The sequence below is a fragment of the Rhea americana genome, unplaced genomic scaffold (assembly GCF_003343005.1).
Source record: "Rhea americana isolate MKP2758 unplaced genomic scaffold, rheAme1 scaffold_66, whole genome shotgun sequence".
Classification (NCBI taxonomy): Eukaryota; Metazoa; Chordata; class Aves; order Rheiformes; family Rheidae; genus Rhea; species Rhea americana.
This window is the reverse complement of record NW_028186823.1, coordinates 1,361,019-1,433,107: the sequence shown is the minus strand read 5'-3', so window position 1 is coordinate 1,433,107 and position 72,089 is coordinate 1,361,019. Positions and strand designations below refer to the sequence as shown.

At 41.2% G+C, this 72,089-nt stretch overlaps 2 protein-coding genes across 2 annotated transcripts in view; one reads left to right on the top strand and one right to left on the bottom strand.

Annotated features, from left to right (window-relative positions):
* The window catches only part of SH3RF3 (SH3 domain containing ring finger 3), a 97,759-nt gene extending 66,119 nt beyond the window's left edge, over window positions 1-31,640 (top strand). The window contains exons 11-12 of the mRNA XM_085320838.1: window positions 18,544-18,881; window positions 28,411-31,640. Of these exons, the coding sequence (XP_085176964.1) occupies window positions 18,544-18,881; window positions 28,411-28,579 (507 nt within the window). The 3' untranslated portion in view covers window positions 28,580-31,640. The remainder of the gene's footprint in view (window positions 1-18,543; window positions 18,882-28,410) is intronic.
* A 15,403-nt stretch (window positions 31,641-47,043) lies between these two features.
* SEPTIN10 (septin 10) lies at window positions 47,044-69,850 on the bottom strand. Its single transcript, XM_085320837.1, has 10 exons — window positions 69,845-69,850; window positions 67,773-67,890; window positions 66,943-67,138; window positions 65,257-65,443; window positions 59,812-59,973; window positions 58,466-58,562; window positions 57,744-57,912; window positions 51,945-52,077; window positions 49,108-49,298; window positions 47,044-47,916 (listed from the first exon to the last, which is right to left on the bottom strand). The coding sequence occupies exons 1-10, from the start codon at window positions 69,848-69,850 to the stop codon at window positions 47,907-47,909; spliced, it is 1,269 nt and encodes a 422-aa protein (XP_085176963.1). The 3' UTR covers window positions 47,044-47,906.
* Between the last annotated feature and the right edge of the window lie 2,239 nt (window positions 69,851-72,089).

Sequence of the window (72,089 nt, the reverse complement as noted above, 5' to 3'; positions counted from 1 at the left end):
AGGGACTACATTACAAAATAAAACAAGCCAATGCCTGTTCTCTGGCCCTGCAAGCAAATGTCACTGTGTAACTTGTATCCACACATCTATGCTTTCTTCTCCACCCAAAAGAGGGTGATGCATCCAGACTGCCTAGCAGGAACAGTCCTGATACACTGTGTGGCCCAAATTATCCTCAGAGAGCGCTAGCTGACATGGGCCAAAACCACAATGAATAATGAATGCAGACAAGTGTTTGTTCCTAAATCCTGCCTTTTTAAATTTATGTACCATGATAGAAATGACCAGGAGAAAACTTCCCTTCCAGCACTCCACTTTTCTGCCAGTGCCTTTCTCTGCCTTCCTCTGTTTTGCAGCCCATGCCAGGTCCCTCCAGGCCATGTCCCTCACCATAGACCTTGCCCGCTCAGCAGGCCAGCCTGGCTTTACATAGRGTTGGAGACTAGATCAAAATCCCTTTGAAAATTTAGCTGTGTGAATTATGAGATGCTCTTTGGCTTGATTTTAATTAAAACTATCTATTTAAGCTAGCAGTTGGTAGAAGTGAAACCTCCTAAAGGACCTTATTCTACAAGATAGTGCACCTTCARTTTTCATTTACTAAGTTTTAACCTTTCTATTGCAACTTTTTCTCATATTAACTTGTCCCTCAGTGAAAAGGGTTTGTTATCATTTCATATCTACTAAAGAAATTGAATTCTTTATCCAGAAAATGGAAGATCATTCTCAAAAGTGAAGTGCTGAGTACTTGTAAGGACTGGATAGATACGAAATGACATGACAAAAATACAGGTCACCATGGGAAAAAAAAAGGAAGCTAAGGACAGAGTTGATGGAAGTAGAAGATTTTTCAGATGCAAAGTCAATATGACTAACCTTGAAGTTTTGGGAAGAGGAATTCCATCTTCCTAGTAGATATGAAATGATTTAATATTTTTCATATTGCGATCAGTTCACCTAAGACAGGCTCCTAAGTTGCAAGGGTATGAAATGAAATAATAACAACTGACTGACTAAATGAAAGCAGAGCAAGAAATAAAAATAAACATACTGCACAAGAGCAGAAGAGCTTGGTTTGCATTCTTAGACTAACTGTATCAAAATGGAGATAGCCTTAAGAGGAAGTAACATTGAGATAATAATATAAAGATTTGCAAAAGGTAAAGAATAAATTCTGTGAAGGTAATTTGTTCAGATACTCTGTAGGATTTCTGAGTTGATCCTGCAGCCACCAACACCAACATTTCACAAATCATTATCAGAGCCAGATTTGACTTTTCTGTTTAATTTGTATTCCAGTTTGTTCTTCACTAAAAATTCTTTAATTTGGAATATTTCAGTCCTGTTCTCCAAAGAATTCTGCGCAGAATGCATACTGTTAATCCATTTCCTTTCAACAGAAGAGGGAGGGCTGTGTTCTGCACAAATGATCCACTGCTTCCCATGCTCCAGAAGGCAAATCTTGGCTCTGTGACCAGCAAGTGATTCACCAGAAACTTGGCCAGAGAGTAGAAACCTCTTTTTCTGGTCATGTGAGTTCAGGCCACAAAGTTCTGTTTTAGGGCAGAGAATTTGTGCTTCAAATCTCTCCAGCACCTTCTCCTTCATTGTTAGAGTTCAATTTGAAAGGACAAAAACCTGGCAACTCACTGATGAATATTTTAAGGCTGGCAAATAACCTAGCCAAAAGCATGAGCCCCAGCTGTCAAAACATAGAAAACTTCAGCTTTACAATAAAACAGATTTCTGTTAGTTCTGACTGGCTAGGATTCTTTTGCTTAGATCAAGGGCAATAAGCCATTGATCAAAATTTCTTTTTCTTCTTCGCATTTTTGATGTTAGGAAATGCTTTCAAACTCCCCACAGATATTTCAAGCATTGACTTTGCTGCCAAGCAGTCTCTGAAAGCTCTTCCTCTTCACTCTCCTCTCCTCCCTCCTCTGCSTATCTGCCTCATAATGCTATCAGARGGTTTCTGAAGAGTCCACAATGGATTTCTCTAACACCGTTTCGAGTGGTTCTGTGCTATTTTCTGTGGCCATAATGGGAGGCAGATCCAGGGGAAGCGTGGATGGAGAGTGCTTTAGCTTCAAGATGAAACTCAGTTTATCTCCTGACTGGAAACGAAGCTGTTTGGATGCCAAGACACAGCGTTCTGCTGACACCTGTAGAGACCTAATTTTTTAATGCATAAGACCCATGGGTATTTATTAAGTTCTTAGCTCTGGGGGGGAAAAGTACAACTGACAAAAAAAGAGCACGCACGGGAGCGCTGGAAGCAGAAGGCTATCAGCATATGTGTGTGCGTGCCTGTGGTTGTATATGGGGCGTGTGAGCACTATAGTGCAGGCATTGCTATGGCATTCGGTGAAAAATCCGAGTGCGGAGGATGCTCCGGAGCCTGCCGTTCCCTTGGAGCAGGACCACRGAGGGGCCTGCCACTGCCCCATACCCCTGGAGAGGACGATGTGTTGCATGATTTCTTTCCAGCAGAAAAATATAGTAAAAAGCTGGAGGCCTTGAAAACAACACAGCCCTGAAAACCACATGTAATGTGTCAGAGTTGGTGGTGTTTTGCCCCCCCCCGCACTCGTGTTCTTTGTGCCTAAGACTCATTTGCTTTACTTAATGGATTTCCAACTGTAAACTCACAAGCCAGCAAGTCTTAAACAGCCATGAGGCAACACAGATTATTCACTGAGATACAAGTATCTCAAGTGCCAATACAGTTGCTTTATAGAGACAAAGTTTGAAGTTTTCTCTGAAAATTGGCTATAATCAACTTTTCAGTGGCCGTGCTTTTCTTTTCAGACGTACAGATACTAATGTTTTTCCTTGCTTTGCTCCACGGTTACCCAAAATAGCTGGATTAAAATATCTAGGGTCACTGCAGAAATACTTCCATAAGCTCTGTTAGAAGAATTACATAAACTAAATGAAAAGGCAGTTTCTGTCCAAAGGTAAACAAGAGCACMGTAGGAACAGCACTTCATAATGGACAAGAGCTGTCTGCCATGCGTTTCTGCTCTTACCGTGTAACCTGAGGGCGTAACCAGGTTATAGCAGAGTGATACTTATTTGGTATATTTCTGTTTGTTTTTCATTTTGCATTGGTATCAGGAAGATTCACAAGCCCTCAGCTTTCATTTTGCCAAATGGCAAAGTCGCTTTAGAGGCAAACGGTCCTTTTTTGTTGTTGTTGTTGTTGTTGTTGTCTGAATGTCTCGAGCATCTAGTAATTCCTTTCAGACCAATTCAAAGCAAGGAGTCACTGCTTGTCACTGAAGAAGGACTAAAGATTAATGCTCTTAAAATGCCCTCTGGAGGAAACATCTTTCTCAGGAATTCAGAAAGTACGTCATACAAAAATTGTTTTCCAGGCACTAGGACTGCAGGCTGTCTGTAACTAATTAAAAAAGGGTGTCAACCAGTCAACCTTTTTAAAAAAACAATTAATTATAAAAACAGAACTCACCTGTTGCTTTGAATTTCTTTGCATATATTTTGTTTGGTTCATATTCACTGATCTGTTTCTTTAAAGGAAGACTAAAGAACCTCAAATATTCATCTTCACTCAGAGCTCAACGTATTGAGCCTGCTAGCAGCAGCCTGGCGTTGGGCCTCATCACCAGGTGCCCCAGGGAGAAAAGAACTAATTTAATGCAAGTCCATGGCCAATTTATTTTGCATTAAAGTAAATTTACTATAGTTTTTAGTCCCAATTCATGGTATACAGAGTATACTGTATGAATAGTTCAGAACAGTTCAGAACTGGTATATTTAAAATGGAACTAGCTGGCTTTTTTGATGATTTCAAAAATCCCTATTCCCTCCTGCACACCATCATGTTATTTTTCATATCTTAAGTTTTGAGAGGGAAGAGGAGGGAGGACAGGGAGGCAGAGTCTTATCGGCACGATGGTGCCTGCTGTGGCAAGGGAAATGCATAACCTAGGCTTTGATCAGGACATAAAAGAGAGAACTGATTTTGCAACTTTTTAAATTTTTCTGGACAAGTTTTATGTCTAAGCCAGACACTCTCAGTTGGCAGGCTTAGAAGCAACCTGGCTAAAAGAGATGCTGCTGGCTGGTGGGATAAGTCGCACAGAGAAGGGCTGAAGGATCATAGCCTGTAGGCCCATGAGAGATTTCCATTCACCAGCTGTGAAAAAGTCAAATGTGTGCCAACTACCCACCATAGAGGTTCGTCTAACATTTCCTAAAATTGTTCAGTGAACGTAGTTCCACAGCTTTCCCAGGCAGTCTATTCCAGTCTTCTCATACCCCTGGGGCTAGAAAATTCCCTCTTACCCCTCCTGAATGTTCTGTGGTTACAAATGAAGCTTGCCTCTTTGTGTCCTGCTTCAGATGAACAGTGAGCAGCTGATCAGTTTTCTCCTAATAACCTTCCATATATTAGAAAGCTAATAAAGGTCACTGCCTTCAAGAATTCACTTCTTCCAGTCTAAGCAACCCTGGTTCCTAGGCTTTATTCACACGATCTAATGATTTTAGGACTCTGTGTATACTTTCAGCTCTCCTCTGGATAGTCTTCASTCTTCTGGGGTCTTAAAGAGTCATTACTCCCAAAAGAGGAGTTCACTTGAGGCCTTGTTAGTAGTACTTGCTGTGGCTTACATATGAGATGCTTGTTAATATATTTCAATATATTGGCAATATATTGAATTTCAATATATTCAATATATTGAATTTTGCCTGTTCTGTAACCACATCTTCACTCATGCCTAGTTTGTGATCTACAAAAACTCCCATGTCCCTTTCTGCAGAAATGCTGGCTGGCCAGTCACTCCCCATTTGCATCTATGCATTTGATTTCTCCTTCCTAGCRCTAGTATGTCATGCTTGTCTTTGCAGATTTCGCCATGCTGATTTGGGAGCATTTCTCCAATTTAGGAAAATCATGCCAAATTCTTATCCTGCTCTCTCAAATGCTTGCAGATTAATTCCGCTCAGTGTCAGCTGCAGGTTTTAGTAAGTGTACCCTTTAACTCATCCACCAACTAATTATGAAAAGATTGAATAGCATGGGGCCTAATACAAGCCCTGCTGGAACCCACTTGAAAGGTCCTCCAAACTTGTAAAAGATAGTCATCATATTACCCAATCTACTATGGGAAGATTGTCAGATGCAAAAATAGTAATCGTAGCACAGGAGCTTGAGCAAAAGTCATGATTGCTTAACTAATTCTCTATTTAGTCCACTAATTCTCTTTTATCTTTATAGGCAGACACATTCCAATCAAACACAATCAAACTGAAGATGAAGTGGTTCTGTGTCAATGTTTAGCTATACTATTTTCCTAAAATAAAAATAAGAAAGGCTATCAGTCTTTCTGCACAGAACAGCAGTCAATCAACCACTGTGGTCTAGAGGAAATCTTGTGCTATTATTGGACTGTGTAAAGGGTTTTTTTATCTTTATCTATGGTAGGCAGGCTTGGAGACAGACTATGACTAAGCTTTCACTTTTGCACCAGTGCAGGAGTGATTGAATCTTTATATAGTTTCCATCATTTTCAGGTATGAGGTGTATGTGACCAACATCTTCACAGAGGTATTTGAGACTTACAGTTCTTGCATGTTAAAACAGACCATTTTTTGTTATTATTGCTAATAGCATTTTTTGTTATTATTTTGCTAAAATAGAGAATATTTGGCTATTATTATTTATCAAGATTCACCTTTGACTTCAGGTCACACTGTCCTCTTCTGTATCATCACCTAGCTGGGGGAACAATAGGGAATACACTGAATTCTTGTTCCTAATTATTTGTGCAGTGGTAGCACCTCCTTGCATAGCGTGCTCCAGACAAGCAACAAACGAGCCATTAGTATCCAGAGGGCTCCTGAGGCTCCAGGTGTGAGTTTGTGTGTAACCCATGCAAGATGCCGCTCACTGACTACACCACTGAAATCAACCTAGACTGATTTTGACATAAAGCATGTTCTTGGACATCTYGGGTTACCCAAATGAGCTTAAACCTGACATTGAGCCTGCGTGTTTCACCTCACAGTTGGAGCAGACTGAGAAAATGGAAAACGTCAGTTTAGGTGGCACATGKGACAGGTGGTAATTTGTTAAATCAGTGCAACTCAATTGCATTTGATCATATGGTCATACCTGCAGCTCRTTTGTCAGGGAAGAAAAAGTGGATAGAACAGACAAAGAAGGAGAAGGTAGAATGGAGGGATAAGATTGCACTGTAAAATGAATGGGGTTTAGTGGAAAAGGGAAAAAAGCCACGGTGGTATTGACTCCCCTCTCCTACTTAAGCCTTCGTTATTCACTTTGGTTTAGAAACCTTCTGGTATTTTTCATTGATGTTCTTCTTGATCATCTCTTTTAGAAAGGAAAACCTTATTCTCCTGAAGAGATTTGAGCTTGACATAAGAGTATTGCTTTTTAGCAATGGTCTTTGCTGTCTCCATTTTTGTTTTTAAATAACAAAAAGACAGAATAAGGAAGAAAAGGTGAAATTCAATTATTGCTGTAGAGATTATGCTCTTGTTACAAATTCTGCCAAGACTTAAAGCAGCTTCTGGCAAGTCTTCTGCTATTGTAAAGCTGAGTCCTTATTAGTAATTACAACCTAACTGTTGTGRTATTTGGAAAGCCATCATTTTATCAAAGAAATTGTCATACACATGCCTTGGCATTCCTCAGACATTGACAACCAGTTATTTTGCAATCTTTAAAATGATTCTGGGCTTCTTTCTTCTTTTTTTATTTTCTTAAGAGTATGTGTGATAAATTGGTCACTAGGAAAGAAAAGCACCTAAGCCACCTCAGTGTATCCCAGAAGTAATTCATAGGGCATTGCTTGGAAGCACATGAGAATTGAAGATGCCTGTAGCACTGCTGACAGGAGAGGTTGCAGGAGGAGAGCACAAAGCTTATAAAATCATAGAATCAATAAGGTTGGAAGGGACCTCTGGAGATCATCTAGTTCAACTTCCCTGCTCAAGCAGGGTCGCCTAGAGCTTGTTAAATGGGGTTGCATCCAGGCGGGCCTTGAAGATCTCCAGAGAAGGAGACTCCACAATCTCTCTGGGAAATCTGTTCCAGTGCTCCGTCACTCTCACAGTGAAGAAATTCCTCCTCACGTTCAGGTGGAACTTCCTGAGGTTCAATTTCTGCTCATTACCTCTTGTCCTGTCACACGGGACAACTGAAAAGAGTTTGTCCCCATCCCCTTGACACCCTCCCTTCAGGTACTTATACACTGATTGATAAGATCCCCCCTCAGTCTTCCCTTCCCCAGGCTGAAGAGGCCCAGCTCTCGCAGCTGTTCCTCACAGGACAGGTGCTCCAGCCCTCTGATCATCTTTGTAGCTCTATGCTGGACTCTCTCCAGTAGCTCCATGTCTCTCTTATACTGGGGAGCCCAGACCTGGATGCAGTACTTGACATGAGGCCTCTCCAGGGCTGAGTAGAGGGGCAGGATCACCTCCCTCGACCTGCTGGCAACAATCTTCCCAGTGCATCCCAGGATACCAGTGGCCTTCCTGGCCACGAGGCTGCATTGCTGGCTCCTGGTCAACTTGTCATCCACCAGCACTCCCACATCCTTCTCTGCAGAGCTGCTCTCCAACAGGTCAGCCCCCAGCTTGTACTGGTGCATAGGGTTATTTTTCTCTAGGTGCAGGACTCTGCACTTGCCCTTGTTGAACCTCAGGAGGTTCCTCTCCATCCAAGTCTCCAGCCTATCCAGGTCTCTCTGAATGGCAGCACAGCCCTCAGGTGTGTCAGCCACTCCTCCCAGCTTGGGATCATCAGCAAACTTGCTGAGGAGGCACTCCGTCCCCTCATCCAGGCCATTGATGAAGAAGTTGAACAGGATGAGACCCCATACTGCACCCTGGGGGACACCACTAGACACAGGCCTCCAACTGGACTCCACACTACTGRTGACRACCCTCTGAGCTCTGCCTTTCRGCCAGTTCTCAATCCACCTCRCTCTCCGCTCGTCTAACCCAYACTTCCTGAGCTTCTCTAGGAGGGTGTTARGGGAGACAGTGTCAAAAGCCTTGMTGWAGTCAAGGTACACAACGTCCACTGCTCTCCCCTCATCTACCCAGCCAGTCGTTCCATCATAGAAGGCTCTCAGATTGGTTAAGCAGGATTCCCTCTCGGTGAATCCATGCTGGCTACTCCTGATCACCTTATTTTCCTCCATATGTCTGGAGATGACATCCAGAATGAGCTGTTCCATCACCTTTCCAGGGATGGAGGTGAGGCTGACCGGCCTATAGTTGCCTGGGTCCTCCTTCTTGCCCTTCTTGAAAACTGGAGTGACATTGGCTTTCTTCCAGTCCTCAGGCACCTCTCCAGTTCTCCAGGACCTTTCAAAGACGATGGAGAGCAGCTTGGCAACAACATCCGCCAGCTCCCTCAGTACCCGTGGGTGCATCCCATCCGGGCCCATGGATTTCTGGATGTCTAGCCTGCCCAGAAGGTCTCTAATCCTATCCTCCTCAACCAAAGGAAAGTCTTCCCTTCTCCAGACTTTTTCCCTCACATCCAGGCTGCAGGATTCCTGAGGGCTGCCCTTAGCAGGGAAGACTGAAGCAAAGAAGGCATTCAGTAATTCTGCCTTCTCTGTATCCCTTTTCACCAGGGCCCCCTGCCCCATTCAGTAGCAGGCCCACATTTTCCCTAGTCCTCCTCTTGCTGCTGGTGTATTTGAAGAAGCCCTTCCTGATGTCCCTAACATCCCTTGCCAGACTCAATTCCAGCTGGGCCTTAGCCTTCCTCGCAGCATCTCTACATACTCTGACTGCATTCCTACAGTTCTCCCAAGTAGCCTGTCCCCTCTTCCACACTCTGTGTATTTTCTTCTTCTATCTGAGTTTGGCCAGGAGCTCCTTGTTCACCCATGCAGGTCTCCTGCCCCTTGTGCTGCACTTCTTACTCATAGGGATGCACCGCTCTTGAGCTTGGAGGAAGTGATATTTGATGCACACTAATAATATATTGTACCTCAGTGCTATGGACAACACCTCTGTCCCTATGCTGTGCTGTCAAGTGCAGCGAGGYCTGTGATATCTGTGGATACAGAGCACCTGTGATTCCCTGTAGTCCCACAACCTGTGTGAGGTTAAGCTCCCCTTTCCTCTGAGAAGAGAAACTGGTAGGCTGAGCAAGTTGCTATGTCTCTTATTGATGCTAATAAAGTATCACATCTTGTTTGGGAACACACTGTCATGAGGGCAGGAGGGAAGGGGGGCAAGTGGGGACCTGGTATTTTTTTATGTGAAATACACTAGGAACGGTGTTTCGGATGCTTAGATTTGATGTAGTGGGAGCTGCTGAAACTGGAGGAYACTTTCCAGAGGGAGGAAAATTATTTATGCTGGTGGCTTTGATCAGGTCAAGGATCTGCTACTATAATGTTAGGTCATCTAAGAACTAGGAGCGCCCTTGTCATTCCTGCCCCTTGCCCAAGCAGGGATATCTCTACAGCAATGTGAACTGTGGCTAAATTTCAGAAATATAGTGCCTGAACGGTAGAAGCTTCTGCTCTCGCAACCTCTAGGCCACAGTCCATGAACGTGTACAAGTTTTGTTAGTTGCAGCTTACTCCTCAACCTCTATTTAAGTGCATCTTTTGTGAACTGATGAATTGTTTGCAGGGATTATTTCATAATAATGTATTTCAGTGTCTAGGACAAGCAAATTCTGGCAATTTTTCATTGTCCATAGACAGTCCTTTTTCTTTTCCACGGGGAATTGATTTTGAGAGAAGAATATACCTCCTGTGATGCCTGAATTTTTCACAAGCAATCTTCCATCTGAGTACAGGCCAGCCCAATACCATTTAGCTTRCTGGAACTGCTGAAATTACAGCCTGAGGTGGCATGGGGCTGCTGGAGCAACATCAGCCAAGTAGGAATAGGTACATCAGCCATAAGGGACAAGATAACCTCCACTAATCCAAACCTTTTYCCCCACATGGTTCTGCTTCCCGTAAAAATACAGCTCTCGGTTGTCTGTCATTTAATAAGATTACAAAGCAAGACCAAGCAATTTTAGCTGTTTGCTTCTGAAATTAAATCCCTCCCTGGTGAATGGGGAGAACCAGAGCTAACTRTGTGTAAGATTAGAGTATGTCAGTGCACATCCCGAATACCGTCATTGATTCTCTTTCACTCAAGTGTTCAATGAGTGAGCTTGCTCTGGCTTTCTGCAAAATATGAGTGTTGCTCCCAGTGCTATCCATGACCAATAAATCTTTTTCACTTCCTTATGAGAGCCAAGGAGTAGCAAGCTAACCAGTCAGTCTAAATAATCTAGTATTTAAAAACACTAATTCTTAGCAGTTTGTCTCACATTTAATGTATTTATACATCTTTTTCTCATTTCAGAAGCCTATGCTGTCAGTGAAGCTGTGATGATAGGTTTTCTAGTTCAAATAAATGAATCTTCACTCCCTCTAAACTTTCAAAAACATGTTCATATTCTGTCCATCTGTTTTATTTAAATTCTCTGGAAAGTACCATCAGTCTAGCATAGTTGCTTAAATTATTTATTCACACTTGGTTTTATACCAAAAAAAGGTTTAAGTATTACTAGGCTTTAGTCTGAAGTATTTCTTCAAGATACAGTGTAGCATCACGTAGGAGACCTCCACGCTGACTCCAGGGAAGCACTTGGTAYATACAGATGGTAGCGTGATGCTAGGCCAGGCTGCTCCACAGCCCTCCATCTGTGATGTTTTGCACAGCAGAGATGGAGCTGAGGAATCCAAACTGCAGTTGTGCTGTGGGGTCACAGTTCCCAACCTTTTTTTGTCTCTTCCTTGGCTCGCAGTGCATCCTGCCTGCTGCCTTTCACCCTCTCTCAGACTGCTTTAGCTGAGGAAGTCMCTGAACAACTGATTTCCCAAAGCCAGGAGGGCACAGGGGAGGGATCATTCTTGGCTTTGTCCTATTTTTGCCCAAACAGCTAAATATTTTTTCATAGCAATCATTCTTACTGGTTTTATGAAGTCTTTGTAGTAAGCTGGAGGCACCCTCTGTAATGCTGATTGGGACTTCCTGAAGTAGAGRTTAGACCCATACCATCCTTTTAATAGCCCTTGCTAGATCTGTTCCCCATTAATTTGTCTAATGCCCCTTTGAACCTGATTGGACTTTTGGCTTCCACAATACTGTGTGTGGTTAGTCCCTACTTAATTATGTGCTGTATGAAAAAGTGCTTCCTATTTTTTTTACTTTCAACCATTCATCTGAAAATCTCATTAGGCTTCCCCTAATTCCTGTATTGTGAGAAATAACCAATCTTTTCCCAAGTGACTTTCTCYGTGCAGTAGAGGATTTTCTGATAGAGGCTGCTATCATGTTTCCTGCCAGTCATCAGTGTTGCAGGCTGACATCTCCATTGTATAAAAGTAGTTCCACATCTCTGTATGTCCCTGTTGCTTCCTGTAGTTCTGCAATATCTGTTTTCAGATGTGGTGGCCAGAATAGCACGTAGCACTGAAGACAAAGACAGTCAGCAAGGCAGGGCTTTCTGCARCAGTGTTTTCTACAGATGCTTTTTGCCTCATTCTCTAGCCCTTTCCTAACAATTCCCAATATTCTGCCTGCCTTTTTAGGATTAAATTCCCAGAGCACATACAGCATTCACTTTTTGGCCTGTTTTGCAGTGGGCGTTGCCTTTTGTGAGGTTTATTACCTTTAAGCCTCTTGCTGCATAGTGGAATTCACAACTCCCAGATAATGTAAGGGTAGAATTAGGTGCCTATAAAATTGGATTCACAAAAACCTGTATCTAAGTTAGCTGGCAGAGGGTACTGGTGAGAGAAGGGTGGCTCAGGTCTTGCTTTTTTCATTGCGAGAACTTACTTGCTTCCACTTAGCATGTGCCCCATCCCACAGAGTACCAACTTTTCCTTCTAAAAATAAAGGATGAGGCATTCCCTTTAAAACTGAGTAGGAGCTGATAGTCATGCTTGGGTGTCCCACGCCTTCAGCACTTACCTGTGATTCTTTAGCTCATTTTTTTCCTGAAATGAGATGAGAATTCACATTCCCTGGGCGAATGCATACTTTACACCTCTACACACAGGCTGTGCAGAAGAGCATCATGGTGGAGCAAAACAGGGGAGATCTCAGTGCATTGTGCTGAAGTTTCCAACTTGTGTCATATTATCAAACACCTGGAGGGCTGCTGGGTGAAGAAGAAAGCTATAACTCAAATGGATACAAGAATATTGTATCTCCCCCCATGTTTTGTGTCCCCAGAGGGGTTGCTCACACTTCAGGGGATAAGTGGATTAAAACCAGGAATAAAGCACATAGAGCTTGTGAATTTGAACTTCTGAAGATGCTGGCTGCTTGGAAAGAAGTGGAAATGTTGCCATTGACTCCATTAGAATCATGGTTTCATCATCCTCTGTTTTTGTCACATTTCACTTTATCAGTACTTGATTTTAAAAACTTTATCAAGGTATTGGGAAAATTTCAGTTTTCTAATGCTTGATTTTAGCTTTTCCTACTGAAAAAATCATTGAATGCTGTTAGTGGGCCATGCAATAAGATGTGTATCTTATAAATTTCCATACCTTTCATAGCCTTCGTCCATTTCCTCCGTACCAGACCAGGGAAAATAATGAAATATAAACCATTAGTCCATCAGGTTCTCCTTCCATCAAAAAGAAAAAGAGAATAGCAGTGTAACAAGTCATCTGTCCCTCATTCACCATTAATAGTTTTAGTGTGCCAGTAGTTTTGCCTTTTACCTTCTGTCTATTGCAAATGCAGCCTACTGCAGAAAGCTTGCCAAGAGCGGAGACTCTCTACTTTTACTTCAGCTTTTTTTCTCCGTCAGTTAGCCTTTACCTTTGTTCCAGTATTTGAAAGAYCTAATATTCTGACTAAGCTCAATATACAAACATATTTTTAGAGTTCCTCTTTATCTCTTTTACTTGTCTGTAGGGCCCTGCATCCACCCCCATTCAGCAAAAGCATGTGATAAAGTGCCCATGCGCTTTGCTGTACTGGGACCTGAACACCAAGTCCTCTTCTCAGTTTTGTTTCCCAAACATTTGAAATGCCAACGTCAGGACTAACTGCAAGATATTTTACTTATTTTCTACTGACTTTCATACCAATTGTTTTAGAAGTCAATGACCATAAGCCTAATATGTTTGTGCATTTGTTTATGTATGTTACTGACACTGGGATTTGAAACCCAATGATACTACAATTCTAAAATCCCCTTTTTCCTTGTTAARTAACTTGTATACTCAGATTATAATAATAGATTTCTGACCAGAAGCAGCTGTCTCTGTTATAAATCAAATCTTTGGCAAGTATTACCATTCAATATATGATGCAGAACTAGTCTTTTCCTAAAATCAGAAATAATTATGTAGTAATTATGGGGAATAATTACTGTTCTGTCTTGATTGGCACATCACCTATGCCTCATCAGAAATAGTGACAAACTGCAAATGAGAAATTCATATCCAGAGTCATTACAGACCTGAAGTTTTCATTTGAGACAATGCTGATCTTTTGTGTTGTTTTTTTTAACAATTATCAAAATGTTAAGTCAAATAACACGGGTTTTAAAAACTCGAATAACTTTTTCCCTAAAAGACATAATCCAGTACCACTTACTTTTTTAYTGTAAATGTCAGTCATCAATAGCCAAATTGGAATTAGAATAAAAACGGACTACTCTCCAGATACTTACTTAAAKTTACTGGAAAAAGTACTGACCAAGTTAAACACACAATAGAGGTGGTGGTTTGGGGGTACTGACTGATAGATGAATTTCTCATTTGTTCTTTAGGGCTCAGGGCAACATTTATACAGTTTTATTACTTTTTTTCTATGTTTTCCAATGAAACCCTCTGGGTTTCTTATCTATTGCTGTAACTGCTGTTACATGACAATTGCCTTATGTCTGTGGCTGGAGCTAGGTTTTCTATCAGCTGCAATAAAGTTTCCTCATTTAATTAATAAGCCTGGATAGGTAGGAAATGAAGTATTAGGAGCTGCAGATGAAGAAAAGTAAACAGTAAACTGGAATTTTTTGTATATTAGGATGGTTACAAAAAAAAAAAAAAAAGGATGATCTGTATTAGTATAGCCAGTTTAACTGGCATAACTGGTATTTGGGTTATGGCATGATTATTGCCTTGCAGACAGGGGACTTGGATATCATTCWGTCATCAGCAAAGTAGCTGCATTCTGTGCTCATCTCATCTCTGAAGCTGAAAGAAGAGCTGGCTATTAYCTTCAAGTGGGGTTATTAATAAGGGGAAGAATCATCCCCAATTACTGTGAAGCAAAATAYTTCAACATTTACATATCTGAGAGTTTAATGTTGATCTAGTCCTGCATGAGTTTTTAAGCTCAGCTGTATTCAGTTTTCAAAACATTCCTGCAGTGACAAATCTATGGGAACTTGCACCTATGCAAGTGTCATCTCCCCCTAGGTGCACTTCAGGGTCACAGAAATGTGTCAAATCCCATCCATGTGCTACCAGAGACTGATTCCCAGTGAGGTCCCTTCATGCTACAACAGCTACAACACAGGAACAGAGTCTCACGCTTAGGCTTTGTCAGGGAAGAAAGAAATTCTGACCTGTGAATACTGCCTATGTTCACAGTCCCCCCTTTATATATATATATATATGTAAACAAGAACCAGGCTGGGATTTTTTTTCTTTTTGAAAGAGCTAATTTCACTCTTTTTTTTTCTGTAACGAAGTATCAATCCTTCTGAAATTAATAATTTTCAAGTTTTGAGTATGAAGATCCTAAAATAAAAATCTGARCAACATAAAGGGGATGATTCAGTTAAACATGTTGGCAGTAACGAGGAGACAGGAGAAGTGCTGTCAGGGCTGTGRATCCATCCATCAACACAGATGCAAGGTTCTGACCTTGGCAGGTTCAGGAGGTAGAGACGTCAAACACAGTCTGCAGTCGATTGGAAACGTAGCTACCAGACAAAGAGAACTCAATAATTACACAGCTGTTTTAGTAGATTACGGATTTCCTAGAAAACAATATAACAGCGGTCTGTGAATGCAAAAGGGAAACTTTCTTCATTCAAAAACGTAATTCCTGAAAGTCATCAGGTATGGCCTCTGTAAATTTTTTATCTCTTTCCAAACCCATAGAGTCTGTAACCAACTGGTGTAGATTTTTCTTTAGCATTTATGCCCATTAATTAATGCTTGATTGATTTGCAGTGAAACTGCTGCAGAAAGGACTGCCTTAGACAGCCATATAAATATTAAATTAATTTCTTGTGAAGGATGGCTGCTATTACACTAAATATTAAATGRATTCATAATACTTGGACATTTGCTATAAATCGTTACTGGGACTGCATTCTAAAATTCCATTCCAAAGAGTACATCTTTTTTTTGTAATACTAAAGCCATGGAAAAAGACCGGTTGCTCTCAGGCAAATGTACAGCTTTGAAACACTGGCAACATTAATGCTTTCCCCCAGGACTAGGAGGAGTTTTAACTCAGTCCCATTTTACAGATGCGGGGAGGAGGCACGATGAGGTTGAGCTGCTGATCACAGAAGGTTCAAAACCAGTCTGTTTCTCATGAGAGACGTAGCAGTAGGTTATCAGCTCCTGGCAGTCTTCATTTTGCTGGAAGTACGCTGAGCAGCATCAGTAGAGGACCTGGCAATGAGATACCGAAAGAGGCGGAGAGCATTTCCCAGACTCCGTTAAAAGGAGAGAAAGCTGGACGCACCGAGGCACCCACACTGTTTAATATCAATTCACCTCTAAATATCTTGCCCAAGGCCATAACGGGAAGGATGGGACTCTTCAATTTTTGACTAGCAGGTCTAGGCTCAGCAATTGAAGTAAGTTACCTTGTTTCTTTAGGGAACACAGATTTTAATCTCAGAAGTGTTGTAAAATGCTCAGTTAACTAAAAAGAGGAGGCTAAAAATCAGTTCTTTGTGATTTTTCCTTTTGTTACAGAAGAACAAAGAAGACATTAGTATTTTCATTATAGCTCTTATTATCTGGGGGATAGTAGCTTGAGTGTAGAAATTTATGCTAGGAGTAACCTTGTAGGGTTGAAGCTGTTTTTATAATCAAAATCGAATGACTGTCAGAYTCAACTACTCTTTAATATACAGATGGGTGTGAATATATGTATTTCCCTCTTTCCAAAGATTTTTGCTTCCATGCCTTAAGTGATCTAAGATGTACAAGGTTTTTCTAATGAAAATTTGCCAAAGTATTTAAATCAGAAGCAAAAATTAGAAAAGCTGCTACCATATAGGAATATTAATTGTTCATTATACAGGGCTGTAGTTCCCATAGTTGCTTTGCATGTGCAAAGCTGCCAATTAAAGAGCCTCAGAGTGCTCACTGGTGCACAATAACCATTTCTCCTGAGCCCCACAGTGGCTGTTGTACTTCGTCGCTGCCCTTTAGACACCTTCAAATGCATATTGACACAGTATGCCAGGATCAGTAGAGGTATTGTTTCCCTGCGCCACAGGGAAAGGAGAGCTTTCCAATTTCGTGAGGAGCTTTAAAATTTGATATAATGTTGATACCAGCAGTATCCCTTAGTTAGGGAATGAGAGAAACACAGAAGTACACTTTAGGTGAATTCCTAGCACCTAGCACAGTTCTCACAAGGGTTCTTTTCCATCATCGAAAAAGGAGGTTTACAGAGGGGTTTGGTCTGCTTCTCTGTTGTTTCCAGAGGAATTAATTTAGGGATTTTTGACCTGATGGCGCGGTTTGGCTGGCCTCCCTTGGCTTTCATGGATTCTACTGGGATGAACATCATGTTGGCAGGACAGATCCATTCATCTGTGAAGTGACCCGTAAATGACAAACGTCTTTTAAGCAGAGCGTATGATTGAGRCCTGCAATGTACAGGAGGCTGGGATCTTGAGGCTTACTTCAGACTCCACTCTTCAAAAATCAGTSGATGTTGTCTCTGTAATAAAACTATGCTTCAGTTTTTCTTTTCCATGTCTTAACATCTTAGGTATCAGCTCTTTCACAAGTCTATGACAGCTAAAGAGAGCCAACAAGAGAACTTAGGGAGCAGAGTCATAAGATATTCCAAATACATTACAGTAAATCTGAGTGTCTTCCAAACACTTAGATTCATTTTATTGTAGTCTTTCTCCTATTCTTTAAAGCTGCTTTGAGAAATGACTTCAGTAATCAGCACATAAAATAGCATCATTTTAAATCTTATATGGACATTTTGTCTACACAATAAATAAACTACTGGCTTGTATTTCTAAGGAGTATTTCTGCTGGAAAATAGATATTTTCTGGCCCGYAAGTATTGTAGTTGCTGGATCTTTTTCCCTCTAGGGATCCCATTATAGAACAAATTATCAAATACAGCTAAACTTAACAGCCTTGAGTCTCTGAATATAGTCTTGGATAATGGTTTCAAGTTCTGATAGGAGAAAAAGAAATCTATCAGACTTTATGCAAAACTTCTTGTATGGTTAAAAGATGGAAAATATACTGCACAGCATTGTGGTTATGCTGGTTGCAACTCAAGCCCAGCATTGCACAGCACGTACCAGAAAATGGCCAGTTCCTGCACACAGTGCCTCCACCCAAAAACTTTCTAGCTGAAGGAGAAAATATTCTGTATTTGTGTGTGCTTGAGGTAAACATGTAGTAGGTTTTTTTACAACATTTTAAGGCATGTGAAATTGGATACATTCCTTTCAGCAACAAAATCTGATTTTTTTTGCATTAGTTGAAAGAGTGCTTTATCTTGTTTTCATTTGTCTGTAGCAGAAAACATTGTAAAATGCTGAAATTTCCCATTGTGTGCTGACATTGTACTTGCTGATTGTGAATTTTGTGGTCTATCTTCAAACGTCAAGATGATACTCTCCTGACCTTAACACTTCAGGAGAAATCACCCCCTTCAGGGAGACAGATGGGGGTAGGTACAACTGTAGGACTGCAAGACATGGCACGGGAGCACACTGGAGAGAGGGATCAAAATACCCTCTAGTGTCTCCGTTCTCCCTCTGGTAAATCAGCATCAGCTAGTAAATGAGGCTGTGACCATGAGTGGATCTCTTGCAATGGACCAAGATCTTTCCTCAGACCCTCATACTTCCCAGTGGAGGTTTTTCACCGCGGGGTCTGATTCGTCACTTTTAAGGAGCTCCTCTATTGAGGGACAGGGTCCTCCCAGAAAGAGAGAGGGCAACAGTCTGGTTGTCCACCTTCTCTGGATGGTGGATAGCACTTTTGCTATCCCACTGTAACAGTGCTGTTTCTTTCAAGAGGCTCATGATCACCACCAGCAGGAATTTGAGGGATTGTCTTTGTAATGCTATTGTTCTGCTGAACAAGTACAGCACTGCTGAGTGGGGAGGGATTTTCCTAGGATCTTAGTAATAAGGGCGCACATTCTGTGCTGCAGTTTAGGAGGTTTCTTGCTATGCACAGTGAGATTTTCCAGAAGCAAAGCAAAGAGGTTTGGGGTATCTGCTCACTCTCCGTGTTTCCTGTGGTTGCTTTCCAGAAGGAGAAGAAGAGTGGGCTGCTGAAACTTCTAGCAGGAGCATCAACGAAAAAAAAGTCACGCTCGCCACCATCAGTGTCCCCCACGCATGACGCCCAGGCAGCCATCGAAGGAGTCCTGCAAGGGGCAGTGGGACCCGAGCTCTCCTCCCTTTCCAGCCATGGCAGAGCTGGCTCGTGTCCAATAGAGAGTGAAATGCAGGGAGCCATGGGGTTGGAGCCTCTGCACAGGAAAACAGGCTCCTTGGATTTGAATTTCTCCATCCCTTCTCCTGCCAGACAGCCTCTCTCTTCCATGGCAGCTATCCGCCCAGAGCCCAAGCCTTTGCCCCGAGAAAGGTAAGCCCTGTGTCTCCTGAGGTCTCCTGCCTCCTCAGGCAGCGTTTGGAAGAAGGACGCGAGGTTAACTTGCGYGAGGGTTGCTGCCATTTTGCTGCTCTGTGGGTTGACCGTCAGTTGCTCAACTGTCTTTCAAGAAGAGGGGACTYGAGTGCTTCTGCCCATTGCAAACCATTTGACACACAGTGCAGCTCTAATGTTTGTCGATCAAACAAATGGCATTGCTGGGCAGCAGCTGTGCTTTCTCAGCCCRAAGAGTGTGGCTGCTGCTTGCAAATGCTGCTTTTTAAGTGAGATCCCTATGTTCCAATAAGCTCGTGGAGCAGCCGTGCAGTGCTCCCTGCTCGGGGATAGCAGGGAGATGTGTTTACTCATCRAGGCCCTTTCTGGCCTGCTCTGCATTACCAAGGGCTGTTTAAAATTCTTGTTTAGACTATGTCAGCCAGAGCTTTCTTCAGGGAACTGTTACCAAAAAAGTGTCTCATTTATAGAGAGGAATGTACCAATGATGCTAAGGTTCATTTTAACAGCCTGCTCTGCACCTTGATACCTTAGAATAAGTGACTTTGCAAATCCAAAGAGAGTAAAATAACAGTACCAGAAAAAAAGGGATAAACTGGCAAAGAGAGAGAACCGACTAGAAATAGTAGTACAAAAAAGAGCTAGGTTTCCATTTCCAGAGTCATATTGCAGTGACATGATGCTGTGGGAGTGCTTTCCACTCAAAAGGTGGCTAAGGATGATGTTAAGTAGTGCCTGCTACTGGAGGACATGGGGAAAAAAAAATCCGAGAGTTTTCGAAAAGCAATCTAGGGAACTATCTGGAGTTGATTTGTTAAGCAATTTTGAAACAGTTTTAAGTCCCAGAGCTTTGAAAGAAGCTGTTTTTGCTTGAATGTATGAAAGAAGATAAATGAAATAGGTTGGGCAAGTCATTCTGACCCTGAATCCACTCAGGAGAATRGAACAGCTAATGCAGGGCATAATAAGAAATGCTACAGGACAGGTCATACCTTGTACATGCTGTTTTATTGAATGCAGGTCAAAATTTGGTTGAGAAGGTAAAATACTGACACTGTAATATATTTAGACTTTTCTAAGGCACCTGACTTGTTAGTGCAACATGGGGTTTTTTGAGTAAAGTACAAAATTGACACACTTTATTAAGCAGATATAAATCTGATTCACTGCTTAGCTACAAATGTAATTATACATTAGGAATCACTGGCAAATGATTGTGTATGAAGTGTAGCTCAGCAAGAGATGGGTCTTGGATGCCCACTGTCCAACATAAAATCTCTGTTGATGCAGTACGGATGACAAGTCGGAGGTAGGTAATGAAGAGAGTAGATTCATTAGTACAAAGCTACTTCAGCAGGTTGGTAAGCAGCACATGGAGTAACAGTATGCTTCAGAAAAGCCGAATTTAGGCAAGATGGAGTGGGCTCAGAGAACCATCTTAAGAATGATGGAAGATTTAAAGCAATATACTTTTAGTGAGGCATGCAAAGAACTCGGTTTGTTATACCTATTAAAGAGCAGGTTTAGGAACAACTTGGTAACAGTCTGTGAGAGACTGCAGAAAGGACAGACATGGGAATATKTTTATGTTTAGAGTTCATGTTTTTCTGAAAGAAGTGCTGTAGTTCAAGTGCAGATACTGGGCTTGAAGCAGAAATAAATGCAGGCAAGTCCTTTAGCAATATAACATAGGCAGTGAGAGCAGACCATCATAGTAGTCTCTTATCCTTAGAATCCACGAAAGAGCAATTTAATAAAAAGAGAGAAAAACCAATTGTGCACTTAATTTGGTCTACATCAGTTTAGATTAATGTATAAGAAAAGATAAATCAATATAAACCAGATTTAGCACAAGTGTAACTAAATCAGTGGAATACTGCACCTTTAGTTAAATGTAACCATGAAAAGAAACCTGGAAACCCTGACACCTCTGGAGCTGGCTGTTCAGGCATTGCTTTCAAAGCCTTACTGCAGAGAAGTCTGGACACCTTTAATGTGACAGTGCTAGTCCCCTAGTCTACAAATTTCTCAGTTCACCTCAGGATGGTCCTGACAGTGAAACATTTAACTAATGATAGTATCAAGCAGGTGCAGGGAAACAGGATAGAACTGGAGAGACATGGGTTGGCGGTGGCTGCTCAGTGTTGTTAGAGTCATGAGTAAAGGGATTTAGACTTCTATAACTGTGTAAATACTGTAAACTGCAGTATACAGCGGTAAGGAGCTTATTCTCATTTTAAGCATTTTGATTCCTGAGTCTTAAATCTGAAAATAAGCTATAATTGAAGTAACCTTAATTATACACAGCAGGCAAGATTCTCTAATTGATTTATGAATTAACTTCCGTATCACTGGTATATCTGCATTCCTTAACTGTTCATACGGGTTTTTTATGCCCATAATGGGAAATATTAATTACCCTCATGTACTAGGAAGGATAATGCTTAGTCCTGGAATAATCTGAGCAGATACGTTAAACACTTGTCTCTTAGAAATTCATCCCACATCCATCTGTGCTCATTAAATCGTCAAATTGCTCAGAAGTACCAAATTATATTTTTTTTAAAACAAATTACAGTTTTCAAACCGCTTGTTCTTTTCACATCTGGCAATGGAGGAACTTGCATTCAAGATCTCTCAGCTCCATATTTTGCTTGTTTGCATTTTGGTGCATTTCATCTGCACAGTAGGAGCAATTCTGTGAAAAAGAAAAGGGAGGGGAGGGGAAAAAAAAGGTTAGATAAACAGATTCAGATGCTGGATGAAATTTCTAAAAGCTCCAAAGCATTTCAGTGCACTTAGCTGTACTTGGCTTTCTGTCTCCCAACGCCCATCTGTGCACATGGAGACAGAGCACTGAAAGGTTGGAAGAAGTAGCACATTCCTTAATATTTACAGCATTTGAAATGAGGCTCATACAGGCAGCAGAGCCTTGCTACTTCTCCCATAGAGGTTGGCTTGCAGCTCCAGCACTCGCCACATACAGGCTACTGATCAAAACCAAGCATTCATGCCACTAGCTGTATCAGAGGTGCATTAAAAGGCTCTAATTGCTTGCAGCTTCATGYTCACGATTTAACAGAAGAATTACCTATTCCGCTGCCGGAAAGAAGCACAGCCCTTTGTGGGAATGGCAGTCCATCAGAAAGGAAGGCAAACTTCGCTTTCTCAGAGACTCTGCTCACTTTTATACTCTCCAACTTTTTGTGAGTGGTGAGAGCAAGGAAAACAATTATTTTATCTTATCGTATTTCGTATTTCTAAAACCTATTCCAGACTCTATTTTCATTAGGGTGACAAAAAAATGGTCCTAGTCCTCCTGTCACTTAGGCTGGGTGTTTCCCCAGTTTTCTGGGACAGCTAGCATCCATCCCTACCTTCTGGGTGTAGTTTCCAAAGGTACATTTATAAAGCCACCTTCCTTCAGCTACTCACTGCCATAACTCATACAGCAGTTCAAGCAGCAGAGCAGAGGAAATTCCTAGGTAGTGCTCTCGTCACTTTGTGTTGCAACGATTGACTGTCAAGTGAACACCCCGCCAGGCTGCCTGTGCTCCATATACTTTTTTTCCAGCTACTGCTCCGTCCATTTCCTACTGGTGCAAGAAACAGGGTCAGTACAGCCTGTCCTGCACTGTAATACCCGGTAGTGATGCAGGGTCTGAGCCTACAGGCTGGCCCCCATCCYGCTGGCACTACTGCTTACATGGAAGAGGGATATGCAGTCTGCTTAACTGCAGCAAAATACTTTTCCTTGCCACCTCCTTCAAGAAAATATGCCTGTACATTAAGCAAAATAGGCGCGCTGAATGGTGTGTGTGTGTGTGTATGTGTATGTGAGTGAGTCATGTTCCCCTTGCTGGCTGGCACTGTTCCCAGATGCAAACCTGAGTAAAACATGTCACGCATTGTTGACTCTTTTATAGTAACTGGCACTAATTCTGCCATGTTATATTCTGATAAAGCAGTTATATTCAGACTTACTGTCACGACTGGTATACCTGTGCAGTATTTTTGTGCTTTTCATGGAGCCTTCAGGCAAGTTGTAATCACAACAGCGCTGCAGAACAAGATCGGAGGAGCGGCTTTGCGCTTTAAAGCACACCTTGCCATGAGTTGCCCTGTATACTTCCTGCAAATCACTGCCACATTWGAAACTGAGCTCCCACTTCAAGGAAGCGTTCAACCATGTGCTTCACGCCCATTGACTTCAATTTTGCCATGTACGTATATCTTCTTTGCCAAATGGGAAAGTGAAGAAAGGTTTTTTTTCATTCCCAGAAAGTGGTACTAGAGGAATGACCCCAGGAGCATGTTCTGCCTGAAAAGTGACATGTATGCACACGGTTAAGTGCTTCTCTGGCCAGGGATACCTAATTGAGAAACTAGAAATAACCATCTCAGAAATTCARTCCTGCAGTATTTCCAGCAGAAGAGTAAAAGACCAACTGAGATCTGTTCTTCTAAGGCTGCTGGTTCAGACACAGTAATATGGAAAGTGGTGAAGCAGCTTTTGGCTGTTGGTGTACAAAGGAACTTTGCAGGTCTCTGCAATCTGCTAATGAAAAGATAGTGAAGTACAGYTCCACTGATTAGCAAGAGCAGTGGGATAGATGCTTTATTTTCACTTAGTAAGTGTCCCCCCACAAAACTAACTTGGCATCCATGACACACAAGTGACCTGTTTGTTCTGCCTGAAATCCTTGCTCCCTTAGTGCAGAATACTTTTACAAACAGAAACTTGCATTAAGCTTCCAAAGTCAAGCACGTGGAAGACAAAATGTGTCCAGATTGGAGGTTAGCCCTGCAGTCCTAATTTGCCTCATTGTGCCTCTATTTTCCTAAGTCTCTYTGGCTCCATCAGTGCCCTGGACGCACGTATTCACTCAAAGAAGCAAATATTCAGTATTTTGTTTTTTCCCTCAGTATCCGGACTGGAGCCCAGTCCTTAATTACTGATCAGTTCTGATCAATGCTGTTCAGTGTCTACTATCTCTGCATGAATGTGTTGGGTCTTCCCGTTTTCACCCTAATCCCATTTATTCCTCAGCTCCCAGGTTTTCTCCTTCAGTTCATCCAGTGTCAACCTCCCTCCATCCCCTSCCGTACCTTCTCTCACTCTCTAACTCCCTGAAGTTTCTCTTCGCAGGCAAACCCAGTCCCCTGGCCTTGCTGATATCACTCACAGCCTTCCCTAGTGTATCTTCTCTCGGTCACAGAGGACCCTCCCCAGGTCAGCTCCCCATCCCAGTCCCCTTGGGCTGCTCTTCCCATCTGGCTTCTTCCCCTACACTCCTACTGTGGCTCTCACCTTCTCTGTGYCAGTGGTTTCATCCTTCACTTCAGCAAAAGTGCCCAGCCAGGGGTGCCATCGCAGTTGGCCCCAAGGAAGTCCAGCATCAAGTCTGTACCYCGAGAGAAAAAGGGGAGAGGAGCCCAATGCTGGGAAAGGAATAAAAATGCRACCTCTGAGGTTCTGCAGGAGCTAGGACATCTTGGAGCATGAATCAACAGAGATTTTACCCTCACTGTTCCTGCAAATCTTTCCTAAGGATCTCCCTTTTTGTGATGTTTTGAAAGATTTTAACCTGGCCAAGAGTGGGTAGTTTTTCAAAGGAAGAGCATCCTTGACAGACCAACTGGGCCACAGACCATGTCTTTGCTGCAGAGCTTGGAGACTCRAGAGCAGTTTGTGGAAGCCCTCACCCCTGTCCAGTTAGCACTGCAAAAACACCCTCATGTTATTCCCAGGAGTGATGAAACAATTTGGACTGCATGTGGGCTCCTCAGCCTGATACAGTGAACTGAAATGGAGAGTTTTGTCCAATACGGGTAACAATTGGGAAAATTATGACTCAGTGAAAGTATGCAATTACAACAGAAAATACCAAACACCCTTAATAATAGGCAGAGCTGCTTGCCACACCTGTAACTGTGGTCATTACATAGCCACTTAGCATTTTAAAAAGCTGGTAATTTAGAGGTGTAATGTGACATGGAAAAAATCAACATTCTTCTGAGATCCATGCAAGATGCCAGAAAGCAGTCGGTTGTAAAAAAAAAAAAGCTATTTTATGGTATTTTCTCAAAGAATAAGGGACCAAAAGGGAAATGAGAAAAGGGGATATAAATAGAAGTGTATAGGACTGCCTTTTGGGGAGTGAAGAGGATGTATGGGAGGGAAGAGAAAAGAGATCTTTTCTGCCAAAAATGTGGCTAATATATGTATTTGCCATTAAGTTCCAGAGAAAAAACTAGGTTGAAATGCCACCTGGAGGTTTCCAGTATCATCACATGCTCTGACAGGAGCGATTTATGGTGCCTGCCAGTCCCTTGCTGGCAGCAGCGCTGTGTGATCATTTATTCTGTATGTTGCAACCTTGATTGCTGTGGCTCTTCTGGGCTGTGCTCCCAAACAGTCTCAAGGGGAAAAAAATGCAAGCATCTTTTTCTGTCTCTCTTGGAAGATTTTGTAGCTGATSTGCAAGGTCTTTTATATCTAAGATTTCATTTTTTCCATCAAAAATACTTCAGCATTATCATATGAGGTACTATAGTTAATTAAAACTAAACCCTAACATTCTGGGTTTCCTTAAATGGAAAAAAGTACTTCATTTTTAAATACAGTGACTAAGATTTATTTTTTAAAAAAATCTCTAAGGAAATGCTCTGTAGAATCCATTTGATGAAGATGGGCACATTCTTACTGAGCATGCTCACTTCTCTGCTAATGTGAACCATTTAGGGACTAGCAACTCATCACTAGTAAGTTGCAATCTATCTTTAGAAGTATGGTTTTGTACAGGATTCCCAGGTGGGTTTGGAGGGTGACCTTACACAAGTTCCTTGTGGCTGTATTTCTGTTTCCTTAGCTGTCAAAAAGGCCTGTCAGTCCCTCCACAGGACTTGGCTGCTGCTGAGGTTCGATCTTTTGTTTCCTCAAAGCCCTCAGAGATCCTGGAGCAGAGCTCTGATATGCTGTGATTGTATATACAGTTGTGAGATCTGAAACTTGGCATCATCTTAACTTAAATTTTTCCACTCTGATAATTTAATTAATCAACACTGAAGCAGAGTGTTTGAAATAATGTGTGCATTCATTTGCATAATGGCTGTAATTGGCAAAGCTTCCTAATGTAAGTGTAGCAGTTCCACAGATGATAGTGAGATAGACCATTTTCCTGCAGGCAGCCAACAGCACACATTTCAACTTCAATTATTTGCATTTCCACAGAGGAAGACACTGACAACTAGATCTGTGGGCCAAGGGACAGAGATGACCAACAGATTTTTGATGGYTCTTGAATACCTATATTCTCTACATGACTGTGTTGCCATGTCAAGATAAAAAGGCTGTCATCAGGTTTTACAGCAGAACCTACAATCCAAATGGAGTTGAATGTGTTTCCAAGTAACAGGATGTTTGGCCATGGAGATCTCCTTTAGCCAAATCTAGTGTTTTCACGGTCACGTCAAAGTGGAGTCTCTAGTTTCAGAACAGCAATCACTAGGTACCAAAGCCATATCTGCACAGAAGGAGCCCCTTGCTTTGGTACCATCCTGGGAATGGCCTCAGGGAATGCTCCAGACCTGTCAGTGCACATTGAAGTTAGGCCTGAAAGGCAGAATATTATTTTAAATAAATATTTGCCTTTTAGAAAACATGAATGGGGCATCTGTGGCCATGCAGTGGTTGTGGAGGTATTAATCCTCAGGAGATGAACTTTGGATAATCAATTGGCATCTTTTGACTATCTTACTCTATTCATTACTTCGCAATTAGCAGGGCAGTTATTAAGTGTTAAACAAATGCCAGATGACTGCGGAAGTACCTGCGCTTAGGAAGAAGATGAGTGTACTAGAAATACATTCTCTGCTCTGGGCACAAGAAAAGGGCCCAGTCTGTGTTCTCAGGAGGATAATGTCTGGTGATGAGCCTGCGTGCAGAATCGCCATCTCAGGATCAGAGCCATCRTTACTTCTTTAAATTGAAGTGACACTTGAAAAGTAAGTACCTAGAGAGCCCTGTGAATGGTTCAGGACTGGGGCTCCCTCTTCGTTTGGAGAGTGCTTAGAAAGTCATTTGATATCTCTGTATTTTAGCTTGTCTTCCAGGTTTGAGGGACCCAAAGTGCATTCACAGGATGCATAAAAAGAAAAATGTGAACTGTTTTCACTGATCTTTGGTGATATCAAAGGCAATTTGTCACTGCACTGCAAATTCCGTTTTTAGGTGCAGCAGATGCAGTGATGAATGAAACATGTTACAGTAGAGGCAGATACAGTGCTAGGAGGAAGCAGCAGTGTCCCTCATGCTGGCTCCTGAAGGCCTTCAGAAGTAGAGACGGCCGTCACTAGTTCAGAGATTTAACAATACCTGCCTGCTTTTAAAGTCCAGCCTTAAAGTATATCCCAGTGCGGTCTCCGGTCAAGCTGGACAGAAATCCTCCCATGATACTGACTTTTAGTAGGAAATGTATCTTACTCAGATGCAACTGTTTTGTGAAAATGCAGCTTACTGATGTTTCAGCAAGTATTTTTCCCAAGATTTCTCCTTCACAGGAAGGGGGGGGGAGGTGAGATGATTGTTTCTGGCTTGAAACAAAGCCATTTTTTTAATAAATAAAAATGTTCCCATGTTCTGAATTTCGTCCCATATGAGCTCTGAGCCAGCAGGAGACTATGTGGCAACCTGACTGAGAAAGCAGCCTGCCTCCGAGCTGCAAAGCACGCAGCAAACCTGCACAAGTGTTTGAAACAGGAGAGGAGGAGGAAACCTGCCTCCTCTTTTTTTCCAGGAGCAGGCTTACTTGATGTGGGATTCTAGGCAGCTGCCGATGCTGACACTTCATTAGCGCTCCTGGGGAAAGTAGCAAAGAGTGTGAAAGCAGAGCTGGCTTTTAGGTCTTACTTACAGGTCAGCACTAAAAATAGGAAAATTATCTGAGTAGTCAAAATTGGCTTGCAACTGCCATGCTGTGCAGTCACTAAGGTACCTTCAGTAGGATTTTGGGGACAGTCTCCCTTTTCAACAGCCAGCCGGTCCTCTTACATAGCACTTCAAATCCAACCAGGGAGTGTCAGAAAGGCCAATGTAACACAGAATCACAAAATCACAGAACAGTTGTGGATGAAAGAGGCCTCTGGAGATCATCTGCTCAAGCAGGGTCATCTAGAGCAGGTTGTCCAGGACCATGTCCAGACAAGTTTTGAATATCTCCAAGGATGGAGACTTCACAATCTCTCTGAGCAACCTGTTGCAGTTTGACCTCCCTTATGGTAAAGAAGAGTTTTCTTATGTTCAAGTAGAATTTCTTATATTTCAGTTTGTGCCCGCTGCCTCTTGTCCTGTCACGGGGCACCACTGGGAGGTGTCTGGCCCATCCAGAACCAACAGGGGAGGCCAAAAAGCGAGCCTGGCTGAATCTGCACAGCCTTGTTGTGCCAGCGCTCACACTGGACAGCCTGATTTGCATCTGACATGCTCTTTGTACTTTTGTTTCCAAAGGTACCGTGTTGTGGTTCCCTACCCGCCGCAGAGCGAGGCYGAGATCGAACTGAAAGAAGGTGACATTGTGTTTGTGCACAAGAAAAGGGAGGACGGCTGGTATAAAGGGACATTACAGAGGAACGGCAGGACGGGCCTCTTCCCCGGGAGCTTYGTGGAGAGCTTCTGAGGACCAGTCGTGACTCTCTGAACTGGCGGGGCTTTCAGGGGAAATCCCATAGCACAAGAAGAGACAGCAAAGGGAAACTTGACTGATAACCACTGCCATTTTTATTTCCAAAGACTCCCCCAGGCTCTTCAGTCTACAGCTTTGGAGACACAGTGGCCCGCTGTGCTTCTGAAACCGCGTGCGGTGCATACAGTGGTATGTTGAAGTAGTGCCTTCCACCTGGAATCACGGACTGAAAGGACACCCATTTGGACTGTACGTAACCTAAACTCCAGCTGTTAACCCTTTGTGTAAATTATAGAGAAAATATCTTTAAAAAGATTAAGAGAAAAGTTGTTATATTGCTGTAACTTATTTGTCAGAGCTGCAGTGTTCTTATTACTGGCCTATGCAAGACGGATTTGAGAGTTTAAGGAGGTGTGCTAGGAAGCTCTTAAACTGGGAGGTAAAAAGAGGGAGGAGAGGGTGGAGAAAAACCCAGGTAGATTTGTGCGTTGTCATTCAAGAAATAATGAAGAGTCCAAAATGTTAATGTCATGCTTTCTATATACCTCAAAGATATGCTGCGTAAGTTTGTCAGTAAACGTGTTAGTGCTCAGAGTCCCATATCATCCGGTGTCCCAGTGTTATCACTGGGAAGATCCTGGAGGAGGTTCGGCTCCACCATTCAACTGTGGTTATTTGAGCAGAATCCCTTTTGCCTGTCTTTTGCCCTTATTATATGCAGCATGGATTTTTGTCCTTCAGTATCACTTTCCATTGCTTTTTTGTATGACGTACCTTTTTACTGTAAGAATTGTTATACTTTATATATATTCCTAATAGATCAGACATTTCCTCTTTTTCATACATCTGGTGCTATTTTTTTTAATTGTTAAAGATTTGGTTAGGTTAAGCAGAGAGGCTGCAGCAAGATGTGCATTTAATATATGAAATTAGAAATGCAGCTGAAGATCAAGATCAGACTGTTTGGTTCATGTTTCGTAGAGAAAAAAAGAAAACAACTGCTTGGTCACTGCTAAATATACCTGAAGGAGCATGCATGTGCAATAAGCACATACTCACACTCTCGTGTGTATTTATAGTGTCTGTCGACCTACGCTAGAGCACAGCATTCTGTCTAGAGAGTGATAATTACGCCAGAATTGGAAGTAATTCCCAGAGGAGTCATTTTAATTGACTTTTTCATGGCAATGAGAAGAACACTGCAGGTTCTAGCACACACAGGGACTGTGGACATTTCCTCTGTAATTGCATCACAGAAACGAGAGCTGATCTGCAACAGCTGTAATTATCATTATCGAAATGTGATTTCTCACTGTAGAAATGTACAGTTCTGGAGACTGTTCCATTTCTTAACATGGTCAAGCTACAATACAAAACGTATCAGGCAATACAAGCTTCCATCTACCAGGGACTTAAAGGTGCAATAAATGTAAAGCAAGTTTAGTCAGTTTTTCATATCAAGCAGAATAAGAAAAAATCAATAGCGCAATTGTGAGAGTATTTAAGAAGAAATCAATTCTTGACGAATGAAACGTGATGAAAGAGTTTTCTTAGCTGTATCTGTACCTTGCCTTTCCCAGCGGCTGGCCGTTTGCCAAAGCCAACATGTGGCGGTGGTTTAAAAGCGTGTCGGMGGCACTGTAACCTGGAGATGATCCTATTAGAAGGAAGAGGCCCAGTGGGTGAACATCGTTACTGCGTTACCAGTGTTGCATATGCGAAGGTGTGAGTTTTGTTCTCATTCGAGCCGTGTATACTAGGACATGTCAAAGCACATAGAAGTGAATGTTCCTACTTAAGTTCAGCTCTGTGACTTTGTTCTCTATAAAATAAGTTTCTTCTTGCTGTCACATGTAACAAACAGATTCCAGAAACACAGTCCATGGCCAAGTATAGCACCTTCGAACAGGGAGGCATTATTTTCAGGGTGTTTCTTTTTATATTTAACGTTGCTGCATTTGTTCATATTCCAGATTGCAATGAGTCAGCCACTAAAAAGTTTAGTTACTGTTGAGAGGAAATTGCCTTTTTATAACCAATAAGAGAYTGAAGAGACGTCTTCTGCAATGACTGGTTTGAGAATAGAGCCATATCTGTCTAGTGATTTGGTCCACATCAGAATTGCTATCACCGCACCTCAAGCAGTAAACTGCACAGTTAGCAAGTTAGCAAAGCCAAAATGCGTGTTACTGATTCCAATAAAAATCCTGGGTTAGATCTGTCAGAGACGAGGAGATTTTTCTGACAATTTACAGTGGTTAAAGTTCTCTTAAAATTCTGTTCCGTGAGTGTATTTACTACACTCAGAAAAATGAAACGGGATGACGGCTTGGTTGCTGCCTATTGCGTTTAGCCAGATCTAAAAGGGTTCCAGATTTCCACGTTTTAATGCTTTACTCTAAGGGGACGGAAGTTGGTATATGAGAAGATAAAGGAAAACAAACAGATGCTGTGTCACGAAATCAGTGTTTTAATGTAAATTTTGCAGGGAGGATATTTGGTTTTTAATAGACAACAACCTTTCCTGTCACACCTCCTGCAAGGAAAAATCTGTTGCAGGGGGCTCTGGTTTGGTAACAGCTGTTTCTGGCCCCTGTTTCCTGCTTATCGTAACAGCTTGGGTTATTGAGTAATCTTCTCGGACAAATCACTTCCACGCAAGGAGCGCGCGTGCAGATCAGTGATACAAGAAAGCGACCTGGTGCCGTTTGGAAGGTCTTGCACTCAGAGACGTCTGACTTGTACTGTGGTCTGATTTTTACCTGTCATACAAAGGAAATGGGGATGAGGGGGCGTTTTCATCTCCTACCACAGAGCGGGGGAAAAAAGAGGAAAGTAGCCTTCTGGCAGCCTCCACTTGTAAAATGCCGGGTTTGTTCTGGAAATGGCTTCAAGTAATTGAAGAATTCCTTTGAACTTTGCACAGCTCAGAAAATGTTTTTGTTAAACATGAATGTTAACGTGATTTAGGAAATGTTGGCGGATATGAGTACAAATGAACTACAATGACTGTGTTTCTGATTCTTTAAATAAAATAAACATTAAGGTAACTTGATTGAGGTTTCCGTCTTTAGTGATGGCAAAGTGGCTAAATGATATAAGTGCCTCGGAGATTCCCAAGGAAAATAAGATAAAAGCTCTCTCCAAACTCTGTTCCTTCTGAGCAAACTGTATTTCCTTTGCATTCAGTCATAGTTCTCACATAAATATGACACGTAAAGGTAAGAGATGCCTGATCATATGACAGAATCTGTTTCTGCATTTTCTTTTCACAGTTCTGTGTTTTTTCAAAATCTTGAGAATTTTTTGGCCTGCTGTTCTGCACCTAAGAGAGAAACAGGCATAATGTCYTTTGGGGCGGTTCATCCTCCACAGACTTGTCACTGGCATCTGGGACATTGGTTTTCCCTTTTTTTCCCACGAGGGACTTGCTGGGATTCCCTGCTCCTTTCCGAAAAAGACCTGTGCTGTCTCAAAGGGCAARTATGGGACCTGCTTGCAGACAAGACTCCAAATGGGGAACACAAATGTCTAGCCCAGATGAAGGCACTTAGGTGCTCCTAAATATTTTTTGAGGTGTAATGCTGACTAGCAGCCTGCACAGAGCGGTTCTCAGGAGATCCTGCTGCCAAACTGAATAGCCTGTGAAAGTTGCATGAAATGCCTAACTTACGCTTGGAGAAAAGTGATGCAGGTTTGCAGGTCCAGAGAAAGAGAGCAGGAGCAGCAGGCCAAAGAGAGGGACTAAGGCGCAGAGGTGCCCTCTCCTCAGGAAGCACCTGTCCAGTGGCTCTTGATCCTGGTTGCTCCCAGTGGCTGGAGTGTCCCCGCTCCCTGGTCCCTGCCCCACAGGTAGCTGAGAGCTGAAGGAGACAGCACCAGACCCACAGCCTGGAGGATGCGATTATGGTACAAAGCTGGGAGGGGATGTGGCAACGCAAGTGGTTTAAAGGAAAACATCAGCTGCATCACCATGCTGCAACCTCTGATCCTCTCAGGGGGCTTTTAAGTGTCCCCTGGCTGCCCCATCCGRCGAGTGGAGCAGTGCAAACTGCAACGTGGAGAAGCACGGCAGCTCTTCCCAAGCTGGTTGGGAGCGGCGGTCTCCTCCCCGCTTGGCCAGTGCTGCTCCTTGCAGGCAGCCCAGCCGCTCACCAGCTGCCCTGCCAGCACGTCCCACGCGCCTCACCCAGCCCGCGCCCCGCATGGAGCGCTTGGCCTCTGCTCCAGCGCCCGATAGGAATTCCAGGCATGTTTAAAAGAAAAATAATCATCATAAAATTGTTACGCGGCTTGACTGTTCCTGAATGCTTGTGGAGAGCAGAACCACCTGGACAACATCTGCAGGGGTTTCCTGGCTCCCAAAGCTCTTCCTGACATCAGCAGCTCCTTACAACACGGTGAAACTGGCAGATATAAGGCTTGGTGAGCCCAWGCCAAACCAAATAAATGAGCTGTACTAGCAGGCAAGCCAAGAGGTGATATAGTTTGGAGAAGGTCCTGTCCTCACATCGCAGCCTTTCATGTAGCAAAAAAAAAAAAAAAGAAAGAAAGAAAGAAAAAGAAACTTTCCAAGCTGTCACAGATGTATTTCCATTTACCAGGGACTGGCGGGGGATGTGCTCGGGCGGGGGCAGCCCCATCTTCGGTCCCCTCGGTGCCCGGTCCCCATCACCTCTTGTCCGTAACGGGGCCCCACCACTGCAACGGGGGAGCTGCTGAGTCTGGGGCAAGGCAAGGCCAGAAGTCGTCTGGGCAGAGTATCGACAAGAGTCAGGACACGAGCGGGTGGGCTACTGCTGTGGTGACGTCCAGGCCCGCTGACCACAGAGGCATCACAGGTTGCCCGGTGGGGTAAACTGCAGTGCGGTGTCACCGCCTGAAGACTGTGAACCGCTCCCCCTTTTTTACAGGTATAGCCCCGTCACAGGTGAGCCCTTCCCAAAAACACTTTCCGTGCTTCTTTACTCCTTCTACCTCATTGGGACCCCACAGCCGCATAAGAGGACAACCGGCATCCCACGGACTTGGCAAGGAAGCCAGCGAAAGGTATTTTYGACACAGATGGGTCTTTCACTTTTTTTTTTTTTTTTGCTGCTGCAGTCGGTTGTCACCACATAGGCAGTCCAAAGCAGCGGAGGAACTTGACTAGCAAAACACATGTTCATCCGCTTGTGAAGGATTTTTGACAATTTTAATGCTGCTGATGGCCAGCTCGGACATGACACGGCATTTAAAAAGTCCAGTGAAACAACCATGCATGCAGCAGTGTGAGCTCTGCACTCTCCTGCGTGTGCGTGTGCGAGGGTGCATAAGTCACTGCTGCCCCACTCCAGCGCGCCGCTAAAACCTGGGGGTCCTCAGGCTGCTGGACTGTTGCAATGTGGCTACAGGGGTGCTTGCAGCCCCATCCTGCTGCCCTCGTGCTGGGGGCAAGAGGGGACCCACAGGGCTGCCCACAAGCCCGGGGTGGTGACTTGGGAAGCGGCAAGTGCCACCTGGCAGTGCATTAATGGAGCACAGCAGTAGGGACTGACRGGGGCAGAGGAGCCCATGTGCACTGCCAGCCGCCCTCTAGTTTTCAGGCAATGTGCCTGAGTCTCTCTTCCTCGCCATCAGCAGCCTCCTGGTTTCCACCCCCAGGCGATGGAGCCGCAGTGCCTGGACCCCTCTCCAGGCTGGCAGGTTGCACCCTGGTGCTCCTGGGTCTCAGCACGCCGGAAACACGGGCTTGATTTAGGTATCTTCCCACCTCACTTTGCAGAGGGCACTTTGGTGTGACATCTAGGGAGCTTTGAGGATGAAGGACAAACCACGAGGTGAAYGTTAAACATCTAGAAAAGTATTTAGTGGGCAAGTGTGAGTGCGAGGCAATGCCGTGCAGCGTGGGGCAGGCAGGGTGGCCGTCTGGTGCCTAACCTCTGTCTCGGCCACCACTGAGATAAAAACGGACGTGCCCTGGGCATTAGTTCAGSGCAGACGTGCGAGCAGCCAGTGCGTTGTTGGCCCCGATTTGCAAAAGCAGCGGAGGCAAGCGTGGGAATAGCCTTGTGCAGAGGGAGCTCCTCCGGGAGGCAGGAAAAAGCCGAGCTGCTCTGCTGTGTGCATCAGGTCAAGGGCTTGAGCACGACACCACCACGTCCTGCCTTCCTCCCTCCTCGCCGCCRCTCAGGTAACTGCATCCGCTCCCTTGCGTCGACACAAAAAAACCAGTGCCGTCAGCCCGGCTTCTCCCGAAGACGCTTTTCCGAAGGCGGGCGGCCGCCGCAGGGTCTCTCCCGGCACGTGGAGCGACCCGAGGGAGCGGTGAGCTCAGCCCCRCGCTTTCAGGTGCTCCCTAGCCGTAGCTCATCTTCATGGTACGTTGCATTTGCCCTGCAGCTGCCCGCTTGAAAATAAGCGCAGCAGACAGCAGGGGCGATTTATTAAGATTTTCCCCTTCCCCTCCCCGGATAATTGTGTGGGATCTGCATTAATGGGAACATAAATTGACTGCCACGGTGCTAAGCGGCAATCAAGTCTTGTTTGACGGAGCCGGGAAGTGTCTTATGCCGAGCATTGGCACCAAACAATCTAAATGCAAATTGCAAAATGTTTTGGGGTAAGGAGGCCGCTCGTCTTCTGACGAGGTTACGTGATAATGCGGAGACGGGTGAGAATTGCCTTCCCGTTCGTAAAGGCTATCAAAATGCGTGCCAGTTAAACTGCGGGGCCGCAGTTCGCGTGGTGTTTTAATGGACGAGGCTCGGCTGCTGAGCAAGGGTTTCCTTCTCGCAAATCGTTTTCTAAACAAGACGCAGCGCAGCAGCGTTTCGGCCGCATTTCAGCAGCTCCCGGGCGCCCAGATTAGCGTGGGAGACAACAGAGCAGCCCCCGCTTTAATCCCAGTCCGTGTGCGGCTCCTACCTCGCTCGCTCCCGACGAAACGCGCTGCGGCGGCTGGGAGAGGCCGGRGAGCGGGCGGCGAAGCAGTCGCTGCTGCTCCTGTTGGACCAGCGCGGCCGAGGAGTCGGGCAGCCCCCAGCCCCTTGCGCGGTCGTGGCAGGGGGGTCACGGGACGCACTGGAAAAGGAAACGCATTAAACGCGCCCGACGGGGCGGCCGGAGGTACCAGCGGGTTTGCCACTGCGGCATGACATCTCTGCTTGCATAGCTGGGACGTGGCATTTTCCCCAAGGCAAGAAAATAATTTTCTTTATCATTACCCTGAAGTGAAGAGGTGTCTGTGGCGGCTGAGGGGGTTCAACAACTCGAAGCGTTCAGCCCCTCGCAGAATCGGTCTCTCTGTAGCTTTTCCCTAGGAAATTTGTAATCTAATCTCCTCTGAGCTTGACTTAGGCAGAAGCATTTCTCCATAAATTAAGGAACGGTTTGGAGTTTACTCCAACAGTTTTGGTCATCTGGGAGACAGAGGAAGGAAAGGATTAATGTGTTATTTTTACTTTCAGTTTTAAATATGTCTCATGCGGAAAAACGCAATGAATCTGTGCAGAGCATGAAAAAGCAATAGATCTGCAAAAATGGCACAAGTTGTGTGCATATAAATTGTTGGACTCTCAGACAATTTAATGTAGAATAGCTGAATAACTCACAATAATCTAAGATTAAAAGGACATTTTAAAGTAAGCGAACATACCAGTGGTGGCTGTGGTAATTTGTATTCCTTGGAGGGGAAATCAATGACTGGAAATTGTAATCACCTCTCGAAGAGCTCTGCGCTGTGTTCAGGGGGATCCGGCCGCGCTCCTGGGAGTGAGACCTTCGCCATCCGGCCAGGCGGACCTCTCAAACGGGGCTCAGGAAAGAAGAAGGAATAAGGAAAGTTTCATCAATTCTGCAAATTAATGACTGCYCGTTTAATTTAGTGTCGTTACAAAATACAACGTGAGATGTTTTTTAAAGGCTTTGAAGGCATCGCTGYTAATTTTGCAGGTCTTGGGATACAGGTGAGTTAAGGGAAGCTGGAGACTATTGCTTGTGCCAGCGGGAACTGACCCCCTCAGCCCAGCTGGCTGCGCAAGTCGCGTACGATGGATCTTGCCTCAACCACTGCGAGAGAGAGAGCTATATACGGTATGTTATATAAAAAAATAAATAAATAAATAAATAWATATATATATATAAAATATATATATATATACACACATGCATATATATATATATATATATATGTACATCAATCTCTCCTGTCGCCGTTCCCTAAGCTGCAGCCCCTGAAACAGCCAGGCATTCTTGCTGAGCTTTTGCAGTGCTGCCGAGCGTAGCGTGCTACTTTGATTAATGTTACCTAAACTGCTCCAAGGTTACCCCTGTTTGAATTAGAGGGTGTTACATTGCAAGAATTTCAGGCACCGCCTGTAAAACAGTGAAGGGACCGTGAACAAAGCCGTCCTGAGGTCCAAACTGTGAATGACTCACTTGTCCTCGGAGCAGCTTCTGGATTTACTCTGATGCCCTCCCACAAGTTTGGAGATGCAGAAATAATATTCATTTAAGAGATGCTCTAACGCCCTGACTTCCCATTAATGTCAGAGAGCTCTGGAATAGGCACCTTAAAGGAAAAATAAAGCTAAAGGGGGGGCGGGGGGGGAGACAAACACAGTCTTCCATCAACTCTCCAGTCCTCACGGAAGAGTTCTTCATTAAACAGAGCACCACTTGTTCAGCTTTAAAGGCAGAAAAATGTATTCTTGAGCATTTCCCACGTCTTTGGATGGAGAGCTGCTGCAGTATTTCCTCTCTGCCCATGAGCACAGGACAGTAAAGTGCTCTGGAATCACACACCCAATTAAGAGTAAATTCTGCCCCAGACAATTTGTAAGAAGCACTGTTTCACTTTGTCCAAATTAATATTCATGGGGTGAGAGGGAGCGTGAGCGAGCGAGGGGGCTGGCACGGGCAGGCTCGGGTTGCTGCTCCCTGCTCCAGTGGATGCTGAATTATTGAACAAAGCGGAGCGAGACAGCAAGCAGCCAGGGCGCGTTTTAGCCCATGGTCCTCCTGCCCGGGGGCTGGCTGCAGCACTGGCACGAGGCTGGCAAGGAGTTGTGTCCTTGCCCCAAGCCGGGCAGTGCAGGGCCACAAAAGCAGCTCTCTTTGCCCCTCAGGATCTCCTGGCTCATCTGTAAGCAGCATCTGAGGGCGCCTACCTCATCAGCCCCAGCCAGGACGTGGTTTTGTGTATCAGCAGTTGGTGCCCAAGTCTTGGACCATGGTGGGATGTCCCAGTCCTTGCTCAGGATGGTGCTGCCAGCGCTCTCTCTGGGGATGTATGACCTTGCCAGAGCTTGGTGGTCCCTCATATCCCAGCAGCGAGGATGTCTCTAGTAGTTTTGCTCATACCTGCTGCAACAACCTCCCGAAGCCTCCGGCACCCAGGAACAAGCGCTTGGAGAATCTCAGAACCGCCTGGATACAGGTTGGTGCCTGAAATGACCTGTCCTTAAACACAGCCAGGTGCCAGTGCAGCTATTGGGGAGCAACATCTTTCATCACTCCTACAACTCCACAAGGCAATGCCACGCTCCAGATTAAGGGCTCAGATCAGTAAACCAAATACAGACCTCTGTTGCCCCATGGGACTCCTGGCCTCCAGCTGCTCCTGCAGAAGGGCACAGGCCTGCCCTAGCCCCTGCCAGCCCCTCGCGATATCCCCAACATGCTAGAGAAATGACACCAGCCACCCATGTGTAGGCAACTAAAATAAGCCGTAGGGTGCAGGGGGTGAGCCGGGTTTGGCTGAGAAGATGTTTCAGAGGGGGGATCTCTGAAATGTACCAAGTCCAGGCATTTGCATGAGGTTGCAGCAGAAGCAGGAAGCACTGAAACACTCTCTAGCACTTCAGCACAGCTCTGGAAGTGCCAAAATGCAGCTAACGGCTTATCTATTTATAAAGTGTCCCTTTTCCTTTCCACTCCCTCCATATGTCTAAATGCGTAAGGGCAGAAATACAGGGTGCGATGCAGTTTGGACTTTGAGACTCCTGGGGCTGCGTTCGCCAGCCTGAACACCAATGTCTAGTGACATCTGCAGTGCCTGGGGACCAGCACAGGACCAGAAAATTGGGCACAGCACTTACTGCCATCCAGCACCTCTTGGGGCAGCAGCCAGAGGCAAGGAAGATGGTCCACATCATTTAAAAATGCCACGAGATGCATCTGCTTAGCTACCAACCTAGGTGATACATAGGGTGGGATTCAGTCCAAAATTGAGATGGCTCTGTGTAGATGACTGCATAAGATGCCAGTGCTCCTCTTACAGTCGGTGGAGATTTTGGCAATGGGGTGAGATGCAGGTCTCCATGCGGAGGTGTTGGGGCCATCTGAGATGCCCGGAGGCATCCAGCTGCTTCTAGCTGCCACCCCAGAGGGGCCGACTTCCCCGAGGCACTGCACCACATCTACCAAGCATGTCCAATGCATGGACTCAAAATGAAGCAGTTGAATTCTGCTTAGCTCCCTGCAGGGGATCCTGCCCTAGCTGGAGCCCGGACACCCAGGAGAGCACCTGAACGTAGGCAGCTCGTGTCCCCTCTGTCCCTGGCACCGACACCCCGCGAGTCCTGGACCGTGGCTGGTAGCCACGGGCAGCATCTCACCTGCACCAAGGTGTCTCAGATGACACCGGGCAACTGATAGCACTCCTAGACCCCCGAGCCGTGCCAGCCCCCCACCGCAAAGCGGTGCCGCAGGCTTCCCTTCGCTCTCTGCAACGGGGAGCYGAGGCGGCGCGGGGAAGTGCCCGAGGTGCAGCGGAAGAGGGAGATGCAACACACATCCCTACGGACAAACGCCGCGGCCTCCCGCGTCGCAGAGCGCAGGCGCAGGCGAGCAAGCTGCACCCTAAAAGCCCCTCGGGGCCGCGTCCCGCTCGCCGCGGTAAGGCACCGGGAAGGCGCGAGGTCGCTGGATAACTCCGGGACCTTTCCCACGGCGTGGCCGCAGCTCAGCGAGGGACACCCTTCCATCAGTCATAAAACACTCCTGCTAAATGGCTATAAAATGATTTATTTTGTCATTAGCCTTATCTTGCTTTCGAAAAACTGACTTAGTTTCTAAAATATATTAGGTTTTGCACTTTCATTAATCTCCTCACTTGATAGACTAAATTAACTTTTTGGGGACAGAAGAATTTCCTTTCTTTAACATTTTTATAGTGAGACAAAGTCACTTTTTTCCTCCTGTTTTCCTTTATTAGTATGTGTGTGTGCGCGCGCGCGCGCACGCATCCCTGTAACTCAAGCAGCAGGGAATTTGTCTTCCTGATCTCGCTGCTGATTTTTTTGTATTTCAGCCTTTCTACCACGTCGCAGCTGCTAATAAAATCGGAAATGAGCTACGCGAGGAACGTCAGCTTTGAGAGCGACTGAAAAACCCAATGAGGGCCCATCCCTCGTCTCCATAAAACCTGCCACGTTCCTCCAGGCGGGATGTGAAATATAGTGGGCGCATACCACATCCAGCAGTAAAAGGCTGCCACGGCCCCCCCGTACCCGGGGAGCTATCGTTTTCAACTAGGGGGAAAAAAAAGCCCCCGGCACGCAACGAAGCCAGCAGAAGAACCGGACGCAGTTAAGGCAAAATTTAGTTTCGTTACGGCGTGTTTAGTTTACCGGATACAAAACCAGTCCTTTCTCTCTTTAGATGGGTTTCAGGCTTGATTTTAGCTCTTTTAAGACCTGGCYGGCCCTTGGTCCAAACCATGACACCGTGAATTTAAAAACGCCCCCCCCGGGTGTCCCCTCCTTCCCCTCCCGTGTGATGTATTTGCAAGGCGCTTCRCCAGCGCCGTCTCTCACTTACCGAAATGACAGCAGATCCAGTATATTACTCTGAACACGTCCCTTTAACGTCTCACTTAAATCCCCACCATAGCCTAGTAAGCGTAACCCAGTTCTTCACCTCAGGTTTTCAGACGTTAACCTGCTACGATACCGAGCAGCGTTTACTAAAGCAGTTCTTAYACTCTTAGTTGAGGACTTTGTGCRACCCAGTTGCWSASWKKYYTTTTTTTTTTTTTTTTTTTTTTTGAGTGTGTTGCACCTATTTCTTCTTCAGCTTCTTTTTCCCCTCTTCTCCAACGCTTATAAAGTCTTTTCAGCGCTGGAAGGGTAGATCAGAGCTTGCCTGCCTTAAAACCTAAGGCAGGTTTTAAGCTCCCCGCTCCTCCGGTCGTGGCCCTCCGGCCTCTTACGTTCGCGCTTGCGGTACGTGACCGTCCTTTCGTTTTCGCTTGGTATAAACGGCATTTCCACAGTTTCCCCTCGCCTGCTGGGGTTCCTCTCCCGCTTAGGCGGGAGCTTTGCCCTGCAGCAGGACACGGCTCCGGAGGCCGCAGCGCATCCGCAGCGGCCGTGCAGCACCCCTCGCTGGCGACCTCCGTAAACCAGACTGAAACGGGCTTTAAAATAACGGAGGGAAGGAATAAGGGCGAGGGGGAGGGCGATATCAAACAGCGGGTGCCCAGGTCGAGAGCAGCCACAGCGCACTCTTCATTTTTAATCCAAGGAATTCAGAATTCGAGCAACCCCATTTCCAGGAAAGCCGCGACGCCCTTCAGAGACGGCCCCGGCGCTTCCGAGACGGCAGCGTTCACCTCCCCCTGCCCTGCCGCCCGCCGTGTCGAGCCGCGGCCAGAGGCGCTCGGGGGCACCAGGCGTTTGAGCGCAGCAGGGCTCTGGACAGGCTGCTGGCCATTTTTAGTACTTCCCAACCTTATTTCCCTACCAAACGGGAAATATTCCTGTTTCCCGASGCGTCGGGCTCCCTGACGCACCTGCAGGGCCCCGGGGCTGCCTAGGACACGCCAGGCYGTGCAAAACCTGAAGTCAACGTCTCCGCGTGGACGCGGAGCTTTTCCGTCGGGGGGCAGCGAATCCACTGCCTCCGCTGTCACAGCCCAAGATACCGATATTTTAAAAGCTATAAACCGTTTTTTAAAAAACCCATAGGACTGTAGAGCTTTTTTAACACCCTGTCCAGCAAGTTTCAACACATGGCTTTTAGCACTGAGCATACTAGCCCGTAATTCTTTTATTTGCATACTTACGYGGGCAGCAGTCTCAGCCAACTGTTTGCAGCAACTGCTGGTTTACAGCTTGCATGCAGTATCCTTATTTACTGATACCATAATCTCTACCAATACACAAACTGCATTATATTATCTGCTAAAACTCTTCAGGAACGCTCCCGACCTCACCGACAAAGTACCGCTTACTCAAAACATATTGCTGACATAATAGCACTTATTGGAGAAATCTGCTCTTTCGTCTGCCACAATTACATTCCTCTTTCCAGGAATACTGTCAGCAGTGCCCTCAGGATTTTATGATCTGTAGTTTCCATGGCCATATTACGAATGACTGGATTTATAAACTGAGCCTTTTCCAGCTCCATCTGAATATTAGGATAATATTTCCTTCTATGCCAAGAGAAGTCCTATGCGGTCTTTTAATTAGGATTTTCCTCTTTTCTTCAGAGATAATTGAAAAAAAACATTAACGTCGCTGGTACTCTTTAAAACGTGGCKCTCTGAGTCACAGCACCCCAAAGAGCAAAGGCACCTAAGGCTGGTCCTAAGGGCTTCTTCAGGGAGCTTTTGAGGCTACGCGTAGCTCTGCCCAGCCCAGGCTGAGGGGGGAGACGAGCRCCTTTGCAGCCGCTCCTGCCCCTGCCCACGGTGTCCCCAGGACGGCCGTGCCGCTGGGTCGCGGGACGCAGGCGGGCGCCGGCCTTGGAGCCGCCTCTTCTGCCCCGTGTACAGGAATTTAGTCTTTCTTGTCTGCAYGCTCACGGCAAAAAAAGAAAAACRAAAATAGGGGGAAAAAAGAAAAAAGAGAAAAAAGGAAAARTAAGAAAGAAAAAAGAGAAAAAAAGAAAAAAGAAGAAACCTCTGTGTTTCAGTACCATCCATTCAGCTAGGCAGTGGCTCAGCCTCTGCCAAAGCAGGGCCTGCRGGGTCAGGGCTGAGCCTGAGGTTGGAGGAAGGCGGCAAGCTGGCAGGGGCTGGGAAGGGAAGCTTGGGATGGAGGGATGGAGGGCCCGGTTCCCTACTCTGCTTAGTTCGGAGCAGCAATCTGAACTCAGCTGTCACACATCATCAGGAGAGGGCATTATACATATATTCATTATACATAATAATGAAATTATTATGTATATATGTATTTGCATTGTGCACATTTGTACTTTTTAGATTTTTAGGGGTGGAATAGGGTTTGAGCTCTGAGCAGCTTCGATGTCATTCATCTGCTGTGAACATACTCATAAAACAGCATCAATATTTTGCATTCCTCAGTACAGTTCTTCATTATTGCTTGTTGTGTTCCTAGGCGGCAGGCAGTACAAATTTTTTTACTGAAGTTTAAGTCAGATGAGTCTTTAACCGAATGACAGGTAAGCTACCAAATGTTAGAGAAAAGCTTGTGATGAGTTCTGCATGTCTCATCTCTCTGGCTGCTTGCACACCTCRTTTGGCTCTACCGAAAAGCACTAGGATCATCGTACCTCCCCACAAGACTAGAAGGACCAAGTATCTGTACACTGCCAAAACCCAAAGATCACAGACCCAATTCTACAAGAGCAGTAGACTGCCTTAATAATAATTCTATTTTAAAATACATTCCTGTTCTGAGCCATTTCGATAGTCTTGTATCACCTGGCCAGAGTTTTATCTGAGAAGATTTACATTCCCCTCTTGCCCCTTACATCTTGCAGCTGTAGAAGTGCACCACCTTACTGAAGTCAAAACAAACAACATCCACTGCTCTCCGCTCGTCCATTGAGCTAGTTATTTTGTCATCAAAAGCTATCGGGTTGGTCAAACGTGATTTCTTCTTTGTAAATCCATGCTGACAACCCTCAGCCACCTTCTTGATCTTCATGTRTTTGGAAAYGGCTTCCAGGATCATTGGCTCCATCTTGTTCCCAGGGACTGAGGTGAGGCTGAACCATCTGTAGTTACCCAGATCCTCTCTCTTGCCCTTTTTTAAGACTGAAATACTGGCTTTCTTCCAGACCACATGAACCTCCCTTGATTACCACGACCTTTCAAAGATAACCAAGAGTGGCTTTGCAGTGACAGTGGCCACCATCTATGCCTCAGCACTTGTGGGTGCATCCCATCAGGTCCCCTGGACTTGAGTTTGTCCTGTTTAAGTGTTCCCTAGCCCAACCCTCCTCCATCAAACAGAAATCTTCCTTGCTCCAAACTACCTCAGTGGTCTCAGGGACCTGGGATTCCTGAAGGCAAATCTTACCAAAGTGAATGCTTTAAGCACCTCGGTCTCTTCCATGTCCTTTGTCACCATGCTCCCCACCCCATTCCGTCACAGACTCTTATTTTTCCTACCTGCTCTTTTGCTGCTGGTACACCTGTACAAGCCTTTCTTTTTGCCCTTCACAGCCCTCACAGATTCAGTTCCAGAAGGGCTTTGGCTTTTCTAATACCATCCCCACACTCTTGTATGGAGTCTCCATATTCCTCCCTGGGCACCTCTCCCTTTTCCTTCCTCTTATTCACATTCCTTTTTTACATTCAAGTTCTGTCAGGAGCTCCTTGTTCATCCCTGCAGGCTTTCTACCACCTTTGTCATCCTCACTGTAAATCATGCAGTTCTCAGGTGGGTTCTTTTTTTTTCCCCTTCTCTCTCTCGCTCTCTCTCTCTCAACTCCTGGTAAAAACAGAGGAAGTGTAGAGGCACAAGCAGGAGGATAAAGCAAACGGGGAACAGTTGATCACTATTCCTCAAAGGAAGCGCATTCCAACAGCCACTGAAATTACCAGGTCATAGTTTTAAAGTAGCAAATTAAAACATTTTTTTTTCAAGATACATTACTAGATTATGGTTCTCAGCACTAGCATTATTAAATTTGCCTTCTATTACTAGTGTGAATGACTTACTGACCGGGCTCCAAGAGATCAAGGAGCAGAACTCAACCATCCCAACCCTCAGTTCACTGCTTGCTTACTTCTCTAGCTAGCTGAAATAGAGGTCATTACAAAGTGCAGTATCAAAAAGGAACAGTTACAAGATTTTTAAAAAGACTAGAAAATGGTTACTTTTACTACTATGCTCCTCTCTAGTTAAGCACATTCTTACTTACATAATTTGGTAGTGATATCTGACAAAAGTGAAAGCAACGTCTTTTGAGCGCACCCTAGTGAAAACACTGCTGAAGTGTTTTTTTTTGTTTATTTTTTTTTTAGGTTTAAAACTCTCAAAGTGTCTATACATATTTATCATTGTTTTGCTGCTTTGGTGCTAAGGCCCATATTAAAAAAAATTACTACAGAAACAAAATCCTATTTAGGTAGTTTACTAGTCTTTGAATTATATTCAGCGAATCACTTCAAAAAGTAATGTGAATTACAGAAGTCTTCTAAAAGGTCTCAAAAATCAGTCATTTTTCTATTGAACACTTTCTTTTCTGCAAAAGTAATGTGAATTACAGAAGTCTTCTAAAAGGTCTTGAAAATCAGTCATTTTTTCTATTGAATACTTTCTTTTCTGCATAGAGATGTTGTTACTGTTTTGGAAACAGCTCTTGTTTCCATTAGGGAGCAATGAACCAGTTAAGTTCACAACATACTTCATTTTTAAAGTCCAGTACGTTCTCTACCCAATTTCACAATGCAACTGTAAATATGGTTCTGTCGCCAAACATGCTGGCAAAGGAAAAAAAAAAAAAAAAGGCAATACTGTCAACAGTAGGAGATTAAGATAAAAATATTAATGCACCCTGGCTGTGCCTTCTCATGGCAACACTATTTAAAAGCACAGTTGGAAATGAATATACAAAACATATKATGGAAATTATCCTAAGGAAAAAATCTAAAAGACAATTGCTTCAGACTTTCAAAAGGCCCGAAGTAATAACCTGTGCTGTAGCTTCTGCAGAAGGTACTGTAAGAACAATAATGAGACCTTAATAAATTGCCTTGAAACCATTTTATCTGCAGAATAAGCCTCTCAGAAGTGTTCTGTTAAAAAGTATCTAGCTAAGATAAACTACAGTGAGGCGTATAAACTTAGATTTACAACCACTATTAATTCTTAGTCTTCAGGTTGTTCCTTTGTAATTTTTTTGAACTCCATTTTATAGCTGGGTTGGGATGTGCACTTGCATGTTTAGCCAGCATCTGGGAAATGTGTGTGCGTGTGTGKGGGGGGGTACTGTTAGGGTAATTTATGCAAAATAATTACAGAAATTCTGGTTGCTCAGAGGGTGTGGAGTCTCCTTCTCTGGAGATATTCAAAACCCACCTGGATGCTTGAGCAGGGAGGTTGGACTAGATGATCTCCAGAGGTCCCTTCCAACCTCAACCATTCTGTGATTCTGTGAAATTCCCATATCTACAGACAACTCTCCACTACTTCAATGAGTATCAGGAAAAAAAGGAAAAACCTGCTGTCTCTCCCAAGTCATTCTGTGCTACAACTGAACTAACAAACTCCCTGTAATTTTGGAACTATCTGTTCCACACAGCTACCTGGATCAGCTTTGTTTTGCTGCCGAGTCCTGCAGGGCCAACATGGATCCCAGGCTAAAACATACAGCTGGATATAAACCAGTTCTGACCAAGCCATGTGGTATTTATACTGTACTATTCACTGCTCCCAGCTGTCAAAGTACCGCACATCCTCCAGTGCTCACCAGGCGCAGAGCTGTAACTATCCCAAGCTTTGAATTCTCAAGCAAGGAATCACTTGCTTCCCTGGCAAAGTGGCCCCACTACATCCAGCTAAGTCTGTCTCTGCATGTGGTTTAGTAACGATCACGAAAAGCTGTGCTTGAGCTAGTATCAACGGCTGGGATAACCCACCCGTGGATAACTGAGTGCTGACRGCACACATTCTTGTTCCTAATCAAACAGATGCAAACAGCCAAGTCAGTGGTACAAAGCCAAACCAAAAAAGAGAGTCTTGCATCAAGCAACATTCCACTCAGACAGGAGGAATCAGACAACAACCACTGAGCCTGAATCTGGCCAAAATTCTTCTCGGGGAAGAAGAAAACGTCAGCCACGTGCTGGCTGCGTACGCTGACTAAATGGGTGCCTCCACTTAACCTTTCCTTCCTCTGTCATCCATACTTCAGTCAATCATTGAACTGACCGAATTGGCAGTTTATAACCCTCTCCTGGTCAATGAAGGGTTTGTGTATCTTGTCATATACTCTTCCCATTGCAATGGAATGGAAGAGAAAATCTTGTATTTACATGCATCTCTGGGTGAATAAAATTGAAAAATCCTGGTCATAACTACAGTGACATATAAGAAGTCATATTGCCTTTCTGACACAGTATGCACTATTATCTATTTTTTTAATCAGTAAACCACTTAAGAGGTTTTAAATAGATAAACAAGAAAACAAATGTATGTTAACATGAATATTTACTCTATTTTTAATAGTAAGGGAAGGAAAGGAGGAAGAATAGAAACACTTAAACAAAACCAGCGTGTTTTATTTTTCTCAAGTTAATATTTTAAAGTAGCCATACAAAAAAAATTCAGAGAATTGCACTTTTTATAGAATGTTTCCAATTAGTTATTATAACTACTAGAAATATATAAACTGTTTTAAACTTGCTTTACCCTGAAGTTCTTGAAGTTAATGTTTTTTGTAAAGTTTGGCTTCTTGCAGTGACTGCAAAGTCACAAGCATTGTTATAGATACTTTCCAAATTAAGTTAGTAATGTCAGATAATCTAGCATGTAACACAGCAGCACCACAAAAATATCTGATGAATTTGGATTAGAAAGATATATCCAAAAGATAGGGCAGTGTTTATTTATAAAATTATAAAAGAATCCTTGTCAGCAAAAAWTGGTAAGTGGTTGAATTGTGTCAACATTTGTATTAAATATTATTTAGTAGATTAGCATACCATATCATATAAAAATACCTCTTTAGATAGGTTATATTAGATACATTCACTGAACACTTCCGTACTACTGCATTCATATTACAAGTTTTCATTCATTTCATTCATAATATGAGTTAAACAGTTTATGGCATGGACACTTTCTTTTGTACAATGCATAAAAATTGAATGCAATTTGGCCACATGTATGTAAGCAAGTGCAGAACAAGACATCTGCATAACAGAAAGTCCATGAAGACATATTAATGTGACAGTAATCACAGCACCATATGCATACAGATCATATCTAAAAACTCTTCTCTTGTAGCCTGCAGTAATAAGAGACATTTTCCACATTCTTTCAGTAAAAAACAGCAACTCCTTCCCCTTCAAAAGCACTTTGTGAATCATAGCTTCCTTGAGAGAAATTATCAACTTTTGCTTCTTCTATCATCAGTATTACGTAAAGCTGGAAGTGAAAAACAAACATATGAACTATAACATACTCTGAAGAAATAAAACTAAATCAGAGGAAATAAAGCTAAAAAGCCTTTGAACTTGAAAGTCATTGTACTATATGATTCTCATTACCAAGAATTCCACTTTCACATGCAAACCTTCAAAAAGAGTCTAGTAAGAAAGGAACTTAGTAACATCACTGGAAATGCAACAAGTTTTGGCAAAGTCACAAAACAGGCTGCTAGCACACATCCAGAAAAATTCAAATGTGACTTCTTGACATTTGTGGAATATGTGCACCTATGTAGCTTCTAAAATCTTTCCTTCCTTCTAAAATATTTTCCTTAGTTATGCATACTTTATGCATCAAAAATCTGCTTTCAATTGCAGTAAGACATTAATCAACAAAATGTTATCTGCAGCAAAGTTGTAATCCACCAAGAAGAGATAATATTTTTTTGCTTCTTTTCTTGTTTTCTTTACTTTTTTTTTTTCTTCTTTCTTGTTTTTGTCATTCAACTCAGTAACAGTATAGGAAGAAAATGGGCATTTTATTTGGGAGACTACCTTTAAAGGTATTTCTAAAATTTCACAATTAACTGATGCTTTTCTTTTGGGAGGAAAAAAAAAGGTGTATGGGGGAGAAACATCAATATTTTCCAAAAGTGAGATGTATGTCAAGTCATATTCACTACTCAGTGCAATTTTACAGCCAATTTTACCAATCCCTCTTCTCAGAAATCCGTAATAGGAAGACACAACTATGGTTATGGGATAGCAGCAGACTGCCTTATAAAACTAATATATCCTACATTCAGAAGCCGAGTACTGCATTCAAATACTATTTCTGGAATTCCCTGGATGAGTTCCTCTCCCTCTCTAACTTCTCCCTCTCACTTTGTTCATGCACATTCACAATTTCTTCATCTCTGACATCAAAGCACAGGAGTTCAAGTCGAAAACCTTGGTCCCTTCATGGAAAAAGAAAAAAATGCTCATAGAACATATAACAATTACTCCAAAAGTAAATTACAGAGCCAGATTCAAGCATGATGGTATTTTTCACATTCTTCTATCCTCTTATCACTTAACAGAATACGCACACATTTATATCTTTTCTAAAAGCTACTAAAATCTGTGTTTCAAAAGTGAAACGTGAATTCTTTTTATTGCTACCCTGATGATTAGCATGAGCACTTACTTCTTGCGGTCTTTGTCTTTCTTCAAATTAACAACAGGTGTAGAGACCAATGCTTGTGTTTGGAGTAATTCAGCAGCAGCTTTCTTCTTAATAAACATAGCCATTTCATCTTCTAGAACTCTTCTGTTTTTCTCTAGTTTCAGTCTCTCTTCTTGATGCAATCGCTTAAGATGTTCAAATTTAGCCTGTATCTGTTCAGAGAAAGCACAGAAACTGCATTTCCAACTAGTTACACAAGGTGGTGATACCACAATATAAAAACATTAACAATAAAAATAATAACAAGCTACTGAACTCATGTTAAAAGTTACACGAAATGGCAGTTCTTTGAAGAAGACTAAAAAAGAGCAATCTAGAAAAATGATCATTTATATCAGATCATTCTCATTTCAGTTGCCAGGCTACTTCACATAAAGTAAGGGTGGAAACCATGGAAAGCACTAAGTCAGTATTAGATTTGCTACCGCATATACCTTCATTAGATCAAAAATAAACAGTCCTCAGAAAAAGAAACAATTACCAACACGATGATTATATTAGGAGCTGCCAGGCATAAGTTGCTTCCCTAAAACCAGATGGACAAGGAACCATTCATTTTTTAGCTACACTGGTATTCATTTTAATGTGCTTATTACTTATATGTATATATTAATACATATATATACACACAATAAGGCTGGTTTGAGGAATTACTCTTGAGCTCCTAGAAGCTAACTGTTTTTCTGCAACAACTGTTGACTGTTCTTTTGATATATTAATAGATTTTACTTCCAAGATGCATTTGCATAGTATGCTAAAACTGATCAAGTTGTGCACGATAACCAAGGAGTATTTCCCTGTACCCTTCCTCACTTCCCATCTCCCCCCTACATATTCTCCTAGCATCTTGCTTCTGTACCTGCGTCATCAGACAGATCGAGGGGCTGATCAGGTGGAGAAAGCTATAACCCTATCAAAATATCCCTGTGTTTCAACCATGTCGTATCTCTGATTCACCTAACTGTGCAAGCCACATTGCTAAGCTATACTAGTAAAAAAATCAGATATATTTCCTTCTTTTGCAGAAAAGAAATTAAGAAATAACTAAAATAATAGTGGGACATCTGCTCTACACAGAAGAGTTGCCCAAGATTTTAAGTGGAAGACTGCGTGTGTGCGTGCGTGTGTGGGTGTGCGTGCACACCCACGTGTTATTTCATGGCAAAAATTAATCAGAGTCACTGTAAAAACACATATACCAATATMAAATTTTAAAGGTAGAAACAAGCAGAGTAAACAACAGCCCATTCAGGAGAAGTAAGGCTGTAAATCATACCCGCAAGCTGCCTTTAAATGAATGGAGCAAAATTAGTCTTGGATACTACAGAAACTCGTTTTTCTTTGGTCTCCATGTGTTTATTCATACGTCTGGGAGAAGAAACAGCAAGACAGTATATGACAAATGTTCTTTAGAAACAACTTCATGACTGCTTTCCCACATCACATATTAGGGGAAGGAAGCAGGAAGGTGGCAATCAGGCTAATACCAGTAAATCATCTGGAACATGCAAAGCTCAAAGAAATCACCTGGTATAAATCACTGAAGGAAAACAGCAAAGAGCATCAAAAACACTCCATAAAACTCAACTGAACCTACTCTGAATATGGCCAAGTATCCTTGCTGTTAGATAGCCTTACAGTGACAGGGACTGAACCTGATTTTATTCTCCACAAATTGCACGGGAAACTTAACAGATTTAGAAAACCAAGCATTAAGCCCTCTTCATATTTAAAACATGCATCTGAACACCTCACAGAACTGTTACAGCTTTGCTCAGAGACTGAGATACAGAAGTGGATGATGACAAATATATACACGTTTCCAATTTTACTTAAACCAGTGTTTAACTATAAATATGCATGACCATGATAAAGTTTGGCAGAAAGTAGATGTGAAGATCCTGCTTTGCCAGTCCAGCTTGACAGGACTAAATCTTTAACAACATATTCAGGAGATGCTGCACATCTCCAAATATTTGAATTACTTAACATATTTCTTGGAGTTAAAAGGTACGCTATATTAACATGTTTCACTGGCTGCTAAAACTCTTAGTTATTTGGGAATAGATAAGATTAAGAAAAGAAATTCTTCAACCTCTCAATACAAAGGCTACACTTTATATAAAGTAACTGAAGCTGGAGGTCACACAAAGGTATGTGCCCCACTATCATATTCATTATTGTCTTCCAAGACTGAATCCCTTTCTTCACTCTTTAAATGAGAAGAGCATCAGTCTCTTACGGGATGGAGTGTGAAGGGGGGCAACCGCAGACAACATCTGTCACAGTGCCTTTGTTTTTTTAAAACACTTACCACAGAACTTATCTCTACCATAAAATTATAAAGTTGCAATTTTCTTTGTGCATTATAATCACAAGGCCATGGTTAGCTGCTATCAACTGCAAAATGTTATTTTCAGAAGTTCCATATATAGGCTATTCTTCCAGCAACCTACCTCTGAAAAGCACCTACTGTGCTGACATGCCATACCAACATTTCTCAGCCTACTGAGAAAGGAAGGCTAAGAAAAATACAACCATTTATCACTCACCTGCTACTTCATCTTCTGTCCCATCCACTACCTTTAGACCACAAGCCCTCTCCTTCCAGAGGAGACTACTGCTTACTTATTTGCTTGCATCTAGCACTGCATAATGAGCCTGCTTTTGACTCTAAGCACTACTGCCATCTAAATATTAGGAAATCACAAATATCAACTAACTGTGATTCTGCAAAGTGCTCAACTTAAGTGTTCCAAATCTCAGTGCACAATCTCAAGACAGACAGGAATGCTTACTTCTTGTTCTGCTTCTTTCAATATTGCTTCTTTTTCCTTCACTCTCTGCACAAACACTTGTCGCATCTCCTCCTCTTTCCTCTGCATCTCAATGTAGAATTCATGCCTCTTCGCCTCATAGGCCTCCTGTAGACTGAAGCCCAAAAACGTAAACAAGTCTCCAGCATATTCCTTTGTTCAATGTGGAAAACTCAACCTGGGACGTTCATTAAACAATTTATATTCGTCTGAAACATACACATCTACAGCTCCCTACATAAAAAATCATAAACAAATCTAAACGGAAGCAAAGGTCTTACCGTTGTAAATTTTGGGTTAAGTAATCTACCTCGAGTAAAATTATTCAAGCTATCAGCTCCTAGGCAATCTACATTTCAAAGTGCAGCATTTTAGGAATCTGAGCTTCTAAAATATGCAGTTATAACTTTCTGCCTCCAACATGTGTAACCTTTTCTTTAAAGTTACTTGCTAACGGGACACTCAAATTGCTAGAAAAATCCTCAATAATTTATGAAACTCCTTGAACTTAAAATAAGATGTTAAAAAGCAAAGTATCTGGAGCATTAACACAACTAATAAATTATTTCCATGTTAAAAAGGGACGAAAAAAATGAGACCTTTAAAATATACACACCATTCCTTACATAATGCCAGAACCTAAACACGACCATGCTGCACAAATATATAATAAATACAATATCCTAAATATTCCAGTATCTGTTACTTTCCAACATGCATCAAAACCTAAAGACTGCTTGTTTTTTTTCCGAACCCCCCCTCACAAAACTAGTGTACTCTATACTTACCATATTTATATTTGAAACTATAGAGATGTAAATTAGTTTAGGTCATTGAGCCAACATCTGGCAACAGAACTAAACAGCAAGTAATTTAAAAATTTCTTTACTTGTAAGTCTATGCCTCTGTTCACATTTCTTTTTAAAAAAGTTATTCGACTACACATTCTAACATGCAAGGCAAATGTTTCCCTCCAAAAAATAGATCCTGGAAATTGAAGAACTTCTTTCATATCAAAGCTACCTAGCAAACAGAAAGATATTGGTAATTTATTCAAATGCTTCTTGTAATTGCTGCCATGACTGCCACCACAGTGCTGGCAGAAAAAGCTCTAATTCTCCTTCTAACTGGTAATTTCTCTTTTCATGGAAAAAGGAAAGCAGCTTACACACAAATGTACCCCATACACGAAAGATCACATTACCGTTAGAAAGCACACTTCCTCAGAAATACAGGTTTTTCCAACAAAACATTCATCATACAACTTTTTTTTTTTTTTTTTTTTTTTTTTTTTTTTAAAGTCATAAGCTTCCACAAGAACAGAATTGGCGGATCAGAGCTACACCAATGGTTATAATTTAGAAAAACAAAAGAATCTGTCCAGTATCTTGTAGGAAATAAGGCTTACAAAATGGGTAGTGTTTGCTCTCTATTCTGGGACTATTTCCTGGTCCCATTCTTCTCTAACATTTCCTGAACGCTGACTAGCCATCCTCTCTGAGCTATCACCCTTTGTCAGCTACCTCATACCTTCCACTCTAATGTAAAAATACGCATAAAATATTTTAAATTGTTTTGTATTTTAAATATACTTAAATATATTTAAAACAGAAACTTAAATATCTTATGAACACACATATGTATACACACACATGCACACACCCCTACACTTATACTTTTGTATGAATTTTTAAAGTTTCATCTTTAACTGTTTCTGTTAAAAGTAATCTTATAAATGGAAGAAGTTATAGAACAGGGTATCTAAAAACATAATGATTTAGGTAAACAGTAACTGGAACTTCCCTCTTTTGCATTTAASTTTATGACTAGAAAGTTTCCCAATCCTGAAGTTTCTTATTTTTATTCAAAATAAAATCTAAAGAGAGAAGAATCATCTTGAAATTTCACGTGCATGCTAATTTTACAAGATTTCAAGGGCAGAGCCCCTTTCCTACTCTATCTTATTTGAGCAACACATTGCAGTTAAACAAGTTCAGAACCATAATCATTTTTCCCATTTTTTTTTAAATCAGATGTGAATTAACTTAGATCAAAATTGAACTTATAACTATCAAGTGAAACAAGGGTATGGTTTTCACACAGGTATACTAATTCACACTATCTTTAAGTTTAGACAGCACATGTATAACAATAAAACTACACACAGGCTTTTAAAGCCCTAGTAATCTCACTATACACACTTTCAGACCCCGTGTCTGCTAACATGCTGACTCTGGAACAATAAAGCTGCTAAAGCAAATGCTAGACTAAGCTAATATGCTGCAATCACATCTTCATTTCATTATGTGGACACTTTTAGACTCAAACTAAACTAGTTCATCATGTAAAATAACAAAGGGGCTGTTTTGAAATTAGTATCAGACTAACCTTTCAGACACTGGATTTACTAAATAATCGGACTACATGTATAAAGACGACACTTTTTTTTTTTTTTAATCTCCTCTCCCCAGCACTGAAATGTTCTGAAAATCATGAGGATAAAATTAAAACAGATCTCCCTTTTTATGTTTGCATATCAGCAACATAATGATCTGAAGAGTATTCTATTTTAAAGAGGAGATGGAGTTAACAGTTCATGAGAATTTATGCCGACTCTATCCTTTCAAAATAACTGCAAATGCTGCAAACAGTAAAAGACTTCTTTCTTTACCCACTACTGATTTCACTGCTCTTCATACAGTACATTATGAAAAACAAGTTTACAGATACTCTCACTCTTCTGCGTTGGACCTGTAGAATTTTATACTCCATACAACTCCACTTGCAAAATTAAAAAGTTAAAAGATAGTTATTTAAATACATRTATTCTTACAGAGGTTCTGAAGTGAGGGAGGGAAGGGATTTTGAAGAAAGCGTACACCTTACTAATCTATTACATACCTCATAACAGCACTATCACCTACCTTTCTACAGAAGTATAGCTGTGACATAGAGTTTTTCTATCTGTGTAAGATTTAGGACATGGAAGCCTAAAAACAAAGATGCAAATCAAACAAGCTCTGTTCATATATAAAAACCCTGGTTTAAGTGAATTCAACTCTCCAAGGAAGACAATGTTGCATATTTTGTGCAATTTGGTTGATAAGATAGATACTTGAACAATATTTTACAGTTTGTTCACTTAAAGTTAAAAAAAAATCTGAAAGTTACACACAGAACTTTTTGTATAACATCCCAATGTTACTTAAGGTATATCAGATTAAAAAAAAAAGAGAGAGAGAAAGAGAAAGTTAAACTAATGACAAGCATTTTTAGCACAGTTCACAGTTCCTTGACTCAGTGGCCTTCCAAAGTTGCTATATAGCAATGCTGAGGATATGGCAAATCTGTTTTCCCAGTAAAGATTTGAAAACAAGGCATTTTGGATGGGATTCTGTCTTACCGTAAGGAGGTTAAAATATTTAGTTCAAATGCAAAAGTCTACACTTGGTTAAAGGAACTCCATTCCTAAAGTGACTAAGTGACTTGTTAAGGAAAAGTCTAATATTCTACTAGATATGATAGTTTCCTTTCTCAGAAAGGGCAGCTACAGTTATATCAGTCTTCCTCTACGTTTGAGCTTACTGATGTCCTGAATCCTGTTTTTCCCTCAGCATACAGACTTTTTTTTTTTTTTTTTTTTTGAGAACTATAAGGTCTGAATACTCCAGCTTCAGGGAGAATTAAAGCATAGAGTGATTTCTCCAGTTTGGTGCGTTCTATACCATTTCAAGAAACTAAGAAGCTTACGATGAGTAAATCATAATTATGGACACAGAAAAATAGCTAGAGAATGACTAGTATCAGAGAATCTGAATGAACAAGTATACACATAAATATTAATCTTTGCCTATTTGCAATAGACTCTGGCCCTTCAGGTTTTCTTCTTCCAAAAGGAGAATGCTCCCTTCAGTAACAACAGAGCTGAGATTCAAAAAAGAACTTTCAAAATGTCCTACAGAAAATATCCAGTAATAATCCTCTCCTCCCTTGCAAACATCTAAAACTTACTAGCCATATATAAACACACACAAAAGTTTGTTTGGCTTGAAGCCATCTTGACGTCTAGATCTACGCCCCAAATCTTCCCATTCTGAACATCTCCGCAATTATCTCTTGATGATATTGGCTTTAATCTAGGAATTTTAAAACTTCTCCATCTAATACTCCTCGTAGGCCTAACTGAACCATCAATAATGCAGGTCTAGACCATCCACAAAAAAGAGGTCTACTTCTACACTATAACACTACACTATACATACTACATAAAACACACAAACCATCCTTCCAAATATTACTGCAAATTTTACAAAACAAAGTTAATGGATAGCAGAATATGCTTTCCAAACCTATTGCTGATTGGTGGCTTGAAACCCAAATTATAACTACGTGACTAAGTTTAGCCTTAGATAGTATTCATTTATCCCCTCAAGTACCAAATGATAGATTCTTAATTTTTAAAATGACTTATCACATATAAATTTTTAATCTCATATTGGCATTTGGTCACAAGCAATCCTTAATATCTTTTAGAATACCCCACATGACTTAACATGATTTCTTTTCATGGAAAAAAGCTTGTATATTGTTTTTCCACAGTGAATTGTTTTTGCAAGTATTGTTTTTGCACAATGAATGAGATTCATTGTGTTCAAAATTGCCTATGAGTTTAAATTATGCTAATTATTACTCAGTTATCCAATTTAACCATATAGTGTTTGATAAAATCCCAATATAAACAAGATGTCCTGGAATCAACAGAATTAGCCGAAATTCCTGTGGATGACATTCTATGTTCTGGTAATCTTCTCTCAAAGAACCTAATACCCAAAGTCCTGCCTATGTCCTTACATCTTTTTAACTGTACAATTATTGTTTCTCCATACTTCCTAAATATTCCTAACTTACGGGGAGCATCCGCATGGCCTCCCAAGTGCACTACCCTAAGGTACTTTGAAGTCATTGACGACCCTCTCACCATACTGCAATACCCCCAAGCTCCCAAGTGTTAAGAGACAGTATATGTTTCATTCAGAGGTACGGATTTGCTGATAGGTAATACATATTGACCTGTTCCAACAGACAAAGCAACTGCAAATATAGCTGGAAGAGATGGAAGGAGATTACAACTGGAAATAAAAGATTAAAGAAACTAGATACAGAAGTAGCAAATATCTCCTGCAGAAAGCAGTTTTATTACATGAAACAATCAAGTGTCTCTAGGTCTTTCCTTAACTTTCCTTTATAATCCTCTATTAACTTTCTGTACAGTTTAACAAGAAATTTCTTGTTCTGAAAAGTCTAGCTAGACATTTGTCATTACAGCAGACAAGTTCATAAGTTAGCAATGTAATCAATGATTTTGTAAAAGTTTTTGCTTCAGATCCTTCTGAACTTTGACTCTAATCATTCCATCAGATATTAGTAAGAGAAAAAACAACAGGCTAATATGCGAAAAAAGTTATTTAAAAGGCATAAAGAGTATGTTACTGAAGAAAAGACATTCTCCATGATGAAAACTAAAATCATTAGCTTTATTATAAAACAGTAATATTTCATAAATATAACTAGTTTGTATATCTTTAAAAGTAATGCGCTTATACCCCATACACTGGTGCATCCAGGTAAGTGAATGAGCAGGAATATGCTTACTCTGATACAAAACCAATGCCTTCTGCCCTGGAAAAACTGTTCTATATATGAACTTTCCTATGTGTTGATATAGGCAAACGTAAATTGAATGGATACTGACAGCCAGTGCTGCACATGGAAGTCCCTTACCTGACTGGTTTATTCTCAGGGCCAGTGTCTCTGAAGCCCATCTCCTCCAGTCTGCAGCGTCTGTACAGCTCGTAATGTCGTGCATGAGTCTGTTCTCTTAAGTCTTCCATATTTGTGCAAATAAGCATCTCACGAAGCTTTACAAAGTCACAGTGGTTCTCATTTTCCACTAATCAGCAGGAGATTTGATTATTATAAACAAGTAGCAAAATTGTGAAAATGCATTTTAAACAGCACCAAGTTTCTTTTATTTTGTTAACTGATTATACTTCCCACATAAGCTATTCCTTTGTTAATTTTTATTATGTTTCATCATAATTTCTAATATACACATCTACACTAACACTAACTGGAAGTACTGGTGAGCATGACCCCAATACTTCAGGATTTCCTGTTTGAAATGAAGGTTAAAATTTTTTTCACTTTTGTATTTCCATCGATGAAAAAAATCGTTATAATTTAGTACTGCTAGATCTACTTCTACAATCGTAACCTACCCAAGTATTACATACAACATCTCATAGCTTGATTCCAAGGACGTGTTGATGAAGCTACCAGTTAGTGCATACCTCAAGTATTGTTAAATTTTTTAAACTGTTGATGCAAAATACAATCAATATGTCATGAGTGGCTAATATACACCCTCCTTTTTAGTTCTGCAGAATTTTATACTTTAACAAAAAAGTTCATTCTCACAAAAATACCTTTGAGAATTCATTTACCTTGCACAATGCCCCATGGGTACTGACGAGCTTTCACCATTTTGTTTCCAACTTTGACCTCTTCTGTGCTTCCTACTACAGCAAATGGTAAATGTCCCTGTAAGAGTCACACCCACACAGCTTTATCTCTCAGCATTCTTACGTAAGAATGGCAAAGCAAACAGTTGAAAATAAGGGGAAAAGAAAAACTTCTTTTCAGGAAAATCTAAAAGGTTATAGCCATAAAACAGTTTCAAACTGAAAATAAAAATCTAAATAGATCAGTGTCTAACCAAGCTATTGATACAGAGGTCAAACTACAATACAAAACTGGGAGGAGTGGTTGATACAGCAAATGGTTGTGCTGTTATTCCGAAGGACCTTGACAAACTGGAGTAATCTGCTGACAGGAACCTCTTGAAGTTCAGCAAAGGGAAAGGCCAAGTCCTGCACCTTGGGAGGAATAATCCCATGCTCCAGGTTGGCTGGGAGCCAACCAGATGGAAACCAGCTTTGCAGAAAAGGCTCTAGTTGTCCTGGTAGACAATAGGTTGAACATGAGCCAGCAACGTGCCATTGCAGCAAAGGCAGCCAACAGCATCCAGAGCTGCATTAGGAAAGGTATCGTCAGCAGGTCGAGGGAGGTGATCCTTCCCCTCTACACAGTCCTGGTGAGGCCACATCTAGAGTGCTGGGCTTCCCAGTACAGCAGACACATGGACACACTGGAGTAAACCCAGCAAAGGACCACAAGACAATTAAAGAATTGGAATATCTGAAATATGAGAAAAGGCTGAGAGGACTGCGACAGTTTAACAATAGTTTAAAAGAAAAAAATAAAGTAATCAGAATTCTATCTGACTTTCTATCCTCAAAGAGAATTTGGCAGGAAAATTATAAATAAAAGGGAAGAAGCAGATGAGAGAAAGATCATAAAAAGAAGCAGAAAAAAAGAATGGAGAGGGACTTGAATATCCTCCCTAACAGATGCAAGGTAGTATTCACTGAGGAAAAGAGCAAAGCCAATCTCTCTGTCTGTGTTAAGAATTATATATTGATTAACCAGAAATTAGAATGAGTAATTTGAGTGGGATCCTCTTTACTTTTCTGTTGTCGGGCAGGGAGGAAAAAAAAATGCTTCCTAAAACAAATGGGATCAGCAGCAGAGACAGGAAGATTTGCAAAAGAGAAAGAACATGAGAACAAATTAGTTTTTCCTGAAGCATCAAGCATAAAGAGAGAGAAAAATAAACATGCAGCTTGTTACAAAACCATAAGCTTTAAAGTAATCATGAAAGAGCAGACATGAAACATAGCAGAGAAGGTGCTTTAGAACAAAACCATTAATGCTATAGTCATTTACTTACATTCATGATGGCATTAATTTTAGAAACAGTTTCATCATCAGTTGGAAACTGGTATATCTGGACACCATTACTAACCAATTCACTCATAAGTTTGACCTTGAACTTCTGTAACTCAGTTTTAGAAATGCAGTCTGCTTTGCCTATAATTGGTATAATGTTCACCTATTAATGACAGAAAAATATGAAATGTGTAAGGCTTCAATTTTGAGGTGACAACTCTTATACAATTTTTGCTGATAAGCTCTTTAAAACTTCCCCATCAATTGATCACTGATTGGTTTCATAAGCAACCAAAGAAAGCTTCACACACTACGCAAAATCTATCCACTGGCATCATTTAACAAAGTAATGCCACACCATTTAATGAACTTGCTCAAAGTTAATTGATTCAGAAAAAAGAATAAGGAGGGAGGTCTCACACAGTGAATTCCCAAAGAAAAGAGCAGCAGCATATACTTACTAACTAAATGTCAAAAAATCTATTTTTTAACAGGATTATGAATATATACTTTATAGAGTTTGGGGATGTGGTTCAGGCCTGAAATGAAAATTACCAGTTTAAATACACAAATAAAAGGAAGCTGACAGTACCAAACTCTGCCAGCTCCTGTTCCTCCTTCTTGTGTTCCTTTCAGCTATAAGATCTTGCTCATCTCACCACTCTTACCCACARCTCATTCCTAGATTCTAATGCAGTAGTGTATTTTCACAAGTATCTGCTGGCAAGAGAGGAATGACGACACAAGAATCCTCCTTACTAGTTTTTACACTAATTATTCAGAATTCAAATTCAATCCTACGAATGTAAGTTGTCAATAGCTATGACAATAACCTGGTATTTTTAGTAATACTTTGGCATCTACTACCTTCCTATCATCACTCCAAAACATACGTTTTTCATAACATGATACAAAGAATTAATGTCCAAATATTTTAGCAGATTGAACACCACAAACAATTCTTCTGGATTTGAGCAGACAGTTTTTCCAGAGCTCCTTGATGCTAAATGCAAAAAGGGAAAACAAAACAAGAAACACCACGTGCACATTCTGTTTATCCTTCTGAATATTCTGTCCAAACATAAAATCCTAATCATGGAATTTCGTTAACTGATCTCTCTCTTTCTCTCTCTCTCTCTCTCTCTCTTTTTTTTTTTTTTAAACAAACACAATATGAAGTCTTTCCAAAATACCAAACCATGTAACAAAAGGAAGAAAGAGAGTAATAATAGTAGACACTAAGTCCCTCAGAAAAATAAATCTCTTGGAAAGGTAACTACTTAGGATGAAAAAAAATTTGCAAGGAAGATCATAGTCCATCTTATCAATACTTCAGGAATATTTCATGAAAATTAAGTTTGTCTCCATCATCACAATTCTAAAAAAAAACTATGATGTTATGGCTGCAGAAAAATTCTCTCAAATTTAATAACATTAACATGAAACGAGCAATTTTTTTGGAATTAGAAGCATCTCATCCTCAAATTTCTTTTATTTTCCCACCCCTCTGGCTCTTTCCTCTCCAATTTCCTCTAGTGCAAATACCTTATTTACAATTATAAAGCCCAATTCAGACAAATAGATTACAAGATTTAGCACATTTTTAAAGTATGCCTTCTATCTGTCTTAAAAAAAATGTCCACAAGAAGAGATGCATACCAACCCCAAAACATGATTTCTAAGACTACCTGATTACAGTCCTTAATCACGCAGTATAGGCAGCCTAAGTACATATGTGATTAAATATCTAGAATTAGTTAAAACGCTAGAATTTGTTTTTATGACCAAGTTAATTTAGGACTACAAAAAAACACTCTAATACAATTATGAAAAATTCACAGCTTCATTCAAATTAGTTGAGGTACAACAAGTTAGGTTTTCTATTATACAGCTTTTAACAAGAGCCCTCAAGACTTAAATTAACCTTCACTCACGAACTTTACTAGGACCTCAACACAAACGTTTCTCAGGTATTCATGAACTAGAAAAGAATTACTTTCACAGTGAACAACAGAAAAACTACTGAGGAGACAAGTAACAAAAGAAAAGCAAAACCACCACAAGCTGTGATTATAACTATCAGAACTGATGTTAAATCACAACTGCTCTATTAAAATCTACAAGCAATACTCCTCTGGCTTCAGAAGCAAATGAAAAAAGTTGTATCTTTGCTTAATCTTTTAAATAACATTTACTTCCGCTTGCAACATCTAAGATTTATTTAAAAACCAGTATCTCAGTGCTTCCATCCAAGAACAACATTAATTGTAAGCACATGTTTGTATCAACAAGACTTTAACTTGTTTTGGACCACATGGAGATGTGGAAGCAATGTGAGAGGTGCACAGGAACCTTTCTACTGGATTCTAGGTCAGGTGCCCATACACCCAACCCTTCCCCTGTGCCCAAGTCCCAGTGCTCTCTCCTTGGCCTTGGAAACCAGTTGACTCTTCCCAGCCTCATCCTCAGCTACCAATTTTTGCTGCTACAAAACTAAATTTTGCTACAAAAGTACAGGTCATGATTACATAGTCATTTTAACCCCCCCCCCCCCACACACACACACACACAAATACTCTTGCAACAGAAGCAATAACCCTGCCCTTCACTTTCTCCTTCCCAGTGGCTGCTCTTTTCCAGGTAAAACTAATTACTTGATCGTGGAAGATTACTTGATCAGTTCCCTAACCAAGCAAAAATCTTAAGTTTTCAATTTAAATCAGTTCCCATATCAAGGSAACTGGTTGCCCAAAACACTTAAAACACGCGCAACAGGAAGAAGCAGCTGAGACTGCCTCATTCAGTATCAATGCAGAATCCCATTTCATTAAAATGACCGTATAAATCACCAAGATAAACCTTAAACTTTATTCATGCATGCTATTGCACTGTTTGCAGCATCAAGAGATTTATCTAAATCTAGCCCTCTGATCATCCTTCTGTCTGAAATGTAATATATCATTATTTTTCCCCACAATTAGAAACCATATTATTACTCTAAATTAAGTTTTTCATGTAACACCTTGCAACACAGCATAAGGAGGCAGCAAATGCTTTGGCATTAGAGAAGGAAACATACATATACTTGGAATTATTCCTGGTTGATATCTTGTAGGCTGATTTAAGTATATTTGTAGGCATCTGGGTGTTAAGATTTGCACTGGACTCTCAAATACATAATCTTCTGGTTGAATAATGTTTCAGCAGCAAAATTCCCTTCAAATTCCCGATTTCCATGGAGTAAATCTATACAAGAATTTCCAAAGACTATTCATGAAGAAGAAAATCCCAAACCCCACAAGGTACACTCACATAATTTCCTGAGTTCATGGTCATCTGTACATAATTCTGCAATAGTGTCTCAAAAATACAGGTATGCTACTTGAATAGTTTCTAGTTCATAGCAAGAAATCATACAGAAGCAGATTCCCTTAATCTCTGAATGCAAACCGGCTGATCTCTGCTGATGTAGTCCTAAGCAAAACTACAGGACCTTACAATGTCTGAAAGTTAGATGCCACGTTTTTAGCTAGTCATTAAATTTATAAGAAATTAAAAAAAAAAAGAATTGCCTTCAGATACATCTGTTTTTCCTCAAAAAATTAAAAATAGAATATAGGATGACCCCATCCTATTCCAAATATCTTCTTTACCTCTGATCTGTGTAATCTGGCCTCATTTTGTAGCAAATGGATATAACAAATGCATAACAGTACATACTGCAGCCAATTTAGGAAGTAGAAACTGAAGATAGCTTCTGATATAGATTTATACACGATATATGCTAACTGCTGTACCACCTGCTCTTTATGGAATAGTGTAATCAAGTGAATCAGCCACGGAGCTTTCACACCCTGGGAACTACCACTAGGAGAACACAGTACTTAAAGCATCACAGACACATTCCATAAGGAGATAGAAACCAAATTAAATATATATATATACATATATATATATACATACACACACACACTTCTGTAGTGAGGTCAGAAAGTAGAATACACTGCAAATGGATAGAACAATGAAGTAATATGCCATTTGTGTTCTTTCTGAGCCAAAGTAAAGCCCGAAATATTTAAAGTAGGTAGCTAGAACCTAAAATTCCACAGAGCAGAATTATTTTTATCCTGATGGAAAGGCATTTTTCAGGATGCCAGGACTCTTGCACCTATTTATTTCTCTTCTGGAAGAGACACACTGCTTTTAAGGGAGTTCAATCTTCACTAAAAAGCTAATACCACCAAGAAAACAATTTTGTGGTTTAACACAATCTCCAGATTCACAGCTCAACTGGAGTAGAACAAGATGCTCCAAGAGACTGGCCCATCCTCTAATACCAAGGTTCTTCAGCTGTCACTGCATATTGCACACTAGTTTCACAGCATTTCAGGCTGCCATAAACCAGCATCACAGCTGAAAGGAACAACCCTACTCTCCCTACCAGCCTCCTTCCTCCTGCCCCTGATCTGTGCTATTCAGAAAGTTCAGAATATCGAACTGGTTAAAGCTGTGCCATGCTGCACATCAAATTCATCAACAAAATCACAAAAATATCAAATGTGCTCATCAGTCACAAAGCTGGAGGAGATGGCTAATTTGACTCTCATCTTGAAGAAAAATCTCTTGAATAAAAAAAAATGAAGGGAGGAAAATTTAGCAGGAGAGGCTCCACTAAAGCACAAAGGAATGGCAGTATACTTACAGAAGCAGAGATACATTGAAGTTTTCAAATTTCTCAAAATTTTAGCAAATTAAAGACAAATTATATAAGAATCCTTAAAATGGGTTAAACATTTAGCTTCACCCACTTCACACAACCCAATTTTAGGAAGAAATCTGAGAAATACGAAAGGGCAGGAAATTACACTGTAAAATACTATTTTAAAGCATTCAAAACAAATCAAGACATGAAGCTTAAAACACTGATTAAGCCTATCTTAGAGAAAGCTACCCTAGGACAATATTTTTCTTCATGGCACTTGCCTCTTCAGTTACTATAATAAACTTTTTCATAGAGCTACAAAACTGTTTCATATGCCAATAAATCCTACTGATTTCCAGTAACCCAAAATATTTGATAATGAACYAGAAATAAGGTTTATTAGAAAGGTTACAGCACACATGGAGGTTGCTCTATCCAATCACGATAAGATTTTTATGGTTTGTTACAAAAAAATAAAGCACTTTTAAGATTTGCTGTGGATTTTTTCAACCTCATCTTAAAGGGGACAGCTCGCTCTGTCCTTTTAATTTGTAAATAAATAGGTGGTGAACTGCAAGCTACTTGCTTAGCCAACCTGTTCTGAACATAAAGTGCACCAGTACAAAAAAACAAACAAAAAAGCCCCACATAGTTATAGAACTAAAAGGTGCTAGAGGACCTAGAAGTTGCAACAGGCTTCAGAAAAATCTGACAAGTTATTGTAATCCTGTTTCAAAGTCTTACCTTGCTGTCAAGACTCTTCATGGTTAACAAATCTAGAGTTTTAAGGGAATGGCCCGTAGGTGAAATGAAATAGAGGCAGACATGGATGCGAGTGTCATGGTAGCTATGTAAAGAACGCTTAATTTTCAGTTCTTCCTGGAGATAGGCTTCAAATTGTGCATCTATATAATCCACTATTGGCTGATAGCTGGAAGAAAAAATAAATTTCAACAACCAGAGATTAGCTACTACTCCTAAGCAGAGCAAGACTTATAAGGAAATTCCTGTCTTACTGTTTTGTAGATTTTTGTTTTATATTCCAACAGGATGCTCAAGTAACTACATAGTAGAAAAGAACTGAATAATCTCATTCTTCAAGTAGCATCTCAGAAATTAAGAACTGTGTAGTCAATAAAATATTTCCTAGCTCCCATTAGTGAAAAAGCTAGGTATAATTACTTATGCTTGTTACTGAACTTCCCAAGCAATATTTTATAAACTTTTGCAATCAAGCTGTGCAACTAAAGAACTCTTAGAAATACAAGAAAGGAAATAACATGCAATTACAACTGCCAAGAAATAGGACTTCTTGTATCTTCTAAAGATGAAGCACTGTACATAAGAGAGCTCTTAACCAATAAACTCATTGAAAAGAAAGAACACAGGAGAAGAATGAAAAACTGATCTGCAATATAAATGCAGTTTAAATATTCTTTATCTTGCTAAAACCAGATTGTAAACTATTCTCAAAAAGATAGTGTTGCTGGATGTATAAACAGCAGGCCCTTACAGTTCTGCTGTTACACAAGGTTCATAAATTAGATCAAATGCAATTAAAATATAGAAGTAGTTGTTACATACAAAACTAATACAGAAGGAATAAAAAAAGCAGCTCCTTGCAATGTGAAAAGTTTTACCGTTAAAATTACATTACATTAAAATCTCTGGTGTCTGTATTAATGTTTACTAACATCTCATTCATCTGAGTCACTAGCAATAACTATTTTCCAGTTGTGTCATTAGACATAGCTCTCATGATAATCTTAGAATGACTCTCTAACCTTCATTTATAACTACCATCACTTAAGCATTTGTATAACACAAAGGATTACAAAACTTCTTTAGAACTAAGGCGGAAGAAACAGCATTCAATGAAAAACAATTACTTATCTTAAAATCTTTGATTCATAAAAACAGAGATTCAAATCTGAATTATACCAGCTTTATACCTCTACATTTTTAAAGAAGTTGTTCAAAATACAAAGGTCTTCAGAAATACATAYGATATTTCTCCCAGCTTAAGGTCTTTAATATGTTCCAATGAAATTTTTAAAAAGTCTGTAGATCTACTCCATACAATGTACTGTAGCTTAGGACCTGCTTGACTGTTTAAACAGTCCCCTATTGACCTCATCCCTGTCTTTCCCCACCCCACAGCTCCAGAAGAAGTTCCAGTGACTATTACGTATTTTATTGACATATATTGTAAAAGATTATAATCTAAAGAAGGGGACAGAGTTCTCCCAAATCATTTCTAAGGTAAGAAAAACCATGTCCAGTTTGGTACACAGAGAAAATACACACCAAATTGGAACGTATTTTAAAAAAAACTACAAAATCCAAACAGAAAAAAGGAAAAAAAATTGGCTTGCAATTGACCAAAAAGACCCAAACCTTCTAACACCATAGCAATAAGACAACACTTACCTATCTTCTTTGTTTATCTGGTCACCAAACCCCACCGTGTTTACAATGGTGAGTTTCAGACGAACATTACTTTCCTGGAGTTCGTATGTCCGGGCTCTAAGTCTTACATTCGGTTGAAAATGTGTTGACACAGGGTCATTAAAACTGGTATTAAACAAACTGTCTATCAAGGTTGATTTCCCAGTTCCAGTTTCCCCTAAAATTAAAAGAAAGGGGGAAGGGGGGAAAGAGATTTTGCACATCAAATAAATACCTGCAAAGCATAGAAACTGTTATCATAGCAACAGGTCATGTATGCAAAAAAAATTTGTGAACTGATTTCTCTGAACAGAACTGTTGCCTGTCTTGCTTTTTTATGATGAGCACTAAATACATTTTGTTCAATTGTAAGAGTTACTCACTTGTAAGTAATAAGCAGAACAGTCCCTTAACACTTCAGTTTCTTTAAAAGTGCAAACGAATTTTCTACAGATTTTTAAAAAGCTATGTAACTAGCTGTGAAACCACAGGGTTCAACACACAACTTGTTACAAGTAAGAACAAAATACCAAAGCAAATAATTGATAGGTATAGAAATATTTAAGTATCATCATGTTAGGTTTTAGGATTTTTTTGATCCAAAATTCTTTGATACAGTAAAAATTGGGCATACTCCATTTTACTCAAAGATTCCAGGAAGTTACCCATAAATCAAAGATGTTGAAGATGGATGCCATGTGTTCATTGATCTTCACATTATTTATGACAATGCTAAATATAAAAGCAAAGGGAGTATGTAAGGAGAGGTATACTTTACGATCAAAACCTTAAAACCACCAGATACTACTCACCAATACAAAGAATGTTGAAGCAGAAACCCTGTTTGATGGATTTGTTAACCAGTTGATCTGGTAAACTGTCAAAACCAACATGACCAGATAGGGACAAGGATCGACAGCCATCATTTTGCTACAGAAAAATTATTAGAAGTATTTTAGTGAATTTAGTTGCAAAACAATTAACAATGGTAACCAAGCAATTCTACTAGTAAACTGTAACTCATTCATTATGATTTCTATGAAATAAAGAAAAGCAAAAWCATGAAAAAGAACTGCCAAGTCAACTTGCAGGTTCAAAATTACATCCATGTTTTATGAAGACATGAAAGAAGTAAAGCAGAACAATCTAACTGAAATGGAAAATGAGAACTTTAGACAGACCAATATATCATAACAGATTTGCTCTTAGAAATGAAGAAAAATAAAGAACTTCTAAAAAAACAGAATTCAAAACAGTATAATCATAGGAAAGTATATACTATCAATCAGAATTCATTCTGAGTAGGTAGAATTGAAATCATTATTTACATAAAGTAATACATCTTCTAAATGATAACTTTAAGAGATAACATTATAAATATACAGAAATGTCTAGAGGTGAAGATACCTTCCTTGTAGGAATCCAGCATCAAGATATCACAGKAATGAGCACATTAAAAATGCTTATGATTACACAGAAATATTTTGTTTCATATAGACACATTATGTTTTTAAACAAATAGCCCACATCAAAAATATAATCAGTCATATATCCATGCTATTTTTCCCTTATGTTTCCAATCCACATGCTATTACTGATTCCTTGAAATACATATTTATCAAGGATAGAAACATTTTTATTTAATACTTATAATATAAAAGATGACACTTTCATGGGTTTCAGTATGCATAGCAAGTTTCAGACTTTTTGCAGATAACTAAATACACACTCTTTAATGATACAGAAAAACAAAAAACTAACACCCTCCCCCCAAAAGCCTCAGACACTCATTGACTTAATATAAACTGACAATGGGAATGTCAGGAAGAAAACATATATAACCACTAGATATGCAAGAACAGAAATTTCAAGCAGAAGGGAACATTATTATTTATATCACTCATGAGAACATGCTTTAATGGCATCAGTCTTGTCTCAGGGTTCTCTTAAAGAAAAGACTGCCAAACTGAAGGATGATCAGAAAAGGATAAATTAGTCTTGAAAATCAGTTTTACAAACATGAAAGAAGCTTATATTAAAGTTCTTTCAAGAAGAGGGCTAGAGTTGGCCTGATCACAGTACCTACAACGAGATTTGTTGTAGCACCAAAGGAGAAAAAAAAAGAAAGAAAGAAAGAAAAGAATATACAAATAGTAAAATAGTTCTTTCGAACAAAAGATAGAAACAGACAGATACAGAAATTTTTTAAGTAGAAATAAATAAATTATCTATTTTAAAGATTTTAACTGGAACTAAATTGTCTAAATAGTTAGTTTTCCTAAGACAACTGACTCCTCAGGAACCATTTTCAGCAAAAGAGTTCCAGCAAAAACTCTTAATTTAGACTGGAAATCTTTCTAGAACTATTGTGTAGTTCAACTCGAGACAAAGTCTTTAGTTAAGCTGATTTTGAAGACTATACTCTTGTGCATTTACACTTTTGCTGTCCACATTGACAAAGAATACAGGATTGAGACAAATTGTTCTGATTTGAAGGTTTGCCTCCTCCAAATCTCTCCAAATTCCTTCCAAAAGGACTAATTTGTAAACTTGTTAAAGTTGAGATAAATTGGAGCACTCTTCATGTAAAAGTAATAGCCTACATTTTTCCTTCTGAAATTTGCAAAGGACATTGTGCATCTCTCCCTCAGTGCCAGCACCTCATAAAGCATTCACTGTGCTTAACTTTTAATAGTTTAGCAAATATGCAGAGACATTAAATCCACAAAAACAAATCTATGATGCCTGCATTCTTATTATTTTTCAAAGAAATAACACGACATCTGGTTGAAAAAAAAACAGTTACTAATATTTCACCACTTCAGAAAATGGTGACAACTCAAAAATTAACAAATGTAAAATATTTTAAAAACAATTAAGTTACCACCATAGTGGCTAGCCTTTTGAGACTCATATTGGTTGGGTGGAGCAGCTAAATTATGCCTCAAGACAGCATATCATCCAACCTTATTCAGTGAACAACTCAAGGCTTGTAATCTGCAAGCCTTGAGGATTTAAGTCTCTAAATACTTCCTGTTTCTCATCTCTTTTTTAGAAATAATGATCTCATCAAAATAGCACAAAATGTAGATAGCTTGAGATGGATCAAATCAGATCTCATTCCTTCCCTCCTCATTTTTAAAGGGCTTGTGTAGTAGAAGGAACAGAAAGGAAAGGCAAAATAGCACAGAATAAAGGGAATAGAAAATACAGAATGAGGTAGAAAAAAATACAAAGAAATAAAAGTCCATGAAGATGCAGAGTAAGACTGGAAATAGACTACAAGTTACATGCATTTAATTCATGAGCCTAGTGTATATAATAAAAAAACAATATGCAGAAGTCAAGTACGGAACAAAACATTCAATCATGCTGGTTTAGTTGGGACTGATCAACTACTGCTACATTGAAGGAAAATGTGTGAGGCTTTGAGGTCTATACAGAAAGGCCTCTCTTGACCTCTGTAATTCAAGGAAGGAAACAGGAAAAGTGAAAACAGTAACGTAAATAAAGAAACTGAAATCTGGTGCTGCTCTCTGAGATGACCTTGGCATGGAAAAAATACTTGCATAGGTATCAGCCCAGACAGCATAACTGCTGACATTTTCAGAAGATTTGTATTTCTTGGGCTGGGCTGGCCAAGCTTGGTGTACTGCAGCCTTAGCAGTCTGTTTCCTGGAGAGCAGTAATTTAGACTCCTCCACAAGAGCCAATGCTCTAGACCACATCAGCCCCCTTCTGTGGGCCTTTCTGGGATGAATTTTGAGAAAGCAATGCTGGTGTCTGATGCTAGCACGGCCATTGCTACCAGAATGCCTCTTTGACTTCAGCAAGGGTTTTTTTCTCCTTTTTAATTAGTCAATAACGAGCATTGTATGCTGTTGTACAGGGGCAACGGCTGCCAGAACTTTCCCAGAAGTCAAATCCTCAAAAATTAGAAGCACTAAGTGCTTGTATCTCAGACTTCACGTGGTCCGACTGTAAACAGATTTATAAAATAAGTTCAGACTGCATTCTGATAGGGATTTGACGTTTCTTTTTTGAAATAACTGAAAAGAAAAACCTTCCTAGAATACAGTAAAGAAATGCTTTAATAATTATATAGCACTTCTTAAATGAGGAAGTATTTGATGTCACTCTTCATTAATTATAAGCCTATTACAAAACCTGCCTCCTTCACTACAAGACCACATTCTACCTATTTTTTTTTTTTTTAATATAGTACTGTCCTTTGTTAAGCCCTCCATCTACATGCTTCTCTCCCTTCCCAAATCTGTTAGTGTAGTGGATCCTCAGTTCCACTCTCATTCACTTTTGCTGATTTATTGCATCTCTTCCCCTCTCTTCTTACAAACATAAATCAGCATTAACATTTTGTGATGTTTCTTACATACACTTCAGCTCTCAGATGTTTTTTCTTTCCATATTTTTCCTGCCTCCTGTGAGAGCTAGCCTGTGATATACTGACTCTCCACCTCACTATCTATACATATGTATGGAGAGAGAAAGCTTGTATGAAGTCGATGCATTACACTACCTCATGCTGCAACTACAAAAGATCTATAAAGAGAGTGGCTGCAAAATGGAGCTCTGATGGAAAACAATCTCTGCTCAACAGCGAAGTTTTGAGCAAGTGGGAGATGATGAATGAAGTCCTTTCATTCTTCTGCCCAAGGTTAGCCGGAACATGGTTCAGCCCTATAGAGGCTCCAACAATCACYGAACAACTATTTCTTTCAGCAACAGAACTAAAAGCAATCCCTGTTCCCGTCTTTTTGTTCCTGCTCCCCCACCGCTTCCCGAGTAGCGCCATATTAAACCAGACCACAGAGCTGACCCAGATGAAAATCGCTTCAACGAAAGAAAACTTTTTTAAAAGGGTAATTGTTGCTTTCCGTGTCGGCAGCTCGTTTGGGCACCTCCACACATGGCCCGTACAGTCATAACTGAGAGGGCAGCAGAGGGGCAGGAAGAAGCCAAGACTCACCAGGGACAGGTACTTCGTCTATCTTCCCATTACCAGAAAACGCAAAAATAGCTACTTACACAGCCAGAGCGGGGATTTCTCACCTGGGCRAAACAAATTCCCCCCACTCCACGTTATTCCTAGAGCCCTTCCGTTCTTTGCA

What these genes read in the sequence shown, in the direction of transcription:
- SEPTIN10 (XM_085320837.1), bottom strand. An exon ending in CCCATGGGGCATTGTGCAAG is followed by an intron (nt 57,913 to 58,465) that starts GTAAATGAATTC and finishes CCTGCTGATTAG; the next exon opens with TGGAAAATGAGAACCACTGT. An exon ending in TGAAAGAAGCAGAACAAGAA is followed by an intron (nt 49,299 to 51,944) that starts GTAAGCATTCCT and finishes TTCTCTGAACAG; the next exon opens with ATACAGGCTAAATTTGAACA.